General features: G+C 35.6%; 1 protein-coding gene across 1 annotated transcript; it reads left to right on the top strand.

Moving 5' to 3' along the window:
- Positions 1 to 548: 548 nt before the first annotated feature.
- On the top strand, positions 549 to 31,146 carry NXNL2 (nucleoredoxin like 2). Its single transcript, XM_074200301.1, has 2 exons — positions 549 to 953; positions 29,310 to 31,146. Exons 1-2 carry the CDS (start codon positions 652 to 654, stop codon positions 29,476 to 29,478), a joined length of 471 nt encoding a protein of 156 aa, XP_074056402.1. The 5' UTR covers positions 549 to 651; the 3' UTR covers positions 29,479 to 31,146.
- Positions 31,147 to 60,948: the final 29,802 nt, after the last annotated feature.

The raw sequence follows: 60,948 nt of genomic DNA, 5'->3' as shown, positions 1-60,948 counted from the left end.
GGCCTCTAGACTTCTTTTGGGAGCTGGGACACCTGCAGCCTTCTCTCCTCTCTGTATTTTCTCACTGATCATCCTTAGCTAGGACATAAGCTTCTTAACTTGCACCTCTGGTCAGCGGCGGATAGCTTTCGGCTCTGAAGCCTTTCCATCGTTCATTTCTCGGGAGAACGAACAGGTTAATTAGAAAAAAAGAAAGGTTTGGAAGACTAGGCAGGGCGTGAGGCGGAGGGGGAGTGATGCCCTGCCACTGTCATACAGGACAGCAGCAGCATCGACCGGCATTTCCACGGTTCCCCGTGCCAAGTTTCTCCGGGACACGGGACCTTGGCAGCTGGGGCCCCCAGGTGTAGGTGAGCGGCCTCAGGAACTCCCCGTCGGGGAGACGTGTATGCGGGCCGGGTGAGAAGAGGTTGGCTGGTGCCTGAGCGCCAAGAGGGGGGAGCCAGGACAGCTGCCCCCTGCTCAGGGACAGAGCGAGACCCTGGAGCTCCACGCCGGGGGGAGGAGGAGGAGGAGGAGGAGGAGGAGGAGGAGGAGGGCACCCCCGCTTGAAGCCAGGATTCTCCGCTCTTTCCTCAGCGCTTTCAAAGCCTGCAGAGAGGAAGGGGGAAAGCTCCCGAGGGCATTCCCCGGCTCCGGGCGGCCGGGAGGATGGCGGATGTGTTCTGCGGGCGGCTCCTGGTCAACAAAGACGGGGACGCGGTGGAGCCCGAGGAGGCGCTGCAGAACAAGGTGGTGGGGCTCTACTTCTCGGCGGGCTGGTGCTCCCCTTGCAGGGACTTCACCCCGCTGCTCTGCGACTTCTACACCCAACTGGTGGAGGAGACCCATCCTCCCGCCCCCTTCGAGATCGTCTTTATCTCCTCGGACCGCAGCGCCGAGGAGATGGTGGACCACATGCACGACCTTCACGGGGAGTGGCTGGCTCTGCCTTTCCACGACCCCTACAAGCAGTGAGTAGAGACGCGGGGAAAGGAGAAGGCGGGGATGGAGGGGAGCGATTCCGCCAGAAAGGACTTCCCTTTGCCATCCAGCCTTGGGGTCTGTCTCTTCCTATTCCACAAAAACAGATTCATTAAGTGCCATAATGACACCCTTCCCGGTAAGCCGCTCCCTTCGAGCACACAGAATTTTCCTTTTTTTTAATTGTTAGCTCTTGAGTCTATTTCAAGCAGAGATGCCATTCCTTAAAGCTACTCCTTTTGACCCCTGTAAAAAGATGGGTACGTGTCAGTTCTTAGGAAATCTATTCATAGTTAAATCTTCTAGCCTCATGATTTTGTTCTCTAAGCAGCGTGAAACAAAAGCAAATGAAGATAAATACAAGAGTTGAAACTTTACAGCTGGGGTGACAGAGGAGAGAATGTTTGAATATGGACCAAGTAGATGTTTGCTATATGTCAAGTATCTTGGAAAGTTCGTTTTGTCATATAAAATCTGACTAGAATAAGTGATTTGTTTCTTGATGATTTTTTGGATCTTAAGTTAGATTTATAGAGTGTTTTTATTTGTTATCTTGAAGCTATTAATAATTATACCTTAGGAAATAAGAGCCTCTAGACTTCTTTTGGGAACGGGGACACCTGCAGCTTTCTCTCCTTATTTTATTTGTTTTCTCGCCGGTCATCCTTAGGTAAGCCATAAGCTTCTTAACTTGCACCTCTGGTCAGCTGCTGTGTTGGACATAGAATGCAGAATGTGGAGACCTGGGTTCAAATCCCATCTTAGACCCAAGATGTATGTCTTAAATCACATAACCTCTGGACGTTCAACTACAAAATGGAGTTGTTGGACTTGATTACTATTAAATCCCTTTTACTTCTAAAACTATGGTCTCTATGAGTCACATTCATCTCTAAGGTTTATATTTGAAAGGAACTTCAGAAAAATTAGAAAAAAACACTGGTAAGGTTCCTTACTATAGTAAATGTAGAGATTGTAGTAGCATTACTATTCTTAAATTGATTTAAGTCGAAGGGAATTTTATATTCCACTGCATTTTTCTGTTATTTTCTGTGATTTTTTTTTGCAGTGTTTGTGCTGCTATATAAATAAGAGAAAGATTGATTAGGAAGTGATGATTTGGAATATTTTTTTGGTGAGTTTTTGTTGTACTTATTTTCAAGTAACAGGTTTAGTTCAGATCACAAGCCTTCTTTGCTTTATTAAATGATCATAGAAATTGTGAAACTGAAAAAAAAAATCATTATTTGGTGGCTGTTCTTTAGTGATGAGTCTTTTCCCCCCAAACCTACCTAGGTTGGTCCTTGGGGACCAGATATTTAGCTCATAGCTGAGTCTGTTCTCAAAGCCTTTCCTGCTTATATACAAAACCTATCACAATTTGTTCTATATGAACCAAAAGTTTGAAAAACTTAGATTGCTTTGAGGCATCAAAGTAAGACTTTAGCTAGTTTTTTAAATGTTTCTGATGCAATTAGATGGGTGAAATTATTTAAATTGAAGTTTCTCCCACATTTATCAGTTTTTCCCTTTTTTTGTTCCATTTCTATCTATAGCAAGAATTTTTAGGGTTCTTACTAAAAGCTACTGCACTACTAAACCAGCAGAGGCTACTCATAGAGAGGTACACTGCATTTTATCCACTTGAATGGGATGCATCCATTAAGTGAGTGATGGATTTGTAAGGATCAGAGTTTTACATATTATGTGTATGTATGCACATATGTATGTGTTTGTTTTTAGTCTCTTCTCCTGAGTTAAGATGACCAGCATTTGGGTAAGTTCAGGTAGGTCACATAGACAGGCTTACAAAACATTTTGGGTTAAGATTAGAATAGGGTATCAGGGGAGTCCATTTTTAGCAAAAATAAAAAAAATAAAAATGATACTTAAACTGTTTCAAAGACCTTCAGCCTAGCAATTTTTACCAGACCAAAGAAAATAATACATTTTAAGTCAGTTAATTAACTTTTTTTTTTTAGTTTTTTTGCAAGGCAATGGAGTTAAGTGGCTTGCCCAAGGCCACAGAGGTAGGTAATTATTAAGTGTCTGTGGCCAGAGGTCTCAGGTACTCCTGAATCCAGGGCTGGTACTCTGTCCACTGTGCCACCAAGCCTCCCCTAATTAACTTTTTTTTAAGATTGATTTCTTTTTTCGTTTTTTTTTTAGGCAATGGAGTTAGCCAAGGTCACAAAGCTAAGCAATTTTAAGTGTCTGAGTTTGGATTTGAACTTGGGTCCTCCTGACTCCTGGGCCAATTTATCCACTTTGCCACCTAATTAACTTTTGTCAAACTTAAAATGCATGTCTTATCAGGATAAAGAGAAGTGGCAAAGTTCCTATGAACTTTTGAAATTGTAAAGTGATTAGATCAGCAAGGTGATGCAGTGGATAGAGTATCAACCCTGAAGTAAGGCAAACTCATTTTCTTGAGTTCAGATCTGACCTCTTGACACATTCTAGTTGTGTAATCCTGAGCAAACCACGTGACCCTGTTTGCTTCAATTTTCTCATTTGTAAAATGAGCTGGAGAAGGAAATGGCAAACTATTTTAGGATCTTTGCCAAGCAAACCCCAAATGGGGTCACAAAGAATCAGACTACTGAAAACTGAATCATAAAAAGTGATTGGGAGTGGGGGAAGGTACAGAAGAAATTTAGTACATGTAGTGTCATCTAGAAAAAGATATAATACAAAGTATAGGTATCAGTTATAATCTCCCCCAAATAGACTTTTAACACCTCTGATCTTCTATTTTACTGTAAGCTTTTCTAAAACTTTTTCCTTTGCTTTGTTTTCACAGTAGGTGGTTCAGTCAATAGAGTGAACCAGAAATCAGGAAGACCTTATTTGTAATCTGGCTACACACATTTAGGAGCAAGTCACTGTTTTTGTCAGTTTCCTCAATGTAAAATGGGGATTATAAGAGCATCTACCTTACAAGGTTGCTTTGCAAAGTGGCTGATTCATAAATGCTATCATCATCATCATTATTATTTCCCTTCTGTTTCATGGACCACTCACTAATCTAACTCTATTCACTTTTGTGTCCCTCATGGAGGCAAAACTCTTGAAATACCATGTTTGTGCTCTCTCAATTTGCAATTGCCTTTACAGATCATATCTTTATAGTACTTTGTTTTCCACTGATATACCTCACTTGGAAATAGCAATTCACATGAGAACAGTGTACTTTGTAGAAGTCACCCTGTGTCCCTGATTGTGAAACCTGGCCTTATTCCCTGCCTTCACCATCATCAGTTCCTATTCCAAAATCCATGTAATATCCTTTTTATAGCTTTATTCATCCCACCACTCTAGCTAGGAGATAGTTGCTCCTAGGAATTCACCCATCTCCTGTCCTTCCAAGGAGGCACAACACTCTCAGATAATCCAGCCTCCCAGTGATCAAACTCTCCCCAGACTAAACCCTTCATCAGATCCTAGTGCCCCACCTTCTTCCCTAGGAAATTGCTCTTCATCAGCACCCCATATCCTTCTCTAGGGCAACACCAACACATTTAATTCCCCTCTTAACACATCCATTCCATACTCCCTATCTTTAATGTGAAATTAGAAAAAAATTTCTTTCTCAGCATTGTTCACTCCTGGATTTAGTAACAATGCATCACCCATCCTCTTCAGTTGCCTTATCCACTTCTGTATATTTATGTAATAGCTTTTGCTAGTATTTTCTTCCACTGATGTTGGATTCATCAATTCAACTTTTTTCATCTTTCATTTTTTCAAAAATTTCATTTTCCCTTAACCCTATTCTTCTAAACTGTGGGAAGATGTAGTGAACTAGAACCAGATCTCCACAAACACATCAATCTTTAAAAATATCCCAGTATGAACAGTGATGAGCAAAACCCAAAAGAGACAGTTATAAAACTGATAGAAGGAATAGAGTTCAAGTAATGCAGATCATAGCAAGAGATAGGGCCACCCCAGTACCCAGTTTAGAGCTTTGGTTATCCAAGGTTCAACCTTTGTAAAAGTTATGTAAGATCTAAACTTGAACTTAGGGCTGAAGCATCTCACTCTGTGAACTGTTGCAGCTGTGTCTAACCCAGCTTCCAGTCAAGTCCTTGCTCATTCCCAGAGCCCAATCAGCCAGTGTGACCCACATGAGGAGATGATCCTTGTGCCCAAGCCACAACAAGAGAAAGTGAATGACACATATATTCTTACAGGAGGTTGACTAACAGCGCAATCCAAATCACCTGGCTGGGGAATATGGAGTTCAGTGATAGCCACTGTTTCTGGGGTTAAGCAGAGCCTGTCTACAGTATCCAAAGAACTAAGAGGGAGCAGACTCTGACCCAAACACAAAGACTCAATCCAGTACTAAGATTGAAGACTGAAGTAAATAGAAGAAAATGTTAAACACAAAAAAAATTTCATTGGATTGAGAGAAAACACGAGAGTAATTCCAGAAGAAAAAAATCTGTAACCAGTCCATATATAGCTTCTAAGGAAAGAATGATTTGGCCACAGGGACTGTAGAGGCATTTAGAAGTAATGCAACAAGAGACATGACATTTAATATTGATACAGTTGGGCACTATGATAAGCTAGGTCGAATAGTAAAAGAATTTCATAATAACTCACAACTGAGCATGATAAGAGACAGATAAGTTTTATTTTGCAGGTGCAAGGTTATTGTCTGCAGGCTTTCTCCTTAATGGATAAGTGGTAGCAGGGGGAAAAGATGATTTATATAGGTATAGGAGATGATGTGCTGGGAAAGGGGTAGTGAAGGTACAGTGCAGGTATAGTGAAGAGGATTATGGTAGTATCTTCAATGGTAACAAAGGTTCATTTGGGGAAACAAAGAAATAACTATTATCATATTGGGCTCCTGTCTCTGTTTCCTTGTCCTTGTGGGATCCTTCTGCTGGTAGCTGAGAGACAGAGTACACAGGTTGCTATTATCAATTCAAGGTCTCAGAACTGTTTCTCAGAGAGAATTTCTCAGAATAATAAAGCCAGCCTAGCTCTTGATATAGTCTATTATAGAAAAGCTCAGAATTTAACTATTTGTTTTCTGCTTCCCATTTCCATGTCAACATGACCCATATCACTTTTTCCTCAATAAACTCTAATGGTTCCCTATTGTCTCCAGTATCAAATACAAAAGTCCTCCGAGTTTTAAAACTGTTCTTAGTGGAGTCTTCTCCCATCTTTCCAATCTTCTTCTACCTTAGGATGTCCCTTCCCCACTATATGATGTATTCCAATGACACTGGCCTCCTTTTTGTTCCATGAACAATATTCTGCCTCCTCTTTTCTGCCTCTTGGCTTGGGAATTCTTAGCTTAAAAATCCCCTTCTACAGGAAGCCATATTCAATCTCTTTTTAATTCTAGTGCTTCCCTCGTCTCCTATAAATATCCCTTTAAATAAATTCTCATTTTATCCTTGAAAATAAAATAGAAATTCTTATAAAGATTATATCCTAATTATTCTAAAATAGCATGTTTGTACATATTTATTAGCATATTTTAACTTTAGATTATGAGCTTCTTAAAGAAAGGGAATATCTTTTGCCTTTCTTTGTAATCTAGTGCTTAGCAGAATGCCCAGAACATACCATGTATAATATTTGTTAACTGATGGATAGACAAAATAAAAAAATACAAAATTCATTGATCACCTTCTGAAAGCAAACCTAAAATAAAATTTTGCCAAAATCAAAATCCAGAGATTTGGGTCAAAGAAAAAAAAAATGCTTCATGCAGCCAAAAAGAATATTCATTCTGAATAATTTTTCAACAAATTTGGGGAGAAAAAGAGTAAAACCATAATAATGGTAGTCTCATAATAAGTCAAATATAATAAAAATCTAAATAATAAAGAAGTTAAGAATCTTAACAGAATTTTTGAAAAGTTACAGGTGATAGACCCATACATTAAAAAATATAACATTTTGTCAGAGGTATTATTGTTTTTATATCAAATATTGACATTGATGTCATGGGAACTGAATTTGAATTCCACTTCTGCCACTTACTACATGTATTACTTTACCAAACAAGTTACTTAATCTCTCTAGATTTCAGTTTTCTCCTTGCTGTCTATTCATACCTCTTCCATCTTGCAAATTTTATTTTTTTAAACCAAAGTGTACAGCTTTTTTTATTATTACTAAATATGATCTATTTAGTTCAACCCAGAGCTATTATGATCTTTTTTTTAAGGTTTTTTTGCAAGGCAAATGGGGTTAAGTGGCTTGCCCAAGGCCACACAGCTAGGTAATTACTGAGTGTCTGAGACCAGATTTGAACCCAGGTATTCCTGACTCCAAGGCCGGTTCTTTATCCACTACACTACCTAGCCGCCCACTATTATGATCTTTAATCCTTTTATGAATCCTGACTTTGTCTAATATGTTAGCTATCCCTTTCATCTTTGTGTCACTTGAAAATCTATTTTTCATGCCATTTATATTTTTATCCAAATCATTGATAAAAAATATTAGAACAAAATTAGAGTATAAGACTAAGTATAGATCTCTAAGACACTCCACTGATATCTCTTGCTGTTTTTAATTCTGTTTTGTTTTCAGCAACATCTACAACCTGCTTTTCACTGACAAGAAAAATCAAAACTCATTACAACTATATATATATATATATATGTATATGGTAAAGTAAAACAAATTCCTGCATTTGCCATCCTCTACAAAGCAATTCATATAATTATATATGTACATATATATGTTTGTATGTATATATAGTAAGAATAAATTATTTTGAAGGATTTAGAAGCTCCAAATAAGAAATTATAATAAAATATCTAATCAAATATGGAGGATTTATGATGAAGCATACTACCTACTTTTCAGTAGAAAGGAAATAACCATTAGTACAATTTGAGACCTTATTTTGTTTCTTTTCTTGACCAATGTAGGAATTTGATTTGTTTTTTAACAGTTTTGTTTTTCTTTACTTTTCATTGGCAGGAGAAAAAGAAAATTTATTTGCCTTGATGGAAAAAAATGTTTAGTGAAAAAAAGCACATGAAGTGTGTGACATGCTGCATCTTTAGTCTTCTGAAGTCATTATTAATCACTATATTGAATACATTTCTATAATCTTTCCAAGTTTTTTTTCCTATTCATTATTATGGCCATTATGTACAGTGTTCCCCTAGTTCTGCTCATTTCATTCTACATTAGTTCATATATATCATAATTGTTTTTTTATTTTTTAAAATTAATCACTTTTATGGTACAGTAAAATTGTTACATCCATGTGCCACAATTTGTTCAGCCATTCCCTTATTGATGAGCACTCAACTTGTTTCTAATTCTTTGATAAAATAAGCACAGTAATACATATTTCAGTACATACATGTCCTTTCCTTTTTATCATTGACCTCTATTTGACTAAATATGCACCTAATAGTAATCACTATTTGAAAGGGTGTGTGTTTTTTAAAATTATGTAGTTAGTATTTTATTTTTCCCTGTTTGCCTGTAAAAACAATTTTTAACATCCATTTTTAAAATTTTGAGATCCAAATTCTCTTTCTTCCTTCTATACCCTCCTTCACCATGAAGGCTATAAATTTGTAGTTATGCAAAATTTTGGCATGATAGTCTTGTTGTCAAGGAAAACATTGGATCACCCTCCCCCCAATAAAAGAAAGCTCAAGAAAAATAAAGTCTGGAAAGTATAACTTTAATCTGTATACAAACACCATCAGCTCCTTCTCTGGGGATGGATAGTTTTCTTCATAATTAATCCTTCAGAGTTGTCTTGGTTCATAATATAGCTAAAAAAACTAAATCATCCTACAATATTGCTATTGCTTTGTACATAGTAAATTTCACTTTGAATCAACTCATGTTAGTCCAGGTTTTTCTGAGAGCATCCTGCTCAACATTTCTTCTAGCAGAATAGCATTCCATCATAATCACATAAAGAGTATGCATTTTAGTGACTTTTGGAGAATAGTTCCAAATTGATTTTCAGAGCAGTCAGGCTAATGCATTCCATTGTTCAGTCATGTATGACTCTTTATGACCCCATTTGGGGTCATAGATACTGGCAAAGATACTGGAGTAGTCTGCCTGCCATTTCCTTCTCTGGCTCATTTCACAGATGAGGAATTGAGGCATGCATTAGAGTTATATGTCTAGAGGTGAGGAAAGAAGTTAGAGCTGGATAAGTAGTATTGAGAATCACCAGCAGGCAGATCATTGAATTTATAGGAACAAATGAGATCACCAAGTGAAATAGTAGAAAGGGAAAAAAGAAGGACCCAGGACAGTCTTGAAGAACACTCATGGTCAGTAGGTAGGACCTGGATGAAGACCTTGTAAAAGAAACTAAGAAGTGGTTAGATGGTTATTAACATAGAAATTATTTCATTTGATCTTTACTACAACCCTCTAGCTACTTTTATATACATAGGGAAATGATCTGAAAGAAGTTAAGTGACTTGTCTAGGGTCAAACATTCAGTAAGGGTTTAATGCAAAATTAGAACTCAGTACTATGTGACTCCAAAAGTAGTACCTTATCCACCAAGCCATATTACCTTTTTATAACTTCCTTTATTTTTTTTCACATTTTAAAGAATTTAAATCATAAAAGGAAATTATTTTTATCATATTTTGATGGAGTAGCTCTGTCAACTATGGAGAGGAACTCCCCTTTATAGGTACAAAACTCAGTCACAAATCTTTCTCTATTTCCCTAAAGTAGTGCTTCAAATTCCTGCATTTAGAATCACTGCTCTAAGAATTGGGATTGACAATTCTTTGAATTTATCTAGAAAACTCCTGTAAATAGTGTTTTAATATCTTGCCTAGCAGAGACAACATTAATCATTAATATCCATTAATACAAGAAGATGAAAGAGATGATCAGATCAGTTCACTGTCATTTATTTATTCAATATTTATAAAGCAATTATTAGCAGTCTCATCCAGGTAGGCATTGTGCTGCAGAAATTTTCAAAAGATTAGCAATATTTTAGGAGTTTCTATTTTATTAAAATATTGTTTAATGCTTTTTGAAAATAATCACAAAACACTTCTCACACAAATTAAATCAGATTTAAATAAGGTTGAGCTAATATAATAAAAATGACAATTCTACCAAAACTAAACTACCTGTTTAGTGCTCTACCAATCAAAATTCCAAAACAATTACTTTAATGAGATAGAAAAAGTTGTAAGTAAATTCATATGGAGAAATAAAAAGTCAAGAATTTCCAGTGATTAAGTAAAAAAAGTACAAAAGAAGGTGGCTTAACTCTACCTGACCTAAAATTATATTATAAAGCATCAGAGTGGTGGACTAGTGGAATAGACTAGGTGCAATAGCAGGAAACGATTATAGTAATCTTCTGTTTGATAAACCCAAAGAGTCCAACTATTGGGATAAAAACTCTCTCTTAGATAAAAACTGCTGGGAAAATTGGAAGTTAGTATGGAAAAACTTAGATTAGACCAACACCTCACACCCTATACCAAGATAAGATCCAAATGGATACAGGATTTAGACATAAAAACAATATTATAAGCAAACTAGAAGATCAAGGACTAGTTTACCTGTCAGATCTATGAAAAGGAAAGCAGTTTATGACTAAGGAAAAGATGGAGAACATCACTAAAAACAAACTAGATGATTTTGATTACTTTAAATTAAAAAGCTTTTGCACAGACAAAACCACTGTAACCAAGATCAAAAAAGTGTAGTAAACTGGGAAACAATCTTTACATCTAATGTTTCTGACAAAGGACTCATTTCTAAAATATATAGAGAACTGAGTCAAATTTCTTAAAAAAAAACAATCCTGTCCCCAATTGACAAATGATCAAAGGATATGCAAAGGCAATTTACAGCTGAGGAAATCAGCAATCCATAGTCATATGAAAAATTGCTCTAAATCATTAATTATTAGAGAAATGCAAATTAAAACTTCTCTGAGGTACCACCTCACCCCTCTCAGATTGGCCAATATGACCAGAAAGTGCAATGATCATTGTTGGAAGGGTTGTAGGAAATCTGGGAGACTAATACATTGTTGGTGGAGCTGTGAACTCATCCAACCTTTCTGGAGAGAAATTTGGAACTATGCCCAAAGGGCAACAAAAATGTGCATACCCTTTGATCCAGCAATACCACTTCTAGGTCTATACCCTGAAGGGATGATGAAAAGGGGTAAAAACATCACTTGTACAAAAATACTCATAGCAGTCCTGTTTGTGGTGGCAAAGAATTGGAAATCAAGTAAATGTTCTTCAATTGGGGAATGGCTTAACAAACTGTTGGTATATGTATGTCATGGAACACTATTGTTCTATTAGAAACCAGGAGAGATGGTAATTCAGGGAAGCCTTGAGGGATTTGTATGAATTGATGCTGAGTGAGATGAGCAGAACCAGAAAAACACTGTACACCCTAATAGCAATATGGGGAAGATGATGAATCTTGTTGGACTCGCTCATTCCACCAGTGCAACAATCAAGACAATTTTGGGCTCTCTGCAATGGAGAATACCATCTGTATCCAGAGAGAGAACTGTGGAATTTGAACAAAGACCAGGGACTATTACCTTTAATTTAGGGAAAAAATCTGATATCTTATTGTCTGATCTTGCTATCTCTTATACTTTGTTTTTTCCTTAGAGATATGATTTCTCTCTCATCACATTCAATTTGGATCAATGTATACCATGAAAACAATGTAAAGACTGGCAGATTGCCTTCTGTGGGGGGTTGGGGGAGGGAAGTAAGATTAGGGGAAAAATTGCAAAACTCAAAATAAATAAAGTCTTTATAATTTAAAAAATAAAAGATTCTTTAGGGAATCTTAAAAAAAATATTGTTTAGTGAAAGAAAGACCCTAATGGAATGGAATAGTCAGATTTCCTTAAGAAAAAAAGGATTTTAAAAGATTTGGAATTTGGAAATCTAGCATACCTGGGAAAAGTAATCATATATAGGATACCACATTAGAAGTCAAAAAAAAAAAGACACATAGAAGCACCAAATCCCAGACCAAAAGGTCTCACATATAGCTAAATAGAAATCCCTCCCACAACATCCCTGACAAATAGTCCTTTAGCTTCTGCTTAATTATAAGGAAAATTCATTACTTTTTAAGGGTATCCATTATACTTTGGGACAATTTTAATTGATTATTTAATTGATTATTATTGTTATTTGATATTATTTATTAATTATTCATTAATTTTAATTATTCATTAATTTTAATTTATTATTTATTGATTTGATTATTATTTATTTGATATTATTATTATTCAATTGATTATTAGGAACTTTTTTTTAATATTGAGAAAGAATCTCCATCTGCAATTTTCCCACTAATTGTTTGGCTATCTAGAGCCAAACTGAGAAATCTAATACTTCTTGCCCACATCACCACACCTCATCATGTTCTTTTCTCCAATTTCCCAATTCCTTTAAGTAATTAAGATATAGACTGCTTTCAGGTTTCCTCATCACACTGATTATACTTTTCTTGATATGCTCCAGCTTGTCAAAGACCCAATGGGAAAATACCTAGAGGGAACAGAGTTTTCTACATATAGTCAAGAAGCAATGGGAATATTTGCTCTCTCCTTTTTCTGGACACTATCTTTTAAGATTGTGTTAATCTTTTAAATTGTCATGTCACCATGTGTAAAAAGAGTATGTATCTTGTGTGTGTTTGTACATAGAAGTATCCAATTATTCCAATTCATCAGCAATATGAATATATTTACACACAAAAGCACACATCTAGTCTATCTCTCTCTTTGGTTGGGTAGGGATAAGCAGGAAAAGAAAATTGAAAATAGTGCCTTAAGAAAACTTGCCCTTCCCAATTTAGCCTTAGATCAGCCTTGATAGCAACAGATGGAATAAATCAGATTACTCTTAAGCACCTGAAATCAGGCAACACTAAATAGGAGTAGGGATTTCCATAATCTGGCATGAAAGGAGAGAAATAATCCCTCTGAAGGTTAAAGGAGGAAAAATCCCTAAGGAGGGGAATTATCACATAACCTAAGTGATAAAGTGATAAAGTTAAAAAGAAGTCTGATAACTTCCTGTTGGAGAATAATAGAAAAGGGTAAAACCTACATATGTTGTTTTGTTAATAGTAAGGGTAATAATTTCTTGAATTAATTTCAAATTAATTTAAAAGAATTAAAGAATTAAAAATATCAGATTTTCACCCTTATCGCCAGCAATAGTTCTGGTGTATGTCTGGACATTGACTTGAGAGTCAGGTTGAATAGAGTTGTACACAAGGTCGTGATACAAACTCCATTATTTTATTATTGCATACTCTGACTTTTATAACAAAACAGACATGACAGGATAGATGAGACCGTGCTGCATTGCTCCCTGGATCAAATCTACAATTTTTATCCTTTGAAGTCCATAGATTTCCTTATCAGAGAGTTTTCTACACACCTCTAGCTCCGCAGCTGTTTAGGTCAGGGTTCACTGGTGAGCCAACAAATCCATTTAATGAGCAAGAATACATGCATATCTCTGGTGACCTTGGCCACCAGAGATATGTGTATCACACTCAGGACCTAGCCCTCAACACACCCTCTCAGGTGCATATCCATATTTCCACTAGAATCACACTATTGACTTGTTGAGACAAAGAACTGACCCAGGGTTTGTAATTAATGTTAGTAAAATGCAAGGTTAGGCAGACCCTATCAATTTGGAAAAGTTTTATGTGTAAATATATTTATCACTATACTGGTAATGGACTATGTCTCGTTCAAATCTAACCTGTTTGTTTTTGCTACAGAATTTTATTAAGATAATTCTTTAAGGCATGGAGGGATTGCAAACTTAGTTTTTAAAAAATTTATCAGTGGATATATTGTTTCTAGTTCTTTGCTGCTGCAAAATGTCTGCTTTAAATAGTTTAATGTATATGGGTCCTTCCTTTATTTTATAAAATTTCAATTAATTTTATTTTTATTCTGAACTTAATAAAATCCAAATAAAATTAGTTTTTTCCATAAACATTGTAAAACAGAAAGGGAGGATTTCACATGAAAATGAATCTCCATTACATAAAAGCTTCCTTTTCTTTTCAAATATAAAACAAATTCAAGATGTAACTTTCAAAGCTGCCTGGCATGTCTGTAATTCCTCTCTCTCTCTCTCTCTCTCTGTCCTCTCCTTCTGTCTTTGGTCTTTGTTTCTCTGTCTCTATGTCTTCCTCTCTCTTTTCCCCTCTCCCTCTTCTCTTTTGATTGGGAAGAAGATTCTATCTGACTCTTTTTTATGTCTTCCCTATTAGGGAAAACAAAAACAAAAGCCCTTGTGTAATGCATCTAAATACCATAGGGGCAATTATTCTAACTCCTTTCATTGGCAAATTGAGTCCCCAGGGCAAAATTGTATCTTCCCCTCAGGGTTCTAAATGTCTGTTTGCTGTGGTTGTGGTGGTGGCAGTTGTGATTATTGTTGTGGGAAAAGGGTTCTTGTTTTATTTTTGAATATTTTATAGCTTTCAATATAATAAGTTTCCTTTGCAATCTATGTATTTTATTATATGTATTTTAAAACATTATTCTGTGAAGGGTTCATGACACAAAAATAGTTAAGAAATGCTTTTCTATGAAAATCCTTGAAATATATTGAATTGTCTAATGCTTTTGACTTTCATTCTCAAGTAATCTCAATTTCAAATACCAGTCACATTTAATATCTCTCTAATATCAGCAGCATTTAGCCAATTACTATCAATTAACTTATATGAAGAAATATTTTCTGAGAGGATATAGCAAGAACAGAAATACATCCTCTTAAACTTCCTTTTACCTTTTACCACCTGTATCAGGGAGGAGATTGGACTCAAATTTGAAGTGATTTATACAGAGATTTGTTCCCCTTTCTGCCCCTTCCTTGCCAAAATCTACTTCCAGATTTAGCAGAGTCAATGCTAAAGAGTTGTTTTCTTGCCGCTCAGAGTCAATACAAAACTGCACTGGATGAACATACTCAGAAGTCACTGTTGTCTAACCTGGGTTACCTGCTGACAAACTCTAATATGAATTCTGGACCCCTGATGGCTAACCAAACTTGTGCAAGCTCTTCTAGATCACATAGCCTAGTCTGGACCATCGTCCATATTCTTTTGTCTAGGGGAAAAAAGAACAAATATAAAGAAACAAAGAATTACATATTCTATGCTCATGGACATATTTTAACCCACAGCGGCAAGGTAGGAAGGTGGACAGCAAGAGGCTGGTGAGATCATTGCTCCTACATCTTTCCTTACCAGGAGAATTTTTATCAGTTATTGTCTCACTTGCCACCAGGAAAATGAGAAAATAAGTTCCCCAATGGGAGTTTTTTTTAACATATCCTCAGTTTTAGCCCAGCACTGGGCATGGTCATAAACTATGTGCCCATTTCTGAAGCGGAGAGGAAGAAGACTTTTTCAATACTTATCATCACACAATTGTAGAGCCAGGCTCACTATGCCTCTCTGCATGGTTTGGCAGCAGGCAGAACACATTGTATCTGTACTGAAGTTAAGGTTCCCACTGACCAGTTCTCTGATACACTTGTAACAAGTGTAGAGAGCCAAGTGTGTGGGATGAATGCCACTTAAATAAATTTCGGAGATCTCTCAAGGTATGAAGAGAAAGTTTTATTCGTTTGTCGAGGGACAGCCCCAATCAATTACAGAGATTGAGACAAAAGCAAAAGATCCAAGAATCACATGTATCCTAACTTGATCCCCCCCTCCACTGACCTGACATCCCTCCCACACACACACACACAGTGACCCACCCTCATTAATGAGGAATGTGGTCTTCACAATCCAGATGTGTAAATTAATCTAAGGAAAAGAGCATATAATTCAAACAGAAATCAGAATATCCCTTCAGTTCCAGGAATTGAATGGACATCTGGACTTCAACAGATAAGGTGGGGTCAGTTGACTCTTCACCAATATCCCAAAAGTTGTTGTCAGGGGAAGAGGGGCACATAGTTAACTATTTTCCAATCTATAATATTCTACTGAAGAAATCTCAGACTTTATCCCACTCAATCCCTCCTCTTTTATTTTGATGAGATTTCTGGGTAGGCCCTTAAGTCTAAATAACAACTCCCTGATCACCTCTTTACTTCCCAGGGACCCTTTTATATAAGCCCTATAATCACCATGATAATAGGTACATTTCCAAATTTGCTGTGCCTCCTTCTACTGGCAAATTTTTTATACCAACATCTTTAGAAAGGTCTTCCTGGCTCCAAAATTGATCAAAATAAATTCCTAATTTTGTACTGTTGGACCAACCCCAAGAATAGTTCCTTAAATTATTTTTCTTGCAAATGGCCATTTTCTCACTTTCCTTGCAAGTCCATACTAACTCATAATCAGTTTCCCTTAACAAGTCCTTTAGTTGCCATCATTAATCTCACATGAGTCTGAGGCCACCTTTCTCTAAGATGTATATCCAGAATATAAGTACCCCGCAGAATATATGTACCCCGCTTCTGGACATGTCCAGGCATTTGCTGTTCTCCAGGCAAATATCCTGCCAGTCAGTTATAAACAATAGTCATCCTGAATGATGCAGTCATATGCCACTGGTGTCTCTCTCCTCTGGATCAGAATCCTGTGCCACAGTGCACCTCTGACCAGGAACTGAGAATCTAAGTCAGACCCAGGGGTACCGCCACTCAGAGTCAATTCGCAAAATGTTGTGGACTACTGAAAGTCCAACATTTAGCCACACTAAAAGATTGGGCATTGACTTCTGTCAGCTAGACTCTCCTCCCACCATTACTAATACCCCATTGTGTAAATCAGAGATAGGACTCCCTAGATAGGATATACAGACTCATGTGATATAATCATGCCACTCAATAATCTCCCTCTTTCTTTCTCAATGGAGAACATTTTCACCCTGCCTCCCCTTCTCCTTTCCATAAGGAGGAAGTCATAAGTAGGGGTGTCACACTTACATAGTCAAGGGGAAGTTACAGATAAACAATGTACACATAGGTGAGAGATGGTGGAGATTAACTGGTCCAGTGTCTCTCCTCTCTTCTCCTTTTCTTCTCTTCTCCCTTGGAGGCATCCATTGTCTTCATCATCTTCTGAATCTGTTCCAAAAAGTCCTCTTCAGCCCTGGTGACTAGTTGTTTTCTGGTAAAGAAGCTGCTTAACATCTTACTCAGATCCAAACACATATTTCTATCACAAAACAATGAGATTCTGGAGCTTGTTACAATTTACATTTTGCGTTATTGCCAATTGACATACATACTTCACTTTTAACACAATAAACTTCCATTAGTATTTTACTACATGAGCAAACTCCCAATGAGAATGATCACATTGATTCCAGTTTGTAACACATACATTCAACAGTCATCTTTGTTCTAAGAGTACCAAGCATCTGGTTTAAAACAATCTTAACCTTTGCTCTCCTTACAATAATGACTCAAACATCCTTAACCAAAATGAAATTTTTTCCCCTCAAACTATTCCCATATTTTCCTTTTCCTGGTGTACTTATCTAACTCACATTCCTTTCCTTAAACTAGAACCTGAAACTAATTATCCTAAGAATTTCCCATTCTTCTCCTTACCTAAATATTCCCCCTAACACAAAAACTAAAAGGAAACAATTCCTATCTTAGCATGTAGCTCATAGCAGGTTTCAGAGCCAGACACCTAACCCATCTCTGGCTATTAGATCCAATTCACCTAAAACTTCTTTTTCTGGTTTGCTTAGAAACTATAAAGATCCAGGACAATAAAGGAAAATTCCTTTATAGATATAAGTATTGAAGTGTCCAGGCAGGTAAGTCAAATATCTAAGGCCAGATTTATTCTTCCAGGTGAGACATTATCCAAATGTCATTTGGGGAAATCAAGTCAAAGGGGTCCAACCTCAGCCATACTGAGAAGCCATCCCTTTGGCTGCACATCCCTGTCACCTAACATCTTTAGCCCATTGGTTTCCTTGGCTCCAAGAACATGATATTTACCCAGTAGCATTTTCTTTTGTTGACCATCCTGGTATAAGAGAAAATTGATTAAAAGTCCCATGATATAAAATAGTTGTTTTACCTAATTAGAACTTCTAGTGAATACAATTCACTAAATTCTAATTATAGTCTTAATGGAGTCCCAATTAATGAAACCCCTACCTAAAGCTCTGAGTGTCCTTCCTGGGTCTTTGCCTAAAACCAGGTATTCTAACTATGACTGACCCTACAGGTCTCATCCCCTACCTCTTACTAGAGACATCCTTTTGTCTGAAATCATATCTACTCCAGCTCTTTATAAAGATAATATATCAGATTCCCCTTGCTAGAGAAACTTCCTTCTAACCTGTTGTATTTTACAACAAATTAACACCTCCTTTGTCCTGGAGATTGCCCAGAAAAATCTCAAATTATCTTGTGTTTATCTTTCTCATATTCATAGTGGGTTTTTTTTAGGTTTTTACAAGGCAAATGGGGTTAAGTGGCTTGCCCAAGGCCACACAGCTAGGTAATTTTAAGTGTCTGAGGCTGAATTTGAACTCAGGTACTCCCGACACCAGGGCCGGTGCTCTATCTACCGAGCTACCTAGCAGCCTGCCCTCCCCCCCATTAATTTGTTTAGCTGCTAGCCATCCTCAACATACAAATTATTATTTTTGTTTTTGGTAAGTCAATTGGGGTTAAGTGGCTTGCCCAAGGTCACACAGCTTAGGTAATCACTAAGTGAGGTCCAATTTGAACTCAGGTCTCCTGACTCCAAGACCAATGCTCTATCCACTGTACCACCTAGCTGCCCCCTTAACATACAAATTACTTTTCAGACTTCCTTAAAACCATTAGAATATCATAGGTAGCTTTAAATTTCCAACAGGCATTATTAATTTCAATATAACAGAACAGCAATAAGAGTAACACAAAAATTACTAGTTTGTACAAAGCAATCCTTCCATTATAACATTATTCATGAAACCACAGATCTATTCCAGAAATGGTCATACTTTGATATTTCCCTTATTGCCCTCCAAAGCAATCACATGTTAATCCTAGACTTTATCAATACAGTATTTAAATAATATTCATAAGAGATAACTAAATATTGCAACTATAATCTCTTTGCAGTTACAAAAGAAAATCCCATAACTGATAAAAACAGCTTATTCATCACTAAATTACCTTACATTGGGACCCACACAATTGCTATTTGTTTGGAGCCCCTCCTCCCCCATCAGCTGTCTACAGTTACCAAGAGAGAAGTCCACTTCTTTAAAATTAAACATACATTGTTAATATACATTAATCATAAGATTCTTATTTAAACATCCCATTTTCCTCAGAACAAGAGCAAATTGAATATCCCATGATCTTTATACTTTTGTCTTCCAGACTTCTTTGCCCAGATTCTCAGAATTCAATATCATACATGATACATTTAAAACCTCAATCAATAACTACTAAATTTCCCAACAGTTTAGTGTGATAAAACTTTAGAGTACCTTGTACTGAGAATACAGCACTCACATTCCAAATGCTCTATCCAAAATAAAAATATAATTGTTAGCATTATTAGACTTAACATTAAAACAAATTAGAGCTTCTTCCCGAAAGAAAGCAGTAAACATCCCTAGTAACATAGGTATTTCTCTTCTTAGTAATAACAATACCACTTTTCTTTAACCCAAAGGTGTTACAGTAAAGTTTACAATAAAGTTTAAAATCCCAAACCACTAAACACTTTGCAAAAGTTACAATAGTGTTACAATAGTTTATAATCTCAAACTAATTTAACAAGCTAGGTTATTTAATTCCTCTCATTCCATACAAATTTTGTCGGAATGTTATAACACTAATATCCCTCTTTTAAAACCCTCAGTGTGCTTCCCAGAACTCTAATTCAGAAACCTTAAATAGTGAGAGTCATTACTCAGGCCATGTGACCAGAGAAGATATTCATTAAATGTGATTTCCTTTCAAAAAGTGTCTCATAACCCCTGGATTATCTATCTCTATCTATCTATCTATCTATCTATCTATCTATCTATCTATCTATCTATCTATCTATCTATATCTATCTATCTATTTCCTTTCAAATATTCCACTTATGATGGGGTCTCTTGTCCTTTTAAGGCTTAAGTACTTGAGGTCTCCTCTCCCCCTCCCCCTCCACAGGTGGGTGTGGCTCTCTGGTGGACTCAGTCTAGGGTTCAAGTCTTAACAAAATGGTGAATGGGATTGAGACCACTACATGTCCAACCCACCAACCCTTCTCCCAACCCAGGGAGAAAGCATAAGGATAGGAAATCTTCCCTCCTCTAACTTCTAACTCTTTCCCTTAAAGGTTCTTTCTTCACTTAAACTTCTTCTAAACTCTCCCTAAAGCACAGCTTTTTTTTCTCTTTAAGAATTCCCCTCCCCTTTCTTTAACTCTGCACACCTAGCACAACTACCACTGGCTCAGTGAGGGAGGGGCTGATTTCCATGTGGGGCTTGATGCACAACCACTTCCTTCTCTTAGCATGATTTGTAAGCCACTTTACAAAGTTCCCAAAACCATCTTTGGTATACAAAGTCAAACCTGCTCAAATCTTCTATCTGCATACTTTAACCAATTTCCATACTTAACAAATGGTTCAAAAACCCCAACTGTCTCTACATCTGGATTTTCTTCCTAGTACTTCCAGAACCTCTTATTCAGACTATACAATTCACATTTTCCTCAATACTGTTCCACCATTCCTTTTCATTAGCTCTTGACTTTAATTTATACTAGTCTGAACTAGAATCACACTTTTCACAATATATTATAGCTGCTAAAACCCTAGAGAAGGCAAACAGTCATTCAAAAATCCCTTAGCCTGATTAGAATATTCCCTGCCCCCTTCAAATAGAACAAGCTAAATAACTTTTATAGAGGGACAATCTTTTTTTGGGGGGGGTTGATCTATTCTTAAATCCTTACATGTCCCATAATTTTCTGTAATCACCAACATCATCAGAATCTATATTGATAAACTCCTGAAGCTCTAATGTTGCCATATAATTCTGGAAAAAAGATTAACTATTTAGTTTCCCCTACACTGGCATATCTTGGTAAACACATTATATATTTTAGGATTAACCTAACTCTCTAGTCTTTCTGAAATTTATTTCTAACAACTTTTTTCCCAATTAAAATAGCATTTCTTCCTATGATATCTTTGTTTACATATCTGGTAATTTTCACTGTCTCTCCTGCTTCTTTAACTTCAAAATAGCGTCCCTTTTTAATACTTATTTTACCATTTTTTCCTGAAGTAACTCTCTCTCTCTCTTAGTCCTTTTTCTAAAAGGGGGGGGGGGGGAGGAGAAACACTCTGGCACAACAGAATAACAGAACTGGGAAGAGAAGGGAACATAAACAGGGAAGGGGGGGGGGTGTTCTCATAATGGTAGAATAGCAGGGTGAGTAGTTTGACCTCCATAATCCATTCCTCTTTTTTTTAGTTGTTTTTTTTTTTGTAAGGCAATGGGGATAAGTGGCTTGCCCAAGGCCACACAGCTAAGTATCCATTCCTTTTTAAGCAAAAATTTTAAAAATCCCTCTTTTAAGTGCTCAAGAGACAACCCAGAAGTGAGGAAGGAGGGATCATATTGTCCATTGTAATACAGGCAGAAAGCAGGCTCAAGGGAAGAGCCAAGGAGAGTTAGAGGAATACTGCCTAAAAATCCAAAATAACAAAATAAGGCTACCCAAGGAACTCTTTAGGGGAATTCACTAACTCCCCCATTCCCCTGTTTAACAAATCACACAAGTAAATAGACATTCTAAATACATAAAGACAGAAGAGGCACAAACACAGATCACACAAAATGCAACAGAATTTTCCAAACTGACAGTTTCAAAACACAGATCAATGGCAAATTCCTGACATCTCAGGAATTCTGAGAGGGGAGATTTCAGCCTCTCTGACAATCTCTCCCTCCCAAAGGCAGATCAAATGTGTTCCATCTCTTATATCTTTATTTCCCCATACAAGACAAAAATACTTCATCATTTTCTTCTTACTTTTCCCTTTATATTTTAGTCTTATTTACCTGATTTGCCTTGGAGGAATGCTTAGGACAGGACCCTTCACATTTTAAATATTGACAGAGACCTCTCAGGATCAAGTGCCCTTAGATCCAAGTCTCTTACGCCCAAACTGGAAGGGGTCACCCCCAACCTTCAGTCACCCAAATGGATTGTCCAGGAATCTAGTGCCTTCAGATTCCAAGGTCTAGGCTTACCCTTTTTGGGGGCCTTTGTGCACAGAAGTTAATGACTGTTCTTCATCCTCACTGACCGGTCAGGTTTGCTCTTCTCTTCCTACCGAGTCCGCTTCAGATCACTTGCACAGAAGGGAAACCAAGGCTTCCTAGAAAATGGCAAACTGCCAGAATTTGGACAGGGGCACCTTTTTGCCAAGAGGATGAGGTCCCCAATGGTATGAAATCCCGCAGGAGCTCCAAACTGTGTAGGACGAATGCCACTTAAATAAATTTTAGAGATCTCTCAAGGTACGAAGAGAAAGTTTTATTCGTTTCTCAAGGAAAGGACCCCAATCAATTATAGAGATTGAAGCAAAAGAAAAAGACCCAAGAATTGCATTTATCCTAATGCAATCCCCCACCCCACCCCCCCACCCCGCCACTGACCTACCCTCATTAATGAGGAATGTGGTCTTCACATTCTAGACATGTAAGTTAATCTAAGGAAAAGAGCATATAATTCAAACCAAAATCAGAATATCCCTTAAGCCCCAGGAATTGAATGGACATCTGGACTTCAACAGATAAGGTGGGATCATTTGACTCTTCCTCAATATCCCAGAAGTTGTTTGTCAAGGGAAGAGGGACACATAGTTCCAACCTATAATATTCTACTGAAGAAATCTCAGACTTTATCCCACTAACAAGCAAAATGAATTCCCTCATTAACCATGTTCATGCATGTTTTTTTCCTTCATTTTACTCAAAGTCATCAGCTTCCCTTTGCTCCATTCTTTATTTTAAGGAATTATTTTCTTCAGTGAGCTTTTGTATTCCCTTTTCCATTTGACCAATTTTGCTTTTTTTAAGGCATTCTTGTCCTCATTGACTTTTTGGACTACTTTTCCCATTTGGCCCAGTATGGTTTTTAAGATGTTATTTTCTTCAGTATTTTCTGGTATCTCCTTCACCAAAGCTTCTGCATTAGTTTTCATAATTTTCCTGCAACCTTCTCAGTTCTCTTCCCAATTTTTCCCTCTACCTCCCTTACTTAATTTTCATAATCTTTTTTGAGTTCTTCCATGACCTGAAACCAATTCATATTTTTCTTAGAGGCTTTGGATGCAATAGCTTTGACTTTGTTAATCTTCTTCTAAGTGTTTATACTGATACTCCATATGGCCAAAGTAATTTCCTATGGTCAGACTTTTTTTCTTCTGTTGTTTGTTCATTTCCCTAGTCTATGACTTGATTTTAACTCTTTGTTAAGGTGGGACTCTGCTTCCAAGGTAGAAGTAGTACCATCCCAAACTTTTGAGACTTTTTGCAGCTATTTTCAGAGGTACCCCAGGGACCTGTAAGTTCTCAATTCCTCCAAGGTTTTATGAGAGGCAATGACCAATCTCCTCACCTATGTTCTGGTCTGTGAGTGACAAAATAAGCATTCTTTTCTGTCTTAGAACTGTGAGGAGGGTCCCTGTTCAGCTGCAGGCAGTAAGTTCTATTGTATTTCTGCTCCTAAGACTGGGGCCCCAGACTGAGACCTGGATCTGAGTATGGAATAAGCAAAAAAGTCCTACTTATCTGACCCACCTTACCGTCCCTCTGGAAGCAACTGCTGGTGGCTCCCCCAGATTCACTCTTAGTCCCCTGGGACTGGGTCTGCCCTGAGGCCCATGCTAGATTGTGCTCCATGATCACTCTGGGGCAGCAGAATTTTCCTGCTGAACTTCCAAGTTGTACTTGGCAATCCCTGGACTGAGAGGTCTGGAAATTGCCACCTCTAGTACAGTTCCAGGAGCTTTGGAGTCTGTTCCTGGATGATTGGAGCCAGTTTGATCTGGGGCAACCCAGGTTGCTCTGCAGGGTTTTTTTCTAACCATGATATAATAGACCCTTGCGATGGATCTTCCCAATTGACTTGAGCTGGAAAATTGTTTCTCTCAGCTTTTTTGTGAGCTTTACCACTCTAGAATTTGGTTAGGATCATTATTTAAAGATATTTGGAGTAGTTTGTGGGAGAGCTTTGGGGACTCCCTGCCTTTACTCCACCATTCTGACTCCACCCTATATTAGTTTAATTTTAAGACAAGGAAAGATGGCAAATTAAGAGGAAGCAGCATCAAATTTTCCCCTGTAACTACTCCAACAAAGATCAAGAAAGAGCAACAGACTGAAAAATAAGGAGAAAACATGTCATTTCCCCCCCCCCCCCCAACCTAAGTTAACATAGGGAGATATAGCACTGGGGAATGGGGGGGGGCGGTTCCAACCAAGAAGGTCTGCATGAAGTCTTCCATCATAGAGACAGATTTGGGACTTGTCCTACCACTATCTATAAGCTTGAGAAAATGAGATTGTGAGTAAGAGCACTTGGCAGCTATGTCACTCAGACCCTGAAACTAAAGATTCTCAAATCGTATACCCAGAAAAGGAGAGATCTCAGTTCTAGTGAGGACTGGGCTTGAAGTTATATATTAGACTAGGAACAAGAAAAGAAGTGAGCCAGAAGTCAGATATGGTGTGGTTCTAACCCCAGGCAAGGCTTACAGGTTTATTCCAGACTGGGGCTTCCCAGGGCAAGGAGCTTAATCACTCTATCTAGAGTCTTCTAGCTAACTGTCAGAAAGGGGCCAGCAGCAATCTCCTGAAGTATAAATAAGGGTCAAGTCTACAATTGTGTCACCCAGGCCCAAACCTAGTTTGGGAGCTTGCAAAGCTAATTCCTGGAAGTCAGTGATTAGACAACCATAAACCAAATTGTTTAGGGCTCACTGAAAGTCTTCAGATACCCAGTTGAGCTGCCCTGTGATCCTTCCAGAGTACAACTATAATACCAGTAGAAAGCAATGGCAGGAAACCAAATAAAACTTCCAAATTCCCTCTAGAATTACAGAGAACTTATTCAAATATAAATCCCAATTCAGGAAGCAAGGCTGGAGGAATAGGTAAAAAAATTTATGATAAATATTTGTGGGGGCAGCTAGGTGGCACAGTGGCTAGAGCACTGACCCTGGAGTCAGGAGTACCTGAGTTCAAACCCAGCCTCAGACACTTAATAATTACCTAGCTGTGTGGCCTTGGGCAAGTCCCTTAACCTCATTGCCTTGCAAAAAAACCCTAAAAAAAGAAAAAGAAAGATTTGTGTTTGATTTAGGGAACCAGAGACAATTGAATTTGCAATGTTTATAAACAAAATTTCAAACAAAAACAATGCTTGTTTAAAAGTCATTTAGAATTTCTGGGGGGAAAAAGAAGCAAGAACTTTTAAAAAATCATATTATAAATAAAATGAAATCTTTTTTAAAAATCTTTCATTTTTTTCCAAATACATGTAAAAGGAATTTTTAGTATTCATTTTTGTTTCAATTTTGAGTTCTCCCTTATTGAGGAGGGAGGCAATTTGTTATAGCTTATACATGTGCAGTCATGCAGAAAATATTTCCATATTATTCATGTTGTGAACAAAAACAGATTAAAAAAACAGAAAAATGAAGTAAAACTTTGATTTGCATTCCAATGCCATCAGTGCTTTCTCTTGCAGTGGATAGCTTTTTTTTTCATTAAGTTCTTCAAAATTGTCTTGGATAATTATATTGCTGAGAATAGAAAAGTCTTTCATAGCTGATCGCTGTATAATATTGTTGTTACTATATACACTGTTCTCCTGGCTCTGTTCATTTTCCATAAATGCATAGGTCTTTCCAGGTTTTTCTGTAAGTATCATGCTAATAATTTCTTATAGCACAATAGTATTCCATCACAGGATCAGCTAGGTGATACAATGGATAGAGGTCTGGGTCTAAAGTCAGGAAGATTCATCTTACTAAGTATAAATCTGGCCTCAGGCACTTCCTGTGTGACCTTGAGCAAGTCACTTAACAATTTTTTACTCATTTTCCTCATCTATAAAATGAACTGGAGAAGGGGATGGCAAACCACTCCAGTATCTTTGCCAAGAAAACCCCAAATTGAGTGACCAAGAGCTGGACATAATTAAAAATCAACTAAACAATAACTAATTCCATCACAGTTATAACTTAATCATCCATTTTCCTATTGATGAGCATTCCCTCAATACCCACTACAAAAAAAGGAGTGGCTATAAATATTTTGAGTCATGTAATTTCTTTTCCTTTTCCTTTTTTTTAAAGTCTCTTTGAACTATAGATCTAGTATTGATGGGTCAGAGGTTTTATAGTTCTATAACCCTTTGAACATAGTTCCAAATTGTTTTTCAGAATGGTTGCAATAGCTTTTTATACCACCAACAATGCTTTGGTGTCTCAATTTACCCACTTCTAACATTTGCTGTTTTCCTTTTCAGTCATGTTAGTCAATTTGATAGGTATCTCAGAGTTGTTTCACTTGCATTTCTCTAATCAATAGTGATTTAAAACATTATTATATGATTATAGATAGCTTTTATTTCTTCTTGTGAAAACCACCTACCTATTCAAATCCTTTGACCATAATTCAAATTTTTTATAAATTTGATTCAGTTCTCTATGTATTTGAGAAATGAGGTCTTTATCAGGAAAAACCTTCTGTAAAATTTTTCAGAGTTCTTACTGTGTATTTTTCTCAGTTCTATTTCCTTTTGTTTATCCTTTTTCTCTCTTTTTCTCCTTGTCCCTCCTCAAAAGATTTTTGTTTCTGTCCACCAATAACACCAATCTTCCCTCCATTCTATCAGCATACCACCTTCTTTTATCCCCCTCCCTTCTTCCCTGTGTGATAAGACAAGATTTCTACACTTCAACTCTTTGAGTTCCCCCTTTGAGCCAATTTCAGTGAGAATAAGGTTCAAGCATTATCTGGCACCCCTACTCCTTTTCCTCTCCACTGTAAAAATTCTTCCTTGAGAAAAATTCTCCTATTTTTCTCGTCTTTTTTCCCTTTCTCCCAGGGCTTCCCTCTTTCTCACTTTATTTTTTTTTTGGAGATCATTCCAATATAATTATCTTAGATCCATCACCTCTATCTATGTAAATTCCATTTAACTGCCCTAATAATGACAAGTAGGAATTTCATGTATAAGCTTCCCATATAGAAATGTACCTTATTGAGATCCTTTGGAATACTCTTTAAGGTTTACCTTTTTTATTCTTTTCTTGAATTTTAGGTTTGAAGGTCCATTTCTTTTATTCAACTTTTGTTTTTTTCCCATTAGGAGTGGGAATTTTTAAAATTAATTAATTAATTTACTTATGAAGAATTATATTCAGTTTTGCTGAATATCCTATTCCAAGCATTTAAAGGGATTGTTGAATCTTCTGTGATCCTGTGGTTCCCCAGTATTCAACTTGTTTCATTCCAGTATTCTCTTTGACTTATGAGGGCTGAATTTAGCTATCATATTTCTGAGAATTTTCATTTTGTAGTCTTTTTAAGGAGGCAATCACTATATTCTTTCAATTATTATTTTACCTTCTGGTTCTAGAATGTCAGGACAGTGTTTTGTTTTGTTTTGCTTTGTTTTGGCAATTTCTAGAAATGTCTATGATCTTTTTATTTTTTAATCTTTGATCATGTCTTTCAGGTAGTCCAATAATTCTTTTTTTTTTTGCAAGGCAATGGGGTTAAGTGACTCACCCAGGGTCACAGAGTAGGTGAAATCTATTATTAAGGTCAAATTTGAACTCAGGTCCTCCTAGCTCCAGGGCCAATGCTCTATCCACTGTGCTACCTAGCTACCCCAGTCCAATAATTCTTAAGCTATCTCAACAGGTCAGTTGTTTTTCCAATGAAATATTTCACATTTTTTCTATTTTTTTTTCTATTTTATTTTTCTTGTTTCTAGATGTCTGTCTTAGGAAGTTATTAGCTTCCATTTGCATTAATTCTAATTGTTAAGGAATTATTTTCTTCAGGGAGATTTTGTGCCTCCTTTTTCCATTTGGCCAATTATACTTTCTTAAGGAATTCTTTTCTTTAGTGAATTTAGAGTTCTTCAATCTTCCGAAGCTGTTTATCCTTACAGTGCTGTTATCCTTTGGGAATTTATCTTAACATAGAGCCCAAGTTGTTGATCTAAATCTGTTTTCTGCCAGACTGCTTTTCAGTTTTTCCAGGAGTTTTTTGTCAAAAAATTTTACCAGTTCCAGGAACCTTTAGGTTCAGAGAATATGAGGTTACTGTGTTCATTTGCTTCAGTATGTTGAGTTCTCAATTTGTTCTACTAATATAAAAACATTTTGTGAATTACTTTGTTATATAATTTAAAATTTATATTAGTAGACCACCTTCCTTCCCACCTGCAAGTTTTCAGTTCTTCCAAGGTAGTGTGATAGAAGGAGAGCTGTATAGTCACTGCTCTCCTGGCTTAGTTCTGGTTTGTTAATGACCCAAGCACAATTTTCTGCCCAAGAACTGGTGATTTAAGAACTCTAATTAGTGCAGTGACCAACCCTAACTCCAGAGGACCAATGAAGAAGAATTCTACCTTTCTCTTGACAGGGAGATGATAAACTCTAGATGCAGAATGAGAATGCATTTTTGAATGTAGCCAACAAAGAACTTATTTTTCTTGGCCATGCATATTTGCTGCAAAGGTTTCACTTCCAAGACTTCTTTAGCTGCTTGACTTTAGACAAATCAGGTATCTTCCCAATCTAAGGAAATAAAGGGCCTTTGAGAACCCTTCCAACTCTAGATCTATGATCCTATGTTTATACAAGCTGCTTTTTGATTTTCCCACAATGCTGGTCAAATAGAGAATTGTTTCTCAAGTCATTTATGTTCTTAGGTTTTTTAATATTAGATTGTTGATTACAATTTTATCTAATTTTTTCCTTATCCAATCTGTTTTATTGATCTGTTTTTCTATTTTTAAACAGTACCCAAAATTATAAAAATTATTACGTTAGCGCAAGTACAGTTCCATTTTTTCATCCCTACTTTTCTCTATTATTTCCCTTAAAATTCTAGATCTTTTATTGCTTTGAATGAATTCTGTTATTACTTTGCATAACTCTATATTATGATTGATATGGCACTTAAGTCATGATTTATATTGATAGAAGGAGTATTCATCAATAAAACATTGTAATGATTGATTGTTTGACTTGAAATGCTTACCATTTTCTTGTATTTTTCTGTCATTCCCAGTGATTTGAAGAAGAGATATAATATCACAGCTATACCTAAGCTGGTGGTGGTGAAACAAACTGGAGAGGTCATCACTGACAAAGGACGGAAACAAATTAGAGAACAAGGACTCTCCTGCTTCCAAAGCTGGTTGGAAGGAGCTGACATCTTTCAGAATTTTTCTTACTAAATTTGAAAACAATGGCATAGAAGCAGCAAGGGACTTTAGGGTATGATTATCATATAATTTTCATAGTTCTGAAGATTATTCTTATCATACTGAAGGCAAAAGTAAAGGATGAAATTAATTTTCTATTGTTTATTAGTATTTCTTTTATCATATTTCATAACAGAGGCACTAGGAAAGAGCATTAAATAAATGTTTCTCAGGAAAAATGTCTTCCCTATTCCCTAGAGGCTCAGTTATTATTTTTGTTGTTATACTAAGAGCTTAATGAGTCATTCCTGGATGTAATTGCCTGGATAGGTTAGTATGTCAGTTTTGAAAATCTATGCAAAAATTCACATAGGAAGGTCTCTTCAGGTAAAGTAATATATATTTCTTCATATAATAGATTTCTGCAGAGTGATCTATTTTAATGATACAAATTGTCAACTATATTAATAAAATTTATAGTCTTTTGGCTTTAATAAAGAAACCTGTTTTCTGTATTTTGTCTCTGATTATCCCCTTTACAATTTCAAGCAAATGATATCACATAGTAAATGAATAAATGATTCCCACAAACTGTCTATTCCCATGTTCTTCTTAAGGACCATATATATCTTTCCTCTCTTCTTCCCCTTTTTTTCTAAACTCTCTAATAATTAATAATCCTGCTATTTTTTAATATCATTATATTTTGTAGCAATAAAGTATTTGATTCCTTAGTTATCTTTCAACATCCACATTGCTTAAATACCAAAAAAAATTAGATGCCTAATAGATTATCATGTTCATCTCTTCTCTCTCCCTATTGGAGTCATAGATTCTACATCTGAGATTCAATGATCTGATAGTTGAACTAAGGTTATCTTGCCCCAAACTAGGCTCTCTTGTCACTTCTGAACTACCATTTGCAAATTTTTGTACCCTTTCTTTCCAGTTCCCTTTTATGTGTTGTCTTCTTCTGTTAGAAGCTAAGGATATTGAGGACAGGGACTATCTTGCTTGCTTTTGTTTGTATCAAAACCTTAGCACAATGACTGGAACATAGTAAATGCTCAATAAATATACTTTGTGTCTCTGTCTCTGCTCATCTCTGTGTGTATGTGTGTGTGTGTGTGTGTGTGTGTGTGTGTGTGTGTGTGTGTGTGCATCACAAAATTTACTGTGTTGGAAAAGCACTGCACTGGGGATAAGAAGAGGAAAAAACTTTCAGTCCTTGCTCTAAAGGAGATTATGGTTTATTGGAGAGATGCAATTTAGAAATATTTGAGTGTGGTGAAAACACAGAGACATAAATGAGGGAGAGCTGTATGAAAAAGAAGTTACTACCTATGTTCACTTGCAAAGGAAGATAAAGATTCTGAAAGGTAGAGACGAGAAGTTCATTCTAGGTACAGACATCCAGTAAAAATGCATTAAGTTCAGAGACAGCATACTGAATTTGGTTTGACTGGATTGTAAGAGTCCAGAACTGGAAATAATGAGGAGTGAGGCTGCAAAGATAGTGTAGAGTCAGACTGTGTAGGCCTAAGGAATCCACATTTTATCCTAGAGGCTAAAGGGTGCCATTGAATGTTTTGCAGCCCAGAATTGTCATGATCAGACCTCTGCACTAGAAAGCTTATTTTTAGAGCTATGAACAAGACAACTTTGAGAGAAGAGAAACTAATTATAAGAATAATTAGGAATAGCTAGGTGGTACAGTGGATAAGAGCACCAGACCTGGAGTCAGGAGGACCTGAGTTCAAATCCAGTCTCAGAAGCTTAATAATTACCAAGTTATGTGACCTTGGGCAAGTCACTTAACTCCACTGCCTTGCATAAAGAAACAAAAAGCATATGCACAATTTGGGAATAGTTCCAAATTGCTCTCCAGACTTGTTGGATTAATTCATAACTCCAGTAACAATGTACTTATGTCCCTGTTTCCCCACATCCTCTCCAACATTTGTCATCTTAACCAATCTGATATGTGAGGTGGTACCTTAGAGTTGTTTTAATTTGCTTTTCTCAAATCAATAATGACTTGGAACATTTTTCCACATGACTATAGGTAGCTTTAATTTTGTCATCGGAAAACTGACTTTTGACCATTAGAAGAGTTTATATGTAATTGTGCTTTTAGAACTGGAGAGGGCCTGTGGAGGGGATGAAGAGCATGCCCTACTGGTAAGGTGAAGCTGTCCAAAACGATGACTGGAAGAAGTGGTCACCAATCAGAAAAGAAGCATCCCAGGAAGTTCCAGAGAAGAAAGGGTTAAAACTCCCAGAGTATGGTTTCTTGTTCATCTAAAGAAGAAGGCAGGGAACCAATGAGTCTAAAATGTCAAATCTGGGTGACTGAGAGGATGGGGGCACTCAATAGAAGGGGAAAGTTTGGAAGCATTCTTAATGAAAAGATATCTGTTCCTTCTGGGGTGCGTGACCTTTGAGTTAAGTAGAGAAATCCATTAGGTGGTTAAAGGTGTAAGAAAGTGTGGAGAGAGATTAAGTCTTCAAACATAGATTTGAGAATCATTTGTGTAGAAATGAAGCTGAACGTTTTAAAGCAGATGAGATTGCTGAGGAGAAATCAGAGAATAAAAGAGAATAATGTTTGTCCTTCATTTTCTTTCTTTATTTTTAAATTAATATTTTATTTGTTTTCTAATTATATACAATAGTAGTTTCCTATCCATCATTTTCTGTAAGGTTTTGAATTTTACAATCTTTCATCCATACTCTCTTCCCTCCCCCATCCCCCCACAGAAGGCAATCTAGTAATCTTTACATTGCTTCCATGCTATACATTGATCAAAATTGAATGTTAGGAGAGAAATAATATCCTTGAGGAGAAAATAAAATATTAGAGATAACACATAAGACACTTTTTCATAAAAAATTGGAGGTAATAAATAGACTTTGGTCTTTGTTTAAACTCCACAGTTCTTTCTCTGGGTACAGATGGTATTCTCTATCGCAGATGTTCTTAAATTGTCCCTGATTATTGCATTGAAGGAATGAGCAAGTCCAATAAGATTGATAATCAACCCTTATGTTACCATTAGGGTGTACAATATTCTCCTGGTTCTTCTCATCTTGCTCAGCATCAGTTCATGCAAGTCTTTCCAGGCTTCTCTGAATTTCCATCCCATTTGGTTTTTAATAGAACAATAGTGTTCCATAGCATGCATATACCACAATTTGTTCAGCCATTCCCCAATTGATGGACATTCAGTTGATTTTAATTCTTTACCACCACAAACAGGGCTGCTATGAATGTTTTTGTACAAGTGATATTTTTACCCTTTTACATGATCTCTTCAGAGTATAGACCCAGTCATGGTATTGCTGCATCAAAGGGTATGCACATTTTTATTGCCTTTTAGGCATAATTAAAGGTTACTCTCCAGAAAGGTTGGATGAGTTCACAGCTCCACCAATGATATATTAGTGTCCCAGATTTCCCATATCCCTTCCAATATTGAACATTGTCCTTTCTGGTCATATTGGACAATCTGATAGGTAGGAGATGGTACCTCAGAGATGCTTTAATTTGCATTTCTCTAATCAGTAATGATTTAGAGCAATTTTTCATATGACTATGGATTGCTTTGATTTCCTCATCTATAAATTGCCTTTGAATATCCTTTGACCATTTGTCAATTGGGGACTGACTTTTTTTTTGTTAATAAATTTGACTCAGTTCTCTCTATAGATATATTTTAGAAATGAGTCCTTTGTCAAAAATGCTAGTCATAAAAATTGTTTCCCAATTTACTACATTTCTTTTGATTTGGTTACAGTGGTTTTGTTTGTACAAAAAATTTTTTAATTTAATGTAATCTAAATTATCTAATTTGTTTTTAATGATGTTCTCCATCTCTTCCTTGGTCATAAGCTGCTTCCTTTTCCATAGATCTGACATGTAAACTATCCCTTGATCTCCTAGTTTGCTTATAATATTATCTTTTATGTCTAAATCCTATACCCATTTTGATCATATTTGGCATAGGGTATGAGATGTTGGTCTAATCCAAGTTTCTGCCACTAGCTTCCAATTTTCTCAACAGTTTTTATGGAAGAGAGAATTCTTATTCCAGAAACTGGACTCTGGGTTTATTAAACAGAAGATTACTGTTTCTGTGGTGTCTTTTGCACCTAATCTGTTCCACTGATCTACCACTCTATTTCTTAGTCAATACCAGACAATTTTGATGATTGATGCTTTATGGTATAATTTTAGATATGGTAAGGCCTAAGCCACTTAATTCTGCATTTTTTCATTAAATCCCTGAATATTCTTCACTTTTATTTCTCTATATGAATTCAGTTACAATTTCTTCTAGATCATTAAAGTAATTTTTTGGAAGTTTGATTGGTAAGGCACCAAATAAGTAGAATAGTTTAGGTAGAATTGTCATTTTTTTATATTAGCTTGGCCTACTCATGAGCAGTTGTTATTTGCCCAGTTATTTAAATCTGATTTTATTTGTGTGAAGTGTTTTATGGTTGCTTTCATAGAGTTTCTGAGTCTGCCTTGGAAATATTTTATATTGTCTGAAGTTACTTTAAATGGAATTTCTCTTTCTAGCTCTTGCTGCCTTTCTAGTACCTTTCTAGTAATATATAGAATATATAGAAATGCTGAGTATTTTTGAGGGTTTATTTTATATTCTGAGACTTTACTAAAGTTGCTGATTGTTTCTAGTACTTTTTAAGATGATTTTTTTTTGCAAGGCAAATGGGGTTAAGTGGCTTGCCCAAGGCCACACAGCTAGGTAATTATTAAGTGTCTGAGACCAGATTGGAACCCAGGTACTCCTGACTCCAGGGCCGGTGCTTTATCCACTGCACCACCTAGCCACCCCTTAAGATGAATTTTTATGTATGCCATCATGTCATCTGCAAAGAGTGAGTTTTGTTTCTTCCTTCCCAATTCTAATTCCTTCATTTTATTTTTCTTCTCTTATTGCTGAAGCTAACATTTTTAATACAATATTTAAGAGTAGTGGTGATTAGCAGGTATCTTTGTTTCACCCCTGATCTTATTAGGAATACCTCTAGCTTATCCCCATTTCATATAATGCTTGTTGATGGTTTCAGATAGATACTGCTAATCATTTCAAAGAACAATCCATTTATTCCTGGGCTGTCTAGTGATTTTGGTAGGAATGGGTATTGTATTTTGTCAAAGGCTTTTCAGCATCTCTTGAGATAATCTTTTGATTTCTGTTAGCTTTGTTATTCATATAGTCAATTATACTAACAGTTTTCCTAATATTGAACCAACCCTGCATTCCTAGGATAAATCCAGCTTGGTCATAGTGTATTATCCTAATGATAACTTGCCGTAATCACTTTGCTAAGATTATATTTAAGATTTTTTTTGCATCCATATTCATTAGGGAAATTGGTCTATAATTTTCTTTCTCTGTTTTGACTCTTCCTGGTTTAGGTATCCATACCATAATGTCATAGAAGATATTAGTAAGAGTTCTGTCTTCACTTATTTTTTCAAAGAGTTTTTATAGAATTGGAACCAATTGTTCTTTAAATGTTTTATAGAATTCACCTGTGAATCCTTCTGGCCCTGGAGATTTTTTTCATAGGGAGTTCAATGATAGCTTGTTGAATTTATTTTTTTCTGAGATAGTGTTATTTAGGTATTTAATTTCCTCTTCATTTAAACTGGGCAACTTATATTTTCCATAAATATTCATCTATCTCACTTAGATTATCAAATTTAGTGGCATACAGTTGTGCAAAATAATCCTGAATTATGATTTTAATTTCCTCCTCATTGGTGGTGAGTTCACCTTTTTCAGTTTTATTGTTTTTTTAAATAAAAACAACTCTTGGTTTTATTAATTAGTGTAATGGTTTTCTTGCTTTCAATTTTATTAATTTCTCCTTTAAATTTCAGGATTTCTAATTTAGTATTTAATTAGGGATTTTTTAATTTGTTCTTTCTCTAATTTTTTAGTTGCATATTTAGTTCACTTATTTCTTCTTTCTTGAATTTATTCATGTAAGCATTTAAAAATATAATATATCCCTTGGCAGCCACCTTGAGTGTACCCCATAGGTTTTAGTATGTTGTTTTATTATTGTCATTGTCTAGGATGAAATAATTAATTCTTTCTATAATTTGTTATTTGATCCACTCATTCTTTAAAATGAGGTTATTCATTTTCCAATTATTTTTGGTTCTGAATCTCTCTGGCCCAATATTGCATATGATTTTTATTGCATTATGATCTGAGAAAGGTATATTCACTATTTCTTCCCTTCTGCACTTGATTATGAGGTTTTTTTAATGCCCTAGAACATGATCAATTTTTTTGTAAGTTCCACGTACTGGAGAAAAATAAAGTATATTCCTTTCTATCCTCATTTGGTTTCCTCCAAAGGTCTATCATGTCTAGGTTTTCTAACATTCTATTTATCTCCTTAACTTCTTTCTTGTTTATTTTACAGTTTGATTTATCTAAATCTGAGAGAGGGAGGTTGAGATCTCCCACTAGTCTTCCTTTAGCTTATTCAGTTTCTCTAAGAATTTGGATGCTATAGTACTTTGTGCATACGTATTTAGTATTGAAACTGCTTCATTGTCTATGGTACCTTTTAAGAGGATATAGTTTCCTTCCTTATCTCTTTTAATGAAATCTATTTTAGCAGCTGCTTTGTCTGAGATAAGAATTGCTGCCCCTGCCTTTTTCACTTCAGGTGAAGCAAAATATATTCTGCTCCAACCTTTTACCTTTACTCTATATGTATCTCTCTATTTAAATGAATTTCTCATAAGTAGCATATTTTAGGACTCTGGTTTTTAATCCAGATTCACTTACATTTTATGGGAGAGTTCATCCCATTCACATTCAAAGTTATAAATACTAACTCTTTTTTGTCCTCCATGCTCTCTTCCCTCTGTTTGTATTTTCCCCCTTTTTTACTTTATCCATATTCCCCAGTATTTTACTTCTGAATTCCACCTCCTTCAGTGTATTTACCCCTTATATCCACCCTCCTCCCCTAACTTTCCCCTTTCCCTTTTCCCCTTCTTCCTTCCCTTCATTCTGTTAGTTCCTCTTTTCTTCCTTCCTCCCCCCCTTTTCCCTTTTAATATTTGAAAGGTTAATGAATTTCTTAACTTAACTGAGTGTGTGTATTTTAATCCTTCTTTGAGCCAAATTTGATAAGAGAAAGATTCAGGCAGTTTTCACCTCCTTCCTTCTTCCCCTCTATTGCAATAGTCTTCATGTAATGTGATTTACACCATCCAATCTCCTCCACCCTCCCATCTCTTTACTGTCCCCACCCCTTTTTAAGGAGATTGTTTTTAAATCATTCTGAGTCACAGAGAAGTCATGAGTGTCTATTACTTCTGGTTAAGTATATTCTGTCTAATCATTACAATTTTTAAGAGTTATGAGACTCTTTCTTTCAGGTGGTGGTGATATAGCCAGTTTCATCTAATTGGATGGAAATTTTTTTTCTTTTCCCTTTTTCCCCTTTTTATGTGTCTCTTGAGTCTCCTGTTTGAAGTCCAAAATTTCTATTTAACTCTGGTCTTTTCATTAGGAAAATTGGGAAATCTCCTATTTCATTAAATGTCCATCTTTTCCCCTGGAAGAGAAGGCTCAGTTTTGCAGGATAGTGAATTTTTGGCTGCATTCCAAACTCCCTTGCTCTTCAGAATATCATATTCCAGGCCTTTCTATCCCTTAATGTTGATGCAGCCAGGTCCTGTGTAATCCGTGCTGTGCTTCCTTGGTATCTAAATTGTTTCTTTCTGGCTGTTTGCAAGATTTTCTCTTTTATCTGATAATTCTGAAATTTGGCCATAATATTCCTTGGTGTTTTCATTTTAGTATCCCTTTCCAGATGGGATTCATGTATTCTTTCAATAGCTGTTTTGCCCTCTGGTTCCATGATATCAGGGCAATTTTCCATCACTAAATCCTGTAATATTAAATCCAGGCTTTTTTTCTCTTCAGTGACTTCAGGAAGCCCAATGATTGTTAAGTTGTCTCTTCTGGATCTATTCTCTAGGTCAGTAATTTTGTGGATGAGGTATTTTACATTTTCTTCTATTTTTTTGTATTTTGGTTTTGTTGAACAGGTTCTTGTTGTCTCATGAAATCATTAGTTTCCACAGATTCTCTTCTTTTTTTTAGAGAAGAATTTTCTTCATTTAGCTTTTGCAACTCCTTTTATAATAGGTCAATTCTATTTTTAAAGGAGTTTTCCATTTTTCCAATTGTCGTTTTGAAAGAATTATTTTCTTGTTGTGAAATGTTAATTTTCTCTTGTAAGGTGTTAATTTTCTCTTGGGTTTCTTTTCTCATTTTTTCCAATCGGTTTTTAAACTTCCTAATCTCTTCTAAGAAGTCTTTCAAGGCTGGAGACCAATTCATATTCTTCTCAGAAATTCCAGCTCTCTCTGAGTTAGGGTCTTTGTATTCGAGGTAGTTTTTCAATGGACCCCCCCCCCCTTTCTGCTGGCCTTTCTTTTTGCATATTTGTTTTCTTACTTGATTCTCACAGCAACCTTATGAGGTGATATTATTATATGGTACTGATTTATAGATGAGGAAACTGAGACTCAGAGACAATAAGTAATTTGCCCTAGTAAACCAGAAAGGTATTAACTCCACAGTTTCTTCTACATTGTACCCAAATTTAGGTCTTCCCTCAAACTATGGGTATATCCAATTTTAAAAAATAACTAGAAACCTTAGAGGCTTTGCTGACTGGGTTTATTAACTCCAAGTGGGCTGGCCACTAGGGGGTGATAAAGGCTTTCTCTGGAGTGTCTGTAACCTTTATTTGTTGCCCACTCCCTAGGCCTGGGGGGTGGGGGGAGCAGCAGGGTCTAAATTATCCTTGAACAAAGTGGGCTGGGCCCTCAGACTACTAATTAATCTTATTATTCATTCAATACTGAGAGAGAACTGCTGCCCACACCTAAGCTTGGGTGTGGGGGAGGCTATTACTGTGTTCTTGGAAGAGGCACTCTCTTTCACAGGGATGGGGGGGTAGGGCTCACCTGGAAACATGAGGATTTGACTGAAAATATGGCCCTTGGCCCTGGTCTTCCAGGCCAGTGAATCTGCCCAGATTGATGTCTAGTCAAGTTGGTGCTCTCCCACTGGCTGCCCTGGAGCTCTCCCTCCAACCTCACTGGAACTCTCCTGCTTTCACAGTTATTCTGGGGTTAGTCCTGGATCTCCCCCCACTGCCCCTGCCCTGGCTCTCTGCTCTCTGCCCCTGGCTCACCTGCATTATCCTGAGAGAGATCTTGTTGGTAGATGTTCCTCTCCTTTGTTCTTTTCTGGATTTTGTAGATTTGAATTCTGTTTAGAGGCTTGATTCATATTAGTTCTAAGGGAAAGCCCAGAGACCCTAGCACAGTGCCTGACTTCTCTCCGTCATCTTGGCCAGAAGTCCAATAAAATCTGTCCTTCATTTTCAAAGAAGACCATGACATCAGTAGGTGATGCCATGACAAGCACATGAATTGTATTTGAGTGAGGGGGGATCTGTGCTAAATCACCATCCTCACTTTCTCCTCCAGAGCCATCTGATTCCAGTGGCTAGATATGATTCAGGACAACTGGAGATGGCCCTGGATGAGAGGCAGTTATGCTTAAGTGACTTGCCCAAGGTCACGCAGCTAGAATGTAAGAGATTTGGGGCATTCATGGGTAGCAAAAGATAAATGATTAACCAGAAAGGAACAGTGGAAAAAGAATCATAATAAAGAGAGTAGGGTTAAAGGAAAGAGCAGTGTCACAACAGCCAAAGAAGAACCAGTATTAGGAAGAATGAATGGTCAACATTGTAAAAAGCTGCAAAAAGAATGAGAACTGAAAAAAAAAATCAGCAGAAGTTAGCTATATTGAACAGATGTGAGAAGGATGGCAGGGCAGGCAACTCTTTAGGAAGACAATGATAACAATAACTACGAGAATTTTGTTCTTTAGTTGTTTTTCAGACATCTCCAATTCTTTGTGACCCCATTTGGGGTTTTCTTGGCAAAGATTTTGGAACGGTTTGTCATTTCCTTTTCCAGATTATTTTACAGATGAGGAAACTGAGACAAACAGGTTTAAGTTACTTAGTGTCTGAGAACATAAACTTAGAAAGATGTGTCATCTTGATTTTAGGCCCAGCTTTCTATCTAATGTGCCACCTACCTTCATGATAATAATAGCTAACTTGTGTGTGTGTGTGTGTGTGTGTGTGTGTGTGTGTGTGTGTGTGTTTAATTTAACATTTGCAAAACTTTTTGCATATTTGTTTTCTTACTTGATTCTCACAGCAACCTTATGAGGTGATATTATTATATGGTACTGATTTATAGATGAGGAAACTGAGACTCAGAGACAATAAGTAATTTGCCCTAGTAAACCAGAAAGGTATTAACTCCACAGTTTCTTCTACATTGTACCCAAATTTAGGTCTTCCCTCAAACTATGGGTATATCCAATTTTAAAAAATAACTAGAAAATATTTCACAACCTTCCTTGGCTAATTGTTATTTTACTTATAAGGTGATCACCAGGACTTTTGGATCCTTTTTAGTTTTAAATGACAAATTATTCTCTAGTTTATTCTTTCTGTTGTTTCTTGATAATTTAGTCAACTTTTTAACATCACTTTAGACGTACATTGTGCTTTTAAATGTATTGACCACACTTAATCCCCTACATATTGGATTTTCTTTTAAAACTCATAGCAATTAATATGATGCAAAATATATCTCATTGTAGTCTCCACCTCTCTGCCTTGATGGAGGTACTATCTTTTATTAACTGTAATCCAAGTTTTCCACTTGTTCTTCAGTTATTCATAATTCAACTTCCCTTTACTAATCTTTTTATTTATTTGTCCATCCTATATTTATTGATATTCTACTTTCTCAGTCTGGTCATTGATTAAAAATAGAAACTACTGGACTCCAGTATTTCAGTATAGAACCCAACATTTGTATCCATTTAACATATGTCATAATGTCCTCTTAATTTAACAATCCAACAATAATAATTCTTCCTAATTATAAATTCACTTTCTATAGAAATTGTTTTTCCATTGTAAAAACACCAATTTACTCCCATCTGAGTTGATCTGAATTGATACTTTGACTATATAATTTTGAGTTTTCCTTGTGTCTTCATTAGGATCACTTCAAACATCAAAAAGAAATTGAAGCAAATAGTCTTACAAAAATTTAAATAAATGATAAATCTATTGTCTTACCAGTTGCAAATACATGGAATCATAAAATATTACAATTGGATGAGACCTTAGAACTTTCCTATTCCAACCTTTTTAATTTTATGAATGAAGAAACTGAAGTGCAATAAAGATGACATAATTAGCTTAGGTAAATGCAGTAAGTTAGTGTCAGGATTAAAAGGGCCTCTCCTTGGCTTCAATCATTTATCCTTATCATTTACTTTTTTTTTTAGTTTTTTCAAGGCAATGGGGTTAAGTGGCTTGCCCAAGGCCACACAGTTAGGTAATTTTTAAGTGTCTGAGGCCGGATTTGAACTCAGGTACTACTGACTCCAGGGCCAGTGCTCTATCCACTGTGCCTCCTAGCTGCCCCTATCATTTACTTCTTTTTTGCCACAACATAAGTAATGGTATTGACTTGGTTTACTGTTAGTAGAGAAAGGTCAGGAATTATAGGGTACTGTCAAAGTTGTCTTTTTTTACTTTGTAATCAAGATGAAATCTTAAGAGTTTTGACTTAGCATAGCCAACCCTTTACTGGGTAACTTTTCCTACATTTTCAGTGAAGAGGAGAGGTATAGGTATAGTCCTATCTATAGTTTTCTCTCTATGTTTAAAATGATCTCTGAATAAATCAAATAAGCAAAATCCAGTATTAAGTTAAATTAAAGCTTGTTTTATAAATATATTTATTTGCACTAATACTAGGCAACTTGTGATCCTGTTGGTATGGGAACTCCTACCATCATCACATATCATAGTCAGTCCATGACTTGTATAATCTTAGACAATCTCTTGTAATTCTTCCAGGAGGAAAATATTCTTATTTATAAACTTATAATATTTCATTTTTATCATAAATATTTCTTCAGTCTCCATCAAAGAAAATCCTGATTTCATCATGACATGATAATATCTCTGGATTCCTGAAATCTATGCAAGCAGAGCATAATTTCTGAAAGTTTGTATTAAAGCTAATTAAATTTAATTTATTGGCAGTCTTTGTTAACTATTGTCCAAGGATTAGTCTGGTTAAATTAGAATAGATCATCAAGTGGTGAGTGATGATTTTGTCTGTATCATCTACTATTATGCTTAACAGTTTGCATAACTGAGTTAGACCCAATATTAATCAAATTATATATTTTAGAAGCATTGATGAATTTTGGATTATGCAGCGAAAAAGGTATGATCATTCCTCATTAAGTAGGCTGGTAAAAAATTATAAATAAATTTTTAAAATTTAATCCTTATCAACCTTTAAGAAAAATATACTTCCTTAAATATTAGAAATAAACACATAGTTAATGAATCTACCATATAATAATATCTGTATAAAATTTGGGGAATCTGTATTTAATCCTTTAGTTATGATAGCAAGGCATTGGATTTCCATGGTGGTTAATTGACTTCAATCTATTTCATGATTATAGACTTCATAGTTTTGGTCAAAAATGGAGAGGGTAAATGAATCCATGAAATCCATAATTAGTGCTAGTATGAGCACATGAGTATTATTTTTGTTGATGAAAAACTTTATAATTGGTTTCAGAGCCAGAAAGACCTAGGAGAGCCTGAATTGAACTGAGTGTGCTTTCAAGAAATTTAAGATAATCTTTCACTCATTTCTGACTCTTCTGAAGAGGTGGGAGTTGGAGGTTAGGAGGGGGAAGTTTGGAGGGGGAAATTGAGCTAGCTGATTCTCCTCATCCCAGTACAACCCCAGCCAACCAATAGCAAGTGGCTAGTCATAGCAATGTCTACAATGTAGTGGGGTTCTCCATTGTCAAATGGAAGAAAAATGATATTGATGTTGGGAAAGCAAAAGATATGCTGTAAAATTTCTGTGTCCTTAGAGGAGCCAGCCCAGGTGAACAAGGGGAATGACATTTTCCCATCAAGACCATGATGAAAGAATTTGTTGGGGGACTCTTGAAGAGAAAAAAAGACTCACAAAACCAATTGTCAAGAAATAACCCTTACAGACACATGTGTCATATATAAGGGGAGAATATACTCCCAGTCTGGGGAAATTTTTAAATTAAAAAAATTTTTTTTAAAATGTAATTGATGTCAGTTGGTTAATTGTTATAGTTGGTTGGTGGAGGGAACATACCAGATGAAGACTCAGGAACATCAGAATTAGATGTGTCAATTTTTTAGGGTTACTCATAAATCTAAAGAGAGAAGTACTATTCTGTAGTGTTCTGGTAAAGGTTTAAGAACTAGCTTTCAAGGAAAAAAATGTACATCTTACACATTTTTTAATTTAATCTACACTATTAACATTTTCTCCATCATTTAAAGATCAAAAGTCCAATAAATCTAGCCCTGATTTACAGCATTTGCTGAAATTTAACAATGGCACTTGAACTGACTCTAGCACAGTTCAAAGAGGGTCAAAGAGGGTCAAAGAGAGTACTACACTACTGCAAAATTAACTTAAATCACAATAAATGATAATTATATAATGTTTTAAGTTTATAAAATGTATAAATACTTGTTTCAATTGATTCTCATATTCGAGTGGGTCAAATAGTGCAAATATTATTGTTCCCATTAAACAGGTAAGTACACTGAACCTCAGAAAAGTTATGACTTGTCCAGGGTGTTCTGATTCTAGGTCTAGTGATTACTTTCCATTACACTCAACTTATAAAGCTAGTTACTACAGTCAGTAGCACTTTAAATAAATATTCTAAATGAAAATCATCTTAAGACAATGAGTTTCATTTTTCACACTCAAAAAAAGAGATGATCATGTGAGTGAAAGGAGGTAGATGTTTGTTAGAGATATAATAGAGAAAGAAATAGTAAGATTGGGCAAATGAAGCAGAGTTGAGGATGACTTTTTTGCACCTAGGTGACTTGAAGAACGAAAGTTCCCTAGAAAGCAATAGGAAAGTTCATAAGAAGTGAAGATTAGGCTCAGGAAAAATAATCAGTTATGTTTGGATATTTTGAATTTGAATTTCCTATAGGAAATACAATTCAAAATAGTTAATTGGCAGTTGATGATGAATATAGGAGCTCAGAGGAGAGACGAAGGTTGGGTAAAGAGATCTGGGAATAATCTGTCTAGACATGATAACTGAACCCTTGGGAGCTGAGGAGATCATCAAGGGATAGAGTATGAACAAATAAATTAAGGTTTTAAAAAAATGATTTATTTTGGCTCTTTCTATGAGCCTACACTGTCCTAAAAGTTCAAGATAAGCAGACATTTTCAACTCAACAAACCCCAAACTGAATATATTATCTTTCTCGCTAAACTCTCCCTTCTTCCCAATTTTAGTATTACTGTTGAGACTATCACTGGTCTCCTAGTCACTCAGTATCACTACCTAGTTGTAATCCTTACTCTCAATCTTATATACAATCAAGTGTTCAAATCCTTCCATTTCTACTTTTGTAACATCTCTTAAATATAATCCCTTCTCTTATCTGACTTTGTCACCACCCTGGTGTGAACCTTCATCACTTCATAGCTAGACCATTGTAAGAGCCTGCTGGTTGGTCTCTTGGCCTCAAATCTAGTGAACTTCCTAAAGAACAAGTCTGACCATATCATCTCACTATCCCATTCAGTAAATTCCAGTGATTCTTTATTGCCAATAGAAACAAACAAACAATTCACTGTTTAACTCTTAAAACCTTTCATAACATGATTCTTTCCTACCTTTCCAGTCTTTGTACATCTCCTATCCCATCTCTACCCTCCATGCCTCATGCCACATACTATTACACAGTGACAATGGCTTTTTTGCTATTTCTAGAATAAGAAGCTTCATCTCCTGATTAGGCCTTTCTACTGTCTTTTTCCAGTGTTTGGAACTCCTTCCCCTCTCATCTCCACCTCCTATATTTCCTGTATTCAAGTTTCATTTTAAGTCCTACTTTGTACAAAAAGCTCTTTCCAGTCCTCTTTAGTCTTAGTAATTTCCTTCTGAGATTATTTAAAATTATCACACTCTGAAAATAAATGACAAATGTTCCAAAGGGGTTATGGAATATCTGATGTTAACTATAAAAATACCAAGGAACTCACTGAGATTATATAACTGTTAATTTTGACAAAAAAAACTAAAGATCCACCAAATGTTAATAAAATAAAACAAAACCAAAGAGCTACAGAGAAAAAAAAAACCTTCTTTATTCCATTGGAAGAAGTAAACTAGACAAATGCTGGGGTCTCCTCTAGGATGAGACTCAGGGTAGCAAGGCTAAGCCTTGGTATTGTTAATTGTGGCTATACAAAGAACTCAGAAGGAGGGTTAACAGTCAACTAAGCAAGTTAGCCTAGTGAGAAAAAGTCCATCAAAGCAAATCTTCATGGAATCAGGATAGGAGTTCAAATCCACCCTATTAGACACTTGATTCTTACTAGCTATGTGACCTTGGGCAAGTCACTTAATCCTGAATGCCTCACATCCAGGGCAATCTCCACTTGTCCTGATTCATATCTGACTACTGGACCCAAATGTCTCTGAAGGAGAAAGTGAGGCTGTTGACTTAACACAGCAGTCCCTCACTCAAATCCAATTCACATGCTTTGTCATGGTAGTCTTGATGTCTGGGTAGTCTGATGTCTTGGTAGTCTTCGAGATCAAAGGACAAAAAAACCCCATCATCATCATAACCAGAAGTTCCTATAGGTGCTTGTTTGAGCTGAGGAATCACCGAGGGAATGGCTTGAGCCAATTCTGTGATTTAGTTGTAGCAGAATGCATCCAGAGCATGAGCACAAAGGATTGTTGTTAGGCCAAGCTGAATTTGTTTTCCGGATCCTAGCCTTGGAAAACAGTGTCTCCTAAGAGTAAAAATCAAGAAGTGATTAGAGAGGAGTGGTTTGGGTATGGGGACCTGACACAATATATCCTGTTTATATCTTTTTTTATAAAGAATTTGCTATGCTGTATCCCCCATTAGACTGTGAACTTCTTGAGGGCAAGGATAGTTTTTTACCTTTCTTTATAATTCCAGAATTCCACATAATGCCTTTTAATGTATACTTGTTGACAGAAAAAAAAAAACTTGCTGTTAGAAGACTTACATTCTAATGGGGAAGATAATGTACAATAAAGGTCCTGAAAGTTACTGGGATGGGAAAGTTTCAGTATAGTATTAAAAAAAAAAATAAGAGGAAAGAGCCCAGGATGGAGTCTTCAGGGACAACCAAAACTAGTGGGCTTGACATAAATGAAAATCTAGCAAAAGATTTATAAGGAATGGTCGGTTGGACAAAAAGAACCTATAGAGAGCAATTTCTTAAAAACCCAGAGAGGAGAGTTTTCAGGAGATACTTACCAATTATAGAGTGAACAAGAAGGATGGGAATCAAGATGATACTATTACAATATTATATTTGGTTATTAAGAGTCATTGCTAACTTTGCAAAGAGCAATTTTAATTGTGTAGTATAGCATCTTGCACAGAATAAAAACTTAATAAATGTTCTCTCCTTTGCTTCTCTCCTCCCCTCCCCTCCCCTCCCCTCCCCTCTCCTCCCCTCTCCTCCCCTCTCCTCTCCTCTTTTTTTTCTCTTTTCACTCTTCCCCCAACCCACTTAAGAGTGAGGATAGGAACTGAAGACATCAATGGCAGGTGACTTTTTTTCATAGAGTTTTCCTCAGAAGGAGAGAAGAGGATAAAGAGGATAAAGCTTGCAGCTGTGAAATGACCTATTGGTTGTTTTTTTTTTTAATTTAAGGATGAAAGAGAATTGGTATGTTAATAGACAGCAGGGATCTGAATCACCTTTTCCTTCTCCCTTCACTGACATAGTCAATTAGTCAATAAGCTCTCCTAATTTTATCTCCAATTTATTATATCCTTTTCCCCATTTCTTCCTTTCTGTTTCCACTACCAATACTCTATTTCAAAACCTTTTTTTCTGGAATACCACAATAGTCTTTTAATGATTTCTGATGCTTTCTCATCTTCTGCCTTCAAACCTTCAATATGTGCTATATAACAAATTAATTTTTCTGGAGGATCACTTGGATTGTGTCATTCCCCTTGTCAAAAACTTTAGTTGTTCCTTATTCCCTGCTAAATAAATTAGTAAAATTCTTTCCTTAGCTTAAAATTTGGATTCATCCAAAACAAACAATGACCAGATCTATTTTTTTAAATTCCTCTTACATGTGTCTTCTTCTCAAGCCAAATATAACCATAATTTCCATACAAGATTTGTCCTTGTCAAGCTTAATGTCATGGCATTCAATCCAATAGGAAGGCATTCTCATACAACTCCATGTAGTGAAATTCTTCCCTTTAAGACTTTCAATTTCCAAGACATTTTCCATGAGAAAATAACTTTTCCCCTCTGAATCCCTGTACTGGCCCTATCTCTCTTTTGGAATAAATTGTATATATATATATATATATATATATATATATATATATATATATATATATATATATGCTTTTTACTATAGTTTCATTATCTTATTTCTCATGCACTCTACTGTGAATTTCTTGAGAATAGGAATTGCTTTTGGTTACTATTGTGTCCTTTTCAATGTTTTACACAAATGTTTATGTAATAAAGAAAAAAAACCCACTTGTTTCCATATGTTTTCTATAGTTATGTTATCCTGAATAATTAAAATCTTGGATATGTGGAAAGCATCATGACATAATGGACAAGATGCTGGGTTTGAACTCATTCAGTGCTGCTGATATTCCTATATATTAGCTACTAAATCTTCCTTAATATTTATCTACTAAGTCATAGATAGTCATTTGGTCAGCTAATAAAAATTTACAAATACCTATCATGTGCCCAGGCACTGGGAGTACAAAGAAAGACAAAGAACAGTCCCTATTCCCAAGGAACTCACAATTAAATTGGGAGACAATATGCAGACTACAAAGAATATGTGAATAAATTGGTGATAATCTACAAAGGGAAGGTATAATAGATATATTGGTGGAGGAAGTTGATTTTTGGTGGAGGAATTTTTCCACACTAATCTTACAATAGAATTTTTTCATTTGTGAAATTGAAAACTGAGCATGTATGTACATATATATATATATATATACACACACACATATGTAATATGAAATGTGATATAAGATAGAAAAGTGCATATCTAAGTAAATATTGTAAATAATATGATATTATATTCTTATTGATTTCAGGCTTTCTTAAAATTAGAAATTTAATAATATAAATATGAGAAATAAAATATGAATTATTATGAATAAGAAAAAATAAACTAGAAAGGCAGTCAGTATTCAAAATTCAAATTCCCTTTCTTGGGTTCCCCCCATTCCAGTTGTCTAATATAGAGTTTTTGAGGTAGATTCATTTTCATATAGAAAAGGGACTCAGAGAAAGAGAAGAGTGGTACCTATGCTCAAAACTTCTGTTGTCCACTTATTAGTTTTATATCAAATAGTAAACAGTTATTGAATATAGAAATTCATAAACATCTTGTGAGAAAAGCCTGGTTTTTCAGAGAAAAATTATATTGCCTCATACTAAAATTTCTCTTGTCTCTTTCAATAAATATAAAAACTAGAGAACAATAAAGCTTTAGAGTCAGAAGGGTCCTTTAAAAAAAACTTTATGTTTTGTTTATTCTCAATTTAAATAATTAAATAATTAAGTAAGGTTTTAGGATAAGATTCAGATTTGCTTTGTTTGACTTTTGATAAGCCATTTCCTCTCTGCCCTGGTCTCTCCATGTGAAAAAAATAGGAAAAGCATTGCTTAGATTCTCCCTCACATATGAGGTCAAGATTACTAAAAGTTAGCTCATCATAATTTATGAAATTATAGGAACATGGACAGAGAGTTGTAAGAGACCTCATCAAACCCAATCCCTTCATTTTACAGATGTAGTTAGCTGCCTTTCCCAAGATCAAACAGGTAGTGAACTTTTGAGGTGGAACTAAAATCCATGTTGGCTGATTTAAAAGCTTTTGGAAGGAAGTTCTATAATAACAAAATATTTTTCTATTAGTGTTTTTGTTGAATTTCAGTATTATAACTCTTCATTTATTCCTGGTAGAAGTGTCAACTAAGACTTTAACTGTATTATAAATTATTAACAATATTTTGCCCACTTTTGTCTTAAATCTGAATGAAAAACTGTCAGAAAACAATATCAAAGAGACAATAACCTTGATTTTATTCAAATCAAAGACCTAATTAAATTTTTTTTTAGTTTTTTGCAAGGCAAACGGGGTTAAGTGGCTTGCCCAAGGCCACACAGCTAGGTAATTATTAAGTGTCTGAGACTGGATTTGAACCCAGGTACTCCTGACTCCAGGGCTGGTGCCTTATCCACTATGCCACCTAGCCGCCCCCCTAGTTAATTTCTTTTTTAAAAAATTTAAATAGAAGACTCAATCAGGATAAGGATTTTGTTTCTCTGAAATAAGAGATTTTTATCTATTGACTAAATTAAAAATGGAAATGTTCTGGTGTGATGACCAAACTAAGAATGGAAGTGTTCAATCTTCTCCAAGTATATATTTCCAGCACTAACATTATCATTGAAATAAAGCAACAAAACCTTAACCTAAACTTTGTGCCTATGTTTTATATCTTATATGGAATTTGATCTTCTGTCTTATGATTAGTTCAAAATTTAAATACAACTTCCTGAGTCAGCAAGCGAAACTATTTCAATCTCTCTCCAAGCAATAATGCTTATGTATCATTGCTAAAAAACATGAAATGCAATTTTTCTTCCACAAATCCAAATAAAATCTTAATGACATTTACTTGGGGAGCAAATCTGTCACCATTTATATATATATATATATATATATATATATGTGTGTGTGTGTGTGTGTGTGTGTGTGTGTGTGTGTGTGTGTCTTCTGCTATATTATTAAAAACCATCCCATAATACATGATAGGTCTCACCCATAATCATGGAAAAAAAGATCACGAGAAAATTTTTTTTCTATTACAAAATTTTGAACATTGCTGATAACTTTGTATCATATGCCAAAAAGAAACTAAGTAAGGAGACCATGACCTTCTTTGTGCCTCTGAAGATAAAATGTGACTCTTTAAAAAAAAACCCTGATCATTTTCAACATTGAGTTTAATGTCATAGCAAGAAATATGTATATATATATATGTATATATATATATGTGTGTATATATGTATAAATATATATATATATATATGCCAGGTATAAATGTCAAAGAACTGGTGAGGGAAAAATATCACAAATTTAGTTCAATATATATTCCAATACAAAGGACTGGAAATTTTATTTTGATTGGAGGATACATCCAAAGGTGTGCTAGTAAATACTTAATAACTGACTAGGGTGGGGAGAGGAAATGAATTGTTTAATTTGCATCATTAACATTTTCTCCATCACTTTTTTAAAAAATTTTATTTATTTTGAGTTTTACAATTTTTTCCCTAATCTTACTTCTCCCCCCCCCCCACAGGAGGCAATTGCCAGTCTTTGCATTGTTTCCATGGTATACATTAATCCAAATTGAATGTGATGAGAGAGAAATCATATTCTTAAGAGAGAAACATAAAGTAAAAGAAACAGCAAGATCAGACAATAAGATATCAGTTTTTTTCCTAAATTAAAGGTAATAGTCCTTGGTCTTTATTCAAACTCTTTCTCTGGATACAGATGGAATTCTCCATTGCAGACAGCCCCAAATTGTTCCTGATTTGTTGCACTGTTCATCACTTTCTTAAAAGAATAAATTAAGTTCTGATTTGTTGCATTTCCTTTCTGAGGTACAAATTTAACAAATGGCTTTCTTCAGCATATCCCAATATGTCCTTTGGTATAAGGTACAATTAAGTTCATAAATTAAAAGTGAAATATAGACATGATAATGATGCAGTTTAGTGCTCATGATGATAGGGTTCAAATAGTGAAAGAATTTCTCTAAGACTCACAACTCAGAGTTATAAGGGACAAACAAATTTTAATATGCAGATACAATGTTTTTGCAGATGGGCTTTATCCTTAGAAGATAAGCAACTAGCAGAGGAAAACCCAGGGTTTTTTTTTTCCCAGGCATAAGACATGATAGAGAGGTCTCACTCATAATCATGGGGAAAAAAAGATCACAAGAAATTTTTTTTTCTCTCTTACAAAATCTTGAACATTACTGATTACTTTGTATCATCGAATGGTCTATGTCCTGGGAAAGAAATAGGGATCACTGCAGGTGTAGTGTAAAGTACTATATCAGGATGGTCAGGGATAACAGATTCATTTATGGGGAACAGTAGATAGTTGAGGTAATGTCTGGGGTTTGTTGATCTCCAGATTGGGTAGATGATGGTAACTGGTTCAGCCTTTAGATAGATATGTATGGTCAGTAGCAAAAAAGAGACAAACTTTACAGGGAGATTAAATAGACAGGGGCCAAAAAACTAGCCAAAAAATGATCAAGTGTAGTATGGGGGCAGTTGGTTGCACAGTGGATAGAGCACCTGCCCTGGAGTCAGGAGTACCTGAGTTCAAATCCTGCCTCAGACACTTAATAATTACCTAGCTGTGTGGCCTTGGGCAAACCATTTAACCCCACTGCCTTGCAAAAACTTAAAAAAAAAAGAGTAGTATGGAGGAGGCAGGTAGGTGGCACAGTGGATAGAGCATTAGCCCTGGAGTCAGGAAGACCTGAGTTCAAATTTGACCTCAGACACTTAACCTAGCTGTGTACCCTTGTGCAAGTCACTTAACCCCATCATCTTGCAAAACAAAAAACCAAAAAAATGTAAAAAGTACCTTGAGTTCAATTAGATGGGAGTTGGAAATATATATATATATCAAAAAAGGAAGAACAGCAATACAGAGAAGTATATGTAATAAAACAATATTCTATGACTTCAGCTTTGGTTGAATCAGTGTTTCTAATATATAATATTGTGACAGTTTCCCAATCCAGGTAGCATTGGCATTTTCAGTATATATATAGGAACACTGTATGGTACCAGGGCTTTTTGTGTATGCATGTCTTTCATTGACTGTTTGCTCTGATTGTGGAAAAAGAGAAAAAGCTGGAACATGATGATAACAATATCAAACTAGTCAACAAATTACTCAACAAATTACTTGAGGTAAGTATCATGGTTGACAACCAATTCATTAGTACAATCTACCTCATAGCCATACCGAAGAATAACCAGGTGGGAAACATTCCTTTTTAAAGGAGCATAATGGAGAAATTGAACCAGAACAGAATTATCTTGAACTGATCCCAAAGATTGTCCTTTCGGCCTTTTTCTCAAATTTGGACCTCTACCTATTACAGATCACATCCTCTGAGAAGCTTGTGGCATTATTTTGTGGTATTTCTTTTAAATGGTGGATTAATGGTGACTTAATGATATATCAGCCAAAAATAACTAAAGTCAAACCTTAAAAAAAATCAAGTATAGTCCCAAAGACTTTTACCCTAAAGATAAAATTTCACCAATCACAGCTTAGGCTAGACAGTTATTTTTCCTTCCTCATGGAATTACAATAAGCAAAAAAAGTTTGCCCGTTTTCAAACATGTAAAAAATTTTTCCACTTAGAATTAATTCATCACTTGTTTTTTTCTTTCCCAGTCCAGTTGTAAGTACCAAATCATTAGAGATCAATTCCAAATTAGACAAAATTTTGTGTATCTATAGCAAATCAAGTTCAATATTTAGAGATTTCATGAATCAAATTTGGCTCATTTTCCAGAGCTGGTGACCTTGCCTCTGCTAAACGGACAAGGGGCACCAGAGAATGAAATTGAGTTTATTGACCCTACTGCCTACCCATCTATCCTGCCATACTCTTTGACATTTTAGGTTTCAACATTATGACAATAACTTCAAATAACTTCCATTTTCATAAATGCTAACAAATCATTGTAGACACAATACTTCTTAACTTTAGGCAAAGGTGGAAAGAAAAATCCAGGCCGTTATAAAACAAGGACCAATAAAATAACAGTTGATTTTCACACATCTTTTCCATTTTCTTTCAACTCATATTCTAATAACATCCAAATTGTAGAACATTGTTCAATATAACTTGTACAAAGGTTGATTGATTTACATTTTATAACCAAGAAAATAATAGTATTTGAAATTTAAAAGAAATTTATAAATTAAATGCTTGTAAAATTGGACTTGTCACCATTAGCATCACAATATACTGTTCACATTTTAAAACATCATATGAAATTATTGGGATAAAATTCTTATTCTTAACTAAGGAAACAATAATTACAGAATATAAAGTTGTTCGCCTAATGCTAGGCAATTCATGTGAAGTTGAGGTAACTTGCTTCAAGTCACCCAGTTAACAAATTTCAAATCCATGCATTTTCCCAATTTGTCTTAAAGAGTACAATAAAGTCTGGCTTATCTTAAACATCAAATTAGGAGATATTTTATTTAAAATGTTACCCAAACTGAATTTAATTATACCTGAATATAGAAATGGTAATACACAAAAATTTTACACAAATTATATATATATATATATATATATGTATATATTATATGTATAATGAAATGTACCCACATATATGGTGGAGAGGTCATCAAGGATATCTAACTGTGATGATTCCTCCCCTCACATATAGTTCAATCCAACCTTCCTTATACTGTTTAACCATTTAGATACTATTCACTCCATTGAATATTTCCTTCAATGATTTTTAGTGCATATTGTTTTTAAACACATTCAACCACTCAATCAAAACTTGAATTTTACAACTACAAAATATTGATAATACATGACTTTACTTATCACACTACAAATTTTTTCTTAAGTTGTCGCAATTCAAATATTCATTAAAGATAAACATCAAAAATTCTTTAAAGAATTTTTTAACCTTTTACAACAATCTTTAACAAACTTACAAAAAATCAACAAAGCATTTCCAAATTAATTTCTTAATTGTATGATAAGTAGCAAGACATTTCTTAAGATTCAAACATAGCAAAAATTAACTTGTATGATTTTTAGTACCAAACTCAATTACCTTTTACCTTTTCCCATTCCTTGTGAGGCAAAAAAGACCTTGATAGTTTCTTTCTGTTGGTAGAATTACCAGGATGGGGTGGGCTTTAGATTACATAGAAAATAAACTGCATTGTGATCATTTTTTTTTTCCTGAGAGAAAAAAAGGGAGGAGAGGAGGGATGCCAGGGAAATCCCACTCCCCTATTATGGTCCAAATTAGAGCAAGGAATAGGACAGGCTGTTCCCTTTCAAGAAGCAGCTTCCAGGTAATCTTGTTGGCACCTTGTCACTTATTGTCAGGGGAAAGCTGATTCTCCCATTCTCTAACTGTGCAACAGCAGAGAGGGAGCAGCAAAAAGTAAAGTATTCCCCTAGAAGATGAAGGAAAGGGAAGGGGGGAGCTGGGATGGCTATCCAAGATACAGAGAAACATATCACAGATACACACAACAAACGCATTTTAGCAGCACTAAAAATTTTATGCAAACTATGCTTTAGTCAGGACTGTGCAACTTTACTTTTAAAAGTTTTATTGAAACAACAACAAACATGTTTTTATTTGCCCTTTTAGTGTGAACTCTGTGGTAGCTCAGTTTCTTTTACTAAAGCATTTAGTAAGCCCATAGGCGGTCGTATTTTAGACAGCCCTTCTTTATCACATAACTGCAGGTTTGATATTTGAGGGACCCCAAAAGAAAGGTCATTTCTTATGGTCTTCAAGGTAGCATTGAAACCAGGCAAAGAGAATATTAAGTGGTCATAAAGACCAAGCTGTCTCCAATAATTGAGTAAATGTTTTTCGGGGTCCCAAATCCAAGTTCTTAAGTTTTCACAGCTGAATGTCTGTAGTGGATTAAATAATAAAATACATGCCAAGAACAGAAGCTCCCTCAGTAAAGGAAGGGTCAAGGTTGTATAATTTCATTGCGGGTTTTTATTGGGACTTTGGGTGACCTCTTCAAGTTTCTTATAATTCTCTTGCTTTTTAATAAACTGGTTTATGCCTTCTAACAGCAGATTATCATATGATCCCTTCTTTTTCTATTCTTGTCATTCTGATTGTCCATCAGGGATCAGCTGGAGGGTGAATAGCAATTTGCTCCAAGGGGTATCTATCCACTAACTCAGCTATAGTATGGGCTGGAGTCCAAATTCTCTGCTAGTCCTTGACTGTACAGCAAGTAGAGATAAGAATGTTAATATCTTCCCCAAGAGAGCTCAAACTGCAAAGTTATTCTCTTAAACTCCTTGGAGTAACAGCCAAGTTTTTCTTTGATCTGTGCAAGGTCAGACCATGAAAAGGGGTGTCAACCTCAATTGTTTCCTTTTAGGAATCATATACTTCCTTCAAGGGACAGACTTTAACAGGGGCACCTCAATAGGGGTGGACAAGTGAGGACTTTCAAGAACCTGGGAAGCTGGAGTCTAAGGAGGAAGAAGAAAAATAGTGGAACTCCTGGTCTAGAAGTAACTAAAGTGTGTAGTGGAACAGAAGGTGTTGAACCCAGGTCACATGTTGCAATTCCTTGCTCTTACTTAGCAGCTCTAAGGGTCCTGTGAAAGGGGCATCTGGCTATTAAGAAGGAGATTTCTTTAAAAGGCCACAAGCTTCCCAGTAAGGGTTGCTCGGGTCTGGTGTTGAAGGGGAAGGAGCCTTTGGTTCGGGGGGAGAGGGCAACAGGGGTTCCAGATTGAAGTGCCAGTGGAACAGGGGCCTCTGGCTCTGGTATTAGGGAAACAGGGGTCCTCTGGGGGTGGAGGGAGAGGGTCATCAAGGATAACTAACTGTGATGATCCTCCACAAGTACTTCACAATTTTTCCTCTTCTTTTTGAGATGTTAAAGATTAAGTTTGTGCCAATTATGCAAAAGATGGTCCAAAGGGGAATCTTTTGACATAGAGGAAGATTTTCCCAGGATAATAAAATGTTGCAAGCATTAGTAGTATAAGCCCTAAAAATATGCCTATTGTTTTAGGCCATAGTGAAGTCCTCAGACTGTAGTGTATGGAGAAGGTGAAGACCTCAGACTATAACTTAGAGAGCAGGTGAAGACTTCAGACTATAACTTACAGAGCAGGGGAAGACCTCAGACTATAACTTACAGAGAAGGAGAAGTCCTCAAACTCTAAGTTAAAGAGTAGGCAAAATCCCTAGACCGCAACCTATAGAGAAGATTTAGTACAAGTTGTAAAGTTCTCAGACTGTCACTTTCAGAGCAGTTGAAGTCCTCAGACTGTAACTTATAGAAACGACTTAGTACAAGTTGTGAAGTTTTTATACTGTAATTTATGGAGCAGGGGAAGACCTCAAACTGTGACTTACAAAGCCAGAATATTCAGATTGTCACTCACAGAGCAGGTGAAGACCTCAGACTGTAAATTAAAGAGCAGGTAAAGTTCTCAGACCGTGACTTATAGAGCAGACTTAGTACAAGTTGTGAAGACCTCAGACTATAACTTACAGAGCATAAGTCCTTAAATTGCAACTTATAGAGCAGGCTTATCATGAGTGATGAAGTCCTCAGTACAGATCCAGTACAGATTTCAGACTGTAATTTAAAGAAGAGGTGAAGATCTCAGACTGCAATGTAGAAAGCTGGTGAAGACCTCAGACTATAACTTACACAGCAGAAGTCCTCAAACTGTAAGTAAAAAACTAGGTAAAATCCCTAGACTGTAACCTATAGAGCTGACTTAGTACAACTTGTGAAATTCTCAGACTGTAACTTTCAGAGTGAGTGAAGACCTCAGACTGTAAGTTAAAGAGCAGGTAAAGTCCTCAGACTGTAACTTAGTACAAGTTGTGAAGACCTCAGACTGTAACTTACAGAGCAAGTGAACTTCTGTCTGTAACTTAACAAAGCAGGTGAAGTCCTCAAATTGTAGTTTATAGAGCATGATGGTGAAGTCCACAGCCTGTAATGTTCAGATCCAGTACAGACCTGAGACTGTAACTTAAAGAAAAGGTGAAGACCTCAGACTGTAATGTACAGAGCAGGCTTACCACAAGTACTTCCATGACCAGGCATCCCTGGTATTCTGGGGAATATAATAACCAAAGTGTGTTCCCAAGTCAGAATCTCTGGGAAGACTGCCACCAAAACAAGTCCCTTCTTGCCAGGAAGGGATGGGCTTTAAATGCTATAGGGAAACAGAGGATGACTTAACTGAGAATTGGAGTCAGAATCCATACCTTTTCTCCATACTGGACCTCCAAATGATGCAGTTTGGTGCTCAGGTGATGAGCCAGGGTTCAAATAGTGGAAGAATTTCACTAAGACTCACAACCCAGAGTTATAAGGAATAAATATTAATATGCAGGTGCAAGGTTATTGCATGAAGGCTTTATCTTTAGAGGATAAGCAGCTAGCAGGGGAAAAGCCAGGACTTCTATAGGTACAGGGAATGGCCTATGTGCTGGGAAAGAGGGGTCCCTGCAGGTTTAGTGTAGAGCACTATATCAGGATGTTCAGGGATAACAAAGATTCATTTCTGGGGAACAAAGAGCTAAGAGTTTGTTACAGAGATATAATTTGTTGAGTTCTCCCTGTCCTTGTAGGAATTTTTCTCAGCAGCTATTGTATCTATAGTATACACAGATAGCTGTTATCAACTCAAGGTCTGGTACAGAGAGGCAGCTAGGGATGATACGGCAATGTTTCTATAACAAAATTTCCCAGGCATAGTGTAACATTGTTTGTTCTATAACCTACTTTTCACAAGGCATAATTTAAATCCTAAGATTTTACATTTTGTTGTACAAAAGCACACAAACGTTTTTGCTTTCTGCCTAGTAGTTCCACAGCATTTATTGCATTAAAAGGCAAGAAGTATCACAAGGTATAACATTATAAATTTTAGGAATTGAAGCATATTTCTTTCCATTTTACCCCCTCTAATTGCAATCTCTCCACCCATTCTGATGCAGGGAAATGACAATTCCCTACATCAATTCCACTCTTTCAATCTGAGAATTTAGGGCAAAAAAAAATTATAGCAAAATCACAAATTGCCAGGGTATTTCTTTAAACTTGCATCTAGTTTTCTTGCATTGTAAAAATCATTACTTTTCAACAGTACCCGATTTTTTTTTCTTTCTGTTGTTGACATAAAGTAATAAGACCCTGGAGGACTCTTGAAGCTATTTGTACCTTTTGAAGCTATAGTGTGCCCCATTTTATGCACAAGTCTGGTTATAAATGTATTGGTCAGGAAGTTAGGAATGATATTTTTAGGGAATTTCTTAGTCTGGGTTCTGGAAGAGCTGTAGTCTGTAGACTAGAGATCAAATGCAATGAGTAATCAAACTGAGAAGAAAGGAAATTAATTAGCAGTCTATGGGAGATTGTAGCAGCTTCAGTCTTTGAGGCAAAAATGTCCTTGGTTATATAGCTGTACAGAAGGGGAATGTTTAAGTTATACAGTCAATAAGAAACATTCTGTTACATTTAACTGCACCAAATGGGATATTATTCTATGACATGAAGAAAACTGACTACTGAACTTCACTTATATTTCCATAATGGGAGGCTCAAGAGTATGTTGCTTCACCTGTTTCCTCAACCATGTTGTTAGTGCCAATGTTTTGGCTTGTGATAATTTCAGATGGTTAGATGGAAAGCCCCTCACCTCTCAGTAAAAGAACATCAACATTTCAATCACATAAAATATTTACAAAATGGAATCCCTTTTTCCTTTTCACAGTGTTGGAAATATTTTCTTCAGATGTCTCATATTCTTTTTACTTAATTTCCAAATAAGATTTAATTCAGTTTTATTGGTCCTGATTAGCAATTGCATTTTAGCAATAAAACAAAAACAAAATAACCTTGAATTTTCTCTCAAAGTCAAATTTAAGCTTCACTTACCATATTTATTACTGTGAGCAGAGGTTTATTCATTTTTTGTTATATGTTTAAATATATATTTCCTTGCATTTTTTTTTGAATGAGGCCTTTGAGCAAGGCTACAATTCCTGTTCAGAATTAAATGCATTTTTTCCAGTGGCAGAAGTATTACTTAGAATTTATGGAGAACTTCTTATGTGGAACAAAAAGAAGGTTCCTCCTGATCAAGTAGGATTATTAAGATATGTATTAGAAGGATACAGTTCCAAAAACGCCAGAAGCATTTCTTGACTCCATCTGTCATCTATGGAAAAAGTGTTTTGCCAATGCAAGGAGAAAGAACATGTTAACTTTAAATATTAAGCAACCAGAGACAGAGATAAATAAGTTTTTAATTTTTAAAAAGTATATATTCAAAGTCAGAGAACCACATAATGGTTATGTTTATAATCCAAGCAAGGTCAGTTTTAATAGAGGCAAAGACTAATCAGCTATAGTAGAGGTCTTGTGGGCTGAATAGATCTGCTATCTGTTTTTATATGCTAAGAATTATTTTTACATTTTAAAATAAAGATTTATTGGGACAGATACAGCTATTTATTTAAATACTGTCTATGCTTCCCACATTGAAATGTCAGAGTTGAGTAGTGGAAAAGAAAATGTATGTGGTACTCTCCTCTCTTCAAATTGCCACTCTTCAACTTACAAATTCCATAACACAGTAGTGTTAACATTATTTTGTAGGTATTGTGTACTGTGACATTGAGTACTGTGACATTTTGCTTTTCACAACTAGTGCATACCTATCATGTCAAAACAAAATAGATCATTTTTTACATAAGTTTTTGAATTTAGGATTGAGATTGAGATGTTTCTGAATGAATAGAGCCAAGTTCAATTACTATTATGAAAAACTAAATCATTTTGGAAATTAGCTTTTGCTATAGACTTGATAATGTTTCTTAATAAATTCAACCGAAAATTACAAGGCAAAACAGTGCTTATGTGTGACATTTATATTGCAATAAGTCAATCCAACAAATAATGTTGATTGAATAACAAGTAATATCAAACTTGTCCCAGTGTTGCCAAAAGTTGAAACAGGAAGCAAGATCTCCAGTCCCATACAAATTTACAATGGATATATTTTTTGAGCTCAGTGTTTTTCAGATCTTGACACAAGTATAAAAGAAATCTACATCTTTTCAAATCCATTTAACTGGGAAACTGGCATGTTAAAAATATCAAGAGAAAGTTTATTGGAGTTTTTATAAATGTCTTCCAAACAATGAATATATTCAATTAAAATATGGTTCTCATGGATTGATATTGGTATTTGGAGATACATTTCTGTATGAAAAGTTTTTAAAAGAGGAAATACATAAAACCTCATTACAGAACAGCATTAACATTTGCTGTTGCTTTTAATGATAGGGAATACTAACTTTGAACCTTAATTAAATAAAATGTTATTCCTCTCAGAAGAATTTTGTTCTTCTCATTGGTAGACATATATGTACATACACACGCACACATAAATACTTATCATATTTTGAATTTTGTCAATAGTAATATGTGGAAATTTGTTTTCTCTCTTGTTATAAAAGTACCTACACACTATTCTCAATTTTATCTCTTGGTCCATAAAAAGCCTAAAATATTTGCTATCTGCTCCTTTAAGATAAAATTTGCCAGTCTCTGAGCTATAGGATGTTTTCTGATCCAGATGTTTCTCAGGAGAATACTTTAGACCCCCTAGAATCTCAGGCAATAAAACAGGATTATTGAGGTAAGCATTACTGGGAATTAGAACAAGTGGGAAAAGAGCCACAACTTTATCCTATTATAACCCTGGGGGATATTATTTCCTAGGGATTCGCTTCAAGTTTAGGAGAGTCAAAATGTGAGATTTTTTAACATTAAGGAACTTGGGGAATTGAAGAGAAATTCAAGCATCTCAAGGAAACTTTAGGACAATGGTTCATGGAAATGATTTAGAATATTTGTCAGCTTCAGAATTCCATTAACTTGAGGAGCTTCTGGAATATAATAGCTAAACTTGTAAAGCACTTTATAAATGTTATCTCATTTGATCTTCACAGCAACTCTGGTCAGTAGATGCAATTATTAACTCCATTTTACAAATGAAGAAACTGAGGCAGACAAAGGCTAAGTGATTTGCCTAGGTTCAAATAGCTAGTTAACCTGAGATCAGGTTTGAACTCAAACCTTCCTGAATCTAGGTCCACTGGTCTAACCATTGTATTATCTAGATGTTTTGGTTGATTTGCTCTTACAAAATCCTTTGAATCAAGTGGGGGTCACAAACGGGTTTACCCTTTATCCTTTCTGAAATAAGTAAAGGGGAATTGTGCAGGAATTAGACCCATAGTGATGAATTCCATTAATACACAGTTCCAAGATGGAAGATAAGAAAGGAGAACATTAAAATTTTAAAAT

The sequence above is a fragment of the Macrotis lagotis genome, chromosome X, assembly GCF_037893015.1.
Source record: "Macrotis lagotis isolate mMagLag1 chromosome X, bilby.v1.9.chrom.fasta, whole genome shotgun sequence".
NCBI classification, from domain to species: Eukaryota; Metazoa; Chordata; class Mammalia; order Peramelemorphia; family Peramelidae; genus Macrotis; species Macrotis lagotis.
The sequence above is the reverse complement of the archived record's forward strand: the minus strand, read 5'-3'. Positions and strand labels throughout refer to the sequence as shown.

Coding starts and splice junctions, on each gene's coding strand:
- NXNL2 (XM_074200301.1), top strand. CDS start 652: ATGGCGGATGTGTTCTGCGGGCGGCTCCTGGTCAACAAAGACGGGGAC. Junction 954..29,309: donor TTCCACGACCCCTACAAGCA/GTGAGTAGAGAC, acceptor TGTCATTCCCAG/TGATTTGAAGAAGAGATATA.